Source organism: Apodemus sylvaticus, chromosome 8 (assembly GCF_947179515.1).
Source record: "Apodemus sylvaticus chromosome 8, mApoSyl1.1, whole genome shotgun sequence".
Classification (NCBI taxonomy): domain Eukaryota; kingdom Metazoa; phylum Chordata; class Mammalia; order Rodentia; family Muridae; genus Apodemus; species Apodemus sylvaticus.
In genome coordinates, this window is record NC_067479.1 from 8693850 (window position 1) to 8765938 (window position 72089).

Sequence of the window (72089 nt, forward strand, 5' to 3'; positions counted from 1 at the left end):
TCAGCTAATTTCCTGGGTGGACTGACATTGTACTTTCTTCCCATACAATTAATACTATGTTCTCTTTTTCTGTCTACATCATTCTGTGGTCACAGCAGGATCTTATCTTAAACAAAATACAGATGTTCTCATCCATATCTAACTACGGTCTATTTCAGAAGAACTCATTTTGACACATGATAGCACAAATTAAACAAGTAATAAGACCTTGAAATAAGAGATGCTTCTACAAAAATATTTTACTGTAAATATATTAGAAAAGAGTTAACTGGAATGATATAGACAATAAGAAACTATAAAAGCAAAAGAAAAATTATGAAATCCAATCATCATAATAATAGTGTTTTCATCAGTTGAAAGGGGCTAGCTCCCTTTTTGAAATGTTTATTGTATATAGGCTGAACTTCAGAATTAAAATGGCAATATGCAGAACACTGAGGCCTCTACAGTGAGATGTGCAAAAACTCTAGTTTTCATATGAGATGAGCAAAAGTGACTCTCTGCATACCAACATAGTAGCCTTCACATACTTATTCTAACTTTTCAGACTTTCTACTAAACAACTGGTCTAAATCAAAGCTGAAAATAACTTTGCTCTTGCTGTTGGATAAGTGAGCATGCTGCTTTAGGTTCTATGGTTCCATAGGTTACTACTCGCCTTCTGTTCTTTTGAAAGAACCTCACACAGATAAACTAAGCCCAGTGGTGCTCTGTGCAATGCAGCCGATATACATGCTTTTCATAAAACTAAAATGATGCATGAGGCAAAAAAAACAGGCACCTTCATAAAGAATCTAGTTAATGACATAACCATAAACTACCTCAGCATTAGCATTATCATACCCAAAGACCTGGAGCCCAATTTCACCCATTCCCTCAGTAGAAAATTATTTAAAAGAAAACAATTTTATTATTTGATTATTTTTCAAAATTAGTGAAAGTGTCATCTGAATTTATAATATTTTTTATAATGGTATCTCTTAAAAACCTCCCAAGGTAAATTTCTCAGTAGGAAATTCTAGAAACTATAACTATAGGTTTATCAGTAATTTCTATATTTCAGTAAAATTTATAAATTAAATATCTATGAAAGCCTGTATGCAATTTCCACCAATAACTAACATCTATATAAATCTGTCTATATGTAGAGATATCTATATTTCAAAAATTGCAAACAACAAGGTTTACAGGAATTGATAGAATTTTTCTCTGACAAAATAGGTCTGTCCTAATAGTGCAATGTTTGATATGCAATACAAAAAAATTATGGTTATGATTCCAAAACATGAAACACTGAATAAAATAGTGCTATTTACTTTTGGAATGAGGGCACAGTTTTGACTGGCATATATATGCTGTTCTGTAAAAAACAAAATAATCTTCAAGCTACATATACATGGAAAATGTTCACAGTTAGCACTGTGAGAAAACCAGTGGTCATTTCTAATAAATAATGTGTGAAAATCAATAGAACAGCTCCACAAACACCTCCTACTCATCCATGGCCTAGGGCCAAGCTCTGATGCAAGAGTATTGCTTATGTTTGTGACAAAACACCAAGTCTTATGTGAGACAAATTTTTAGCTTTTTGAAAAGAAATGTAAAGCAGGCTCTACAAAAACTTTAAGATCTATAAGGAAACTCTAGTCTTAGGGTAATTTTTGTTTTGGTCTGAAAATGCTATTGTTGAACAAGTACTTGCTTTAAAGTTTTTTTTTTTTTTTTTAAAGAGATTGAATTAACCAAACAACAATCACCAAATAGGAATGAAATAATGGCAGGGTGTTTCCTCTGGATCATGAGGGTACTCAAGAGTGATGCCAACGGGGATAACTGAGAAGGAGCAGTTGTTTTGGTTAACAGACAAATATTTAGCAAGAAAGTAATGTCAAATCAATTCAAAGAGTTCAGCTTCAAGGAATGAAGTGTTGATGGGAAGCTTTTATAATGAATCAACTTAATTTTGAATTAACAAAAGTGCTAGGAATTTAAGTTTTTAATATAATAAGAAAGAAGTATTTGCTTAATGTACGTCCATTTGTGCCCTGTGCCTTCTTTACATCCCAAGTAGACAACTTAATTTCCAATAACTTATTTTCTCAGACAAATATTTGTATCCAAAAACCATTATTATTTTGAAGTCAAAAAAGAAAGTATTCCATCCTCCAAAGCTCTTCTTTGGAGGTTTATGTGTAAATAAAATATAAAGAACAGAAATAAGTGAAAAAAAAACCACTTCTTTTGGGAAGAAGATGATGAATCAGTTCCCTTAGGTAGTTGGCTCTCCACAAATACATAAACTGTAACAGATATTCATGCATCAAAGCATCTTTGTATGTGCTAAGGGGATTGGGGGACAGTGTATCATGTTCAGCTCTAAGTCAATAAAAAGTATAGATAAAGGAGGAGGAATTACCACATCACATCCACTTGGAGAGGGATACCTCCCACTTACAGAAGCAGAAACCAAATAGGCACAGGCTTTTGATGTTAGTGTGAGGACAGTCTTATCAAGCTGAGGCCAGGTGCCTGGAAGAGTATCCTATTCCCAGACACCGTACCACTATTTGCGGACTAATGTAATGGAAATTCAATAGCTGTGTGCACAGTTGCATGCTCCCCCAATTATTCTTCAATCTGAGACAAAAGAAGGAGCAAAGTCTCTACCTAGTTGTGAGAAGAACATGAAAGGTAGATATACTGTTATCAATTCAGTGTGATTCAACACCAGCTCATATAAGTGCTCCACCCTCAGCCTAGACCTATCAGCTGGACATTAGGTCTGCCTGAGAATGAGGGAGAGTCTTGAATTCTGTGGGGAAAACTTGAGTTGTGGTCAGTATCACTGGTAATCTTGCAGTGGGACTTAAGGGCTTATTCACTGGTGACTGTGTCTATGAAACTCCAGGGTAATCCTAAATAGTATAGGCTTTGTGAGACAACACTATTCTATAAAAGGTGGAGAACTTAAAACTCAGTGGAGTTCTGGCAGAGGTACTTAATACAGTTATAAAAGCAACTTAAATGAAAACCCTTAAGCTAATGGCTATACTGAGTGAAAAGTAAGGAGAACCAGAAACAATCATAATAAAATAGACAAGCTAATGAATTTAGAGTAGAAAATGTGAAAATACACAGCTAGAAGAGAAGGAAGCAAAGTAATAGAAATCTCAAAAGCTATGGAAATATGGGAGTGGATTAATAAGAGGCAAACATGCAGATTATTTGGATAAATGAGACTAGATAATACTAGAACCAGAAAAAGATTATTCAATGACATCAAAACAGAAAGCTTTCTAAATGTAGAGACTAATACAGGTATCTGGGTACAGGAAGCTCAATGTCACCAGTCAGAAAGAGGATTCAGTCCACTCCCAAAGCATCAATTCAAAACTAAATGTAAAATGTAAAGCTACAAATCAAGTAGAGGAAATTATATGCTTTAGGACACCGGAGAGTGTAAAATATCTTTTGGATAGGGCTCCCAAACTAGAGGTACCCAGAGAAAATAAGACAAATTTAGTTACATAAAACCACAAAGCTTTTGAATAGCAAAAAAGTTTGTGTGAAAAGTCAATAAACAGAAGGGGAGAAAACATAACGAAACTATGCAGCTGGCAAAGCATTTATGACAAAGACACAAGATAGTAAATGCTGGTGAGGTAGAGTGATGTTGGGAGATCACTACACCATTGTCAAAAACACTGATGATTCTTCAGAGACTTACATAGAAATATATCACCTACTAGTATACATCCAAAGACATTGCAATCAACAGCAATGCTGACTGCAACAATATTCACAACAACCAAAAAAAAATGGAAACAACCCAAATGTCCATCAAATGACGAATGGAGAAAACACGCTTAATGCACATGGATTGACAATACCATCCCATAAAAAGATGAAATTATTTTATTTGTGAAGAGCATGGAAGAAATTAGTTAGGAGACCATGCCTTCCTTGATCAAATATCTACTGAGAACAGAAGAAATGCTATTATTCAAAAAGGAAAAGTATATGTCCAATTCAGAGGAAGTGTTATATTTAATAATCCAATCTAAACATTTCTTATCTTCTCTAATAGCTTATCATGTAAGCAAAATTTTGCAGATATGTAGGGCCATGGAACATTTTACATTAAGAACTATGCAATACTAACGTTTTCTAAAGTCAAAAATATAATGCTAGTCTCACAAGTATTCCCTTCATCTCACTTATTTATCAGCCAGTTAAAAGTCTCAAATAACTAGTTTTCTAGAGTACTACTCAAACGTTCACTCCATAAGACTTCTGTGCTATAAAATATCTTAATAATGGGTCAGTAATAATAAGTGCTAAAATTAAGGGTGGTTATCTTTACAGTTTAAAACATTAATGTTGCCTGCTGTGGTCTCATAGCAGACTGCAGCATAAATAAGCTTCTCTAGGACAAAATGAAAAGATCAAAAAAGAAAGAAAGAAAGAAAGAAAGGAAGAAAGAAAGAAAGAAAGAAAGAAAGAAAGAAAGAAAGAAAGAAAGAAAGAAAGAAAGAAAGAAAGAAAGAAAGAAACTGGCAGGGACAAAGCTAAATGTGTGCCAAATTAAACTCCATTATAATTAAGATATGAAATCATTAATATGCTAAGAAATACTCTTACCTGACTTCTCCCTGTATTACATGATATTATATTTCTTTATTATTGTGGTCTCCACCCATCCCCAGAGATAGCCAATGTGTCTGCTCTTCATTTCATCAGAAAGTTTTCACCACAAACTTAGTTCACCCATTGAATCCTGGAAAACTGTGTCCATATTCTTCTTCACTTCCCTGTCTCTAGGGTCTCCCATTTCTTATCCTAGCTGTTCACAGAACACATTGAGTATCCTTCTTAAATAATATTGATTTACTAACTCTCCATTGATTATGGGATTAAAAAGCACAATGCTTTTAGCTGCCACCCAAGGAACTAGGAAAATTATAGTTCTTGTGTTTGTTGTCTCACAAATGCTAGCACAGATTTATTTCCAGCTGCTTATGCTTTCCTTCCAATTTTCTCTCTTCTCTGTCTCTCTGTCTGTCTCTCAGTATCTGTCTCTTTGTCTCTGTTTCTCAGTATCTGTCTGTATCTCTGTCCCTCTGTTTGTCTCTCTGTCAGTTCTCCTTTGTTCAAAGCCTGATTGACCACTACAGTCTCTCCTGCAAAGAAACTTCAAGAACTTTTTGAGATGTGGTAACCAACATCTCACTTAGTATTAAATACTCAAACAGTGGATTATTTTTCTAATGACAGCCTTACTTATTTCAGAGGTAGAATATAAGCTACCAAAAGAGAAAAGGAATAAGCAATCTTACCTATCTATGTAGTTTGCTATTTACATCAATAGCTGACCTGATTATAAAAACTGTGCCACTAGTATACTCTGCTCACTAGTACAATATTGGCACAACTTTTATAATCCCCCTTTTGGTTGGATCCAAAGCCCATTACAGGGAAAAAGAATCCATACACCACTATTAAAGGAGCTAAAAAAAATCCTGTGTCTAGATAGGTCTTAGGAATGGAAATGAGAAGACCCAATACTACTCTTATGCTACATGGATATAATATTAAAACAATTTAATGATTTATATCGTAAATGAGAGGATCTTTCAACCTTCATCAGAGAAGCTGCTTCGCATGGCAATATGTGGCCATCAGCACAGAGAATTTCAACTGTTTGACATGATAAATAAATGACTATGGCTTATGATTGTGGCTTAGCCACAAAGGGACTGTACATATGCTATTCTTTCCCCCAAGGCTCCTGTATCTTCATGGAAGAGATGAAATGGACTGTAAAAGCCAGAGGTTGTAGATAACATCAAAGAAATAGTATTTTCCAGACATAACCAAAAAGTTATATAAATAACTCCATGCAGTTATGTATAATCACTCCAAGTTATATATAATCACTCACAGTGATTGTGTATCTATGCAGAAATGTGTTTAAGTACAAATTGGACAAATTACCAAGATCGATCTGGGAAGATGGGTACAAAATCCCACTATGAGCTGAAGAGTGACTGGAATTTTATATCTTCTGAGAGAAGGGGAATCAGTTTTCTATAATGATGTCACCCCCGGCCCCAGTTGGTCAGCCATAATTCTGGGTAGGCCCCACTCCAAGATTCCTTGGACAATTCAAACTGGATTCAATGAGTGGGAAAAGAAAGCTCAATGTTGGTTGGGAAGGGATGCAAAGGTAGGAAGGATGAGTATGGGAGGAGTTGGGGAAAGGATGTATGTATGATCAAAATACACTGTATGAAACTCTCAGGGAATTAATGAAATATTATTTTGAAAATATAGAAAGGTAGAATGACAAATATTACACTCTAATTAAATTGACAAGTGACATCATTATCTCTGAAAGTGCCTTCCAAGAGAGCAATAAGCATTTCTTTGAATTTTGGGTCATTTTAGTCTAGGCACTGGCTTGGGCCATGTATGAGATGTGGAGAGGTGACATTGTTGATTTCTGAATGTTCTCATGAAAGACTTGGTCCTCTTTTCATGAAATGTTTATATGATACATACAGGAAAGAACACATTGACTGAGATTTCTGACAAGTCTATTGAATTAATAATGACATTTCAACTTCACTACTTTTATTCTAGGATCAGCAAGTATCTGAAATTTATGTCAAACTCCAGATCACCTATGCACTGTTTTCTTGCACTCAGATCCATTCAATGGCAAAGTAGTAGATCACAGGCTACCTCAAAGTTACCTGGAATATGTAGACTAGATCAAGAATCAAAATTTGACCATAACAGGTGATCATGTCATAGCTTTTGGACTAGGGACAGAACAGATAAAGTGTTCATATATTGGAGTTTCTGAGTGACACACACCCTATGTCATGTGAACATATGAACATGTCTTTAGAGAAAGGAATTGTTGAGATATAAAAAATAGACTACCAACACCAGTGAGCCCAGGTAACACCACCACTTCTGCTTAGAGGGCCCTGCCCAGAACCCTCAGGACTCAGGGACTGAGAAGCAGTCTGTCCTTCTGGTGTCTGTCTGCTCCTGGAGCTGACCCTGTGCCACATTTCTCCATAACCAAATATGTTCACATGGGCATGAACATTGTGAGCCATTAACTTTGCTTCAGATACTAAAAATATGAGCTCAGCCTACATGGAGATGTAGGAAATATTTATAAGGATGAGAAAAGTGGATTGAGGGTTCTTTATGGCATAGGCATCTGTCTCTAGGTAAGCTTCTCTTTGGCACCCTCATGGTTGCCACTGCTCCGCTTCTTGATGTTCACCCAGCCCTAATCTCTTGCACACGTAGGCAAAAACTTCCTGGTACCCCATTTTCCTGGTTTTTGAAACTTTACTCTGTTGTATATTGACATTCATAATCCATGTGGTTTTATAGAAATTGAAATGACATTCATTAAATCATTTTCCCATAAAACTAACTTTAGTAATTCCCAAACTTATACCAGTGACTAAACTGGATTCTAGTTTAGTGATGACCAATGCTTTGGGTTGAGAATTAACATGTTACAAACAAAGGTGGTAAGATATTAAAAATTACTAAAGCAGAAGTTATTAGTATGAATTATGTTTAAAAGTACAGGGCATACAATAAAAATATGATTCCTTGACTAGAGTCACATGAACATCATTCCTAACCAATGTAGCTTCTAGACTTAATCTCATAATTTTGGAATATGTGATAACATCAGATGAGCAGAATAGTGAGGTCTTTGACACACACAGTTACCTTGTGTGACCTTCTGAGATAAATGAAATGTTTGTGCAGGCTAATGTTGCTTGTTATTATTGTTGTTGCTTGTTGAATATTAAATCACAATGTAAACCCTGAGAATGTGTTATTTACTGAAAAAAATGTTTGTAGTTGTGGTGTGGCTCAGCCCTTAGCACACACCTGTAATTCTAAACAAAGAAGGCAAAGTGAGTTTGTAGAAGGAAGCATCTATGTTTGATTGTGATGTCAAATTGAGTGACAACGTGATGAATCAGAGAAAGATTTGACAGATAAGATATGCCCAACTCTCACAAGGACAGAAAGAAAAGAAAGACAATATAAGGCAGAACAGTGCTGAAAGAGAAAGGAAGAAGGCAGTTTTACAGGGAAAATTTTACAGAGATAGGTTGAAGAAAGAACAAGCCAGACAAAGGTGAAGACAGAGTGAACCAGTGAATGAAACAGAGTATAAGATCAGAACTTAGAGTTGGAGTTAGAGACCTAGGGGAGCAATTCAATCAGAGGCCAAGAGAGAAGGTAGATTGAGCCAGTCAGCTGGGAGAGGAGTTGAGTTGAACCAGTCAGCCAGAGATAAGATTATATGGAGCCTTGAAGTATCTGGGACTCGACCTAGGTTAGCAGACAGAGGCAGTAAGCCTCTGAGACAGCAATTACATCAGGGATATAAATGGTACGTTTGCAATGGATAGAGCAGATTAATCTGAATGCAGACAGCTATCATAAAACACAGACATTGAGGGAGATGATATTTTCAACAATAGTTGAAGATTTGCTAGCAATAAGGGTGTCAGTCTGATACTGCGTTTCAAGAAAGGAAGCATTGTCATCCTGATGTAGGCAAGACCTGTGACAAAGAACACAGGCATACTGACTATCCTGCCAAGAGTCATTGAAGATAATAGCAGCTTACTTTCCCTCCATGTATATTTTGAAAATGTGAGGCAAGAGGTACAAGAATGCAATAAAAATGGCCATGATGATCTAGGTAGCTAGTGAACTTAGAGAAGAAAGGAATCTTAAGAAATACAATGTGAAGGTCCCTAAAAATAGAGTAGGCAGAGATATATATTTGAGAAGACCAAAGAATATGTGAGATCGGCAAGAAAATGACGATTTTCAAAATGGTGAATGAGTTGACTGGTTAGAAAGTGGAGTATCATTATAATACCATGATATTAATATGAGAATTTGGTATACACATTAAAGTTGTGTCTCAGTATTGCTCAGTATTTAAGAGTGAGAATTATTCATACATAAGATCTGACTCATGCCTATAACCTCTGTTACTAGGGACACAAGACTATCTTCTCTCCTCCATGAGTAATGCCTGCACAGAGAAAAAGCCATAAAGGACATACAAATACACAAATAGTTTAAAAAAATATAAATTTAATAAAGAACATTAACATTATTGTGTATCACATATGGAGCCATTATTAAGTCTTATTTTCTGTACATTCTGTGTATTATTATTCACAGCATAGTTTATAATAACTCTATATTTATACTCAAATCATTAAACTGTTTTAAAATTAACCTCTACAATTGTAACACATTTCATATTAATCTTTTGTAATCATACATTTTACAAGTAAAAATGTATGAAATAAAAATTAAAAGGTTATGTATTTATAGTAGCAAATGAACTTATTCAAATGTGTTGCTTTCTCAAAAATATTATTTTGCTAATAACAATAAAGCATTATGGTATAATTTATGGCTTTTATGAAAGGAAAACTAAAATCAGAAAACCACTGTAAAACCATGAGAACTTTGTAGGAGTCAATATTGCCATTATCTATGTAATTTCTTAAAGCTAAATTCAGCTATGAAAAACAGGAAACTTGCTGAATGTGGTAGTCCATGTACAAAGGAGTAGGGAAAACAGTGTCTAAGCTGATAACTAAGTAACTGTGATAATTATAGTATATTTTTGAGAGCTTATGACTTACAAATTCCTATGCTTCCATTTGTAGCTTGTTATTAAAGATAACAATGTCTTCAGGTAACTTTTTTTTTTAAACATATACTCTTATCCATAGAAAATCAAGGACACTTGAGTCCTTACTGTGATTGTTTTTCCTTCTAAGAACTAGAGTGATAAAAGTGTTAAAGAAGGAGAAATGGAATCCTTCCCTGGAACAATAAGCAATCAAGTGTAAGATCGCTACTATTCTTCCGGTATCAAATATTTGGAAGCAACAAGTGACAAATCTTGTACAACCCTGCACTAGAGTTGTGTGTGAGGTATTGGATGCTGAATGAATATGTGCAATTCTTCTGTTTACTTAATAATTTTTGTCCAAAGGGCAAGTGATAAATTATAAATGCTGAGCACTGATGTCTTCCTTCTAGATTGCATTAAAATGCTGTGCAGTATAGGAACAGGAATTCAGTATTCCACTTGTAAATTTGACTTAATCTCATAAAGTTATCTGTACTGCAAAGCATATTTACTTGTCAAACTTAATACAATGGAAATAGAATATATAAATTTATAACAATTTTATTAACAATAATAATATATAACATCAATAGTTTAAGTATTTAATTTTAATTCTTGTAGGTATTTTTAATTAAAAAAAACTGGAAAGTTATTGATGCAAAGCAAACAGAATCAGATACAGACATAAATATCAGGGTTTATCCATAGTTGCTGATGTCCAGCTTCTGTATTTCTCCAAGTCATTAACAAAAAGTCTTTAATATATATATTATATATATATGTGTGTATGTGTAATACAAATCAATTTTGAAACATCACTTAATATTTGAATGATTATTTCAAGTAAGTAGCATGAACATATCTAAAAATTATATATTTATCCTCATTAACATATGGAAAATTACAAAGGTAAATATGTCTGCATTATTCTCAATCAATGGAATTTGTTGTCAGTAATTCCCCAGGATGTATTTAAATAAAGTATACAACTTTTTTGTTGGTAACAAGCTACATATGTAGCCAAGGTGAAGCAGCCCTAACACTCACTCAGTAAAGAGAATGAATGATTATCTTCTGCTCTATGATCCAGGAATGCTTCTCAATTTCAACAGAATTATGTGAGTAGACATTTACATTTGCTGCTTTGGATAGTATGCCCTAATATTTTATGTATCTCATTTTTTTAGGACACAGTTTGAAGTATCAGCTTGCCTGTGAAATATATTCAAGGTTATAATGAACACAAAACCTTAAATTTCATAGGTGCTTCCTTCCAAGGCTATAAAGTAAAACTACATAGCTAACTAGTTTCCAGTGTAAAGTGTGTTCCCTTAAGTTATGAGCATAGTCTGACCATATTTGTTAGTAGTTTGGAAGGATTATATTTATGATGGTAATATCACATTTAAATATTCCAGTGGTTGGAATATTTTGACAATGACACTTTAGATCCCCACAGAAATCTTTTAAATTATATTTAAATATGTCTTTATTTTTGTTAATGTATATGTGTTAGTACGTGCTTGTGTCTCTGGAGGTCAGAAAGAGACACGATCCACTGCATCTTTTTTTAGAAGTGATTATGCCTGTGTTTGGTGTTTGTGGGTGTTAGAAACTGAACTTAAATCCTGTTAAGAGCAGCAACCAATGGTCAATGGCATAACCACTAAGCCATCTTTCCAGCTACTATAATCTCTTATTTATCTATGAACTCAAAATTAACTCTTGTCTTAGTCATTGTTCTGAAGAAGTCACTGTGGTGAAGAGACACCACAATCACAGAAAGTCTTGTAAAGGAGTTTTTACAAGCACCATTTTAGTGGGGCTGTTTTGCAGATTTAATGGATTAGTCTACTATCATGATATGGAGAAGAGGCAAGGAGAAGGAACTCAGAGTTCTAGATCCAATCCATAGGCAGTAGGAAGATAAGAGCCAAATGGGCCTGGGTAACTCTTTGAAACAGAGCGCCCCCACTGATGCATGCATTCCAACAAGGCCACAACTAATTTAACAAGTCTACAACTTTCAATAACTTTTAAGTAGTGTCACTTAATGACTAAGCATCAACCTATATAAGCATATGGGCGCTATTATTATCCAAACCACTATATTAGCCTCCCTGTCCTCCATAGGATTGCAGCTATATCATAAAGCAAAAATCTATTCAGTCTGTCTTCAAAACTCTTAGTTTATAACAGTTTCAACACTGTTTAAAAGTCTAATGTTCAAAGTCTCAAGAAAATCTTTGAACTATACTCTCCCTATAGAATCAATATAAAAGAGCAATCCATATGCTCAGAACATATAGTGGAACAGAATATAGACTATCATTCCATAAGGAAGGAAAGGGAGCATAGTGAGGAAATGCTCGACTATAGCAAGACCGCAAACCAGGAGGGCAAATCCCACATTATCCATGTTTTCATTCGAAGACATTTTTTTTTTTTTTAGCTTACTGACTCTGCAGTTTTGCTGACTGCACCATATTTTCCTCACTTGGGCTAGATCTACATCCACCATGAAGGTTTTAACAACTCTGGCATTTCCAACATTTTAGTATCTCAGAACCAATGTTGGTTTCATCTAGTTTTCATAACCCATTTCTTGTATCCTTGACTCTAAAGCCAGAACCATGTGGCCACAGCTGCCACGTTCTGCTATTTGCTGAGGCTAGAACATACCCCCGTTCAATTACATTCGCACCATCTTTCTGTTGTTAATTTTTTTCTCTACAGCTTAAGCATTTCTGTATTCCTTTTCAAAAGATGAAAGTGTATCTGTATGTAGTCTTGTTTTGAGGTCACCACTCCATTTATTCCATTTCATCTGGTTTCTCATAATTTTTTAAATCACTTTGAGAACTGAACTTAGCTCTATTACACTTCCTGGTGTTCCTTTTCTCCTCAAACAGCAGATCTTATTTTTCCATGCTCAGATTGCTCCTTTTAACTATAGATTTGCATAAGACTGACCACTAATAACCACATGGTCGAGTCAAGTCAGTACTAGACTGTGTTGAAATCACATATGCCAAGGCTCTTAATCCAAAACTCCCCATTTAGTCTCAGGCAGATTATTTTGGACAAGGAGAGAAAGCAGTCACATCCTTTGCCAAAATATCATGAGGACTTAATAAGAACCATTTCTATGCCCTAGTAATATTCTTCTCTTCTGAATCCTCTTGAAGTTGTCTTCATAATGTGCATTTCCCTCACTGTACTGTTTTTGACACTCCTCTTTGTGTGTCCTATTAAGTTCTACATAAGTGTTAAACTTCTTTCCTAAATCAAAAGTCCCAAAGTTCATGTTCCTCAAACAAGCATCAAGGTCAAGCCTGTGATAACAATACTGTAGTCTCTGGTACCAACATCTGCTTTAGAGAATGTTCTGAGTTGTGAAGAGACACCACAACCATGGAAAGTATTATAAAGGAACACATTTAAGTGGGACTTGCTTATAGTATTAGAAGTTCAGTCCTTTATCATGGTGGGGAGCTTGACAACATTCAGTCACACATGGTCCTGAAAAAGCAGCTAAGAGTTCTTCATCCATATCAGCAGTTATCAGGAAAAAAAGACCCACAGAGCTTCCTTGGCATTTTGAAATCTCAAAGCCCACCCCTAGAGACATACTTCTTTAAACAAGGCCACAACTCCTAATCCCTCTCAAATAGTATCACTCCTTATCACTAATATTTAAAACTTATGAGTCTATGGGATCCTTTCTATTCAAATCACCAGAAACAGATTTATTCAGAGATTGCATATAAACTGACCAATAATGTCATCTCAGTTTGGTTTTCTGATCACAGACACTTTGTTGCTTAAGATCCCAGAATGAGTGTTTGTCCACAGATCAGGAGTTCTGAATAATAGAGGCTTGTTTAATATGTGTGGTATATTATCAGCCTCTTTTGGCTATATCTAAATGTTCTTCTCTTGATAAAGTCTTTCTTTGAGGATTTGAATCCCTCTGCTAATTGAAAGAGAATAACATGACATCTTTCATTCTTCCTCTCCACCATGATAATACATACCTACATCTAAGCATTTTCCTGGCAGTAGTCATATAATATTATCCACTGGGAGGAAAACTATAGAATTATACAACTATAACTAAGGACTGACTTTTTTTGGGTCCCAGGGGAAGAAGATTTAAAGAGTTTAAATGTACTTTTTTTGGAAATCTGCAATATATGATGTGTGTATCAAGTACTGATTGAGATTATACTCTAAAAACATTAACATAACTCTGTCATTTGAAGCAAACTATCCTGGTTGATGATAATGCTTAGTTTGCAATGCCATATAAACTGAGCTTGAACTCTGGAACTCACAGGATAGAGGGGGAGAACCAATACCTTCATTGTCATCCAACATCAATATGTATGCTAGGGTTCATGCACTGGGGCACATTGACTCTGGGATGTGACTACCCGCATATACACAAAGACATACAGACACACAGAAAATAAGAAAATGTAAATGCAAATGGGTATTTTATACTGAAGCAGTCTTTACATTGTCAGTATAAGTCAAAAAGTAATCAGGATTTCTAATTAGCTATTATTGTTTGACTTTTAAGTAAAATCGACTGGTTTTGCTATTATAGGTAGTGCTGTGATATGAAAGGCTTTTTGTATAGCCAACTGGGCTAATACACATATAAAGTATCATTGTTAGATAAAAAAAAAGGTGTTTTTAATTGTTTACAACCATTTGGATTTATGGCATGTCTAGGAGTATGGTATCAGCACGAATCTTTCCTTGATCTTACAAAACACAAAATGCTTCACACTTGAAACCTTCACTGCTCAGACTTTCTTTTTCTCTCTGTTGACATTTCATTAGTGATGATTAAAAGGGAACACTTTGTTCATATATGTTTATCATTGAACTCTCTTAAGATTAAGATCAACAGAAAAGTTCTTTATTAAGTAGTCTACATTACAGTTATATGCTTATAGTCCATTCTATTTTTATAGGTTTTAAATTATATTTAACTATTCATTTGTTTGGATATGTGTATGCATGTATGTATGTGTTCATGCCACAGAATATATGTGAAGATCTGAGACTCGATTATGGGATCCAGTTCTCTGTCTTTCCCCTTTGGGTCCAGATGATTCGACTCAGGTCATCTGGCATGGCAGGAAGCACCTTTACCCACCAATCCATCTCCTCAATTCTATTACTTTTGCATTTAAATAAAGAATAATATGTTGGCAATATAGTGAAGAAAGAAAATATAAAAGAAGTAATAATTGAATTAAAACTGATGATGATCTCTAGCTCCATCCATTTGCCTAAGAATTTCATGAATTCATTGTTTCTAATGGCTGAATAGTACTCCATTGTGTAGATATACCACATTTTTTGTATCCACTCTTCTGTTGAGGGATACCTGGGTTCTTTCCAGCATCTGGCAATTATAAATAGGGCTGCTATGAACATAGTAGAGCATGTATCCTTATTACATGGTGGGGAATCCTCTGGGTATATGCCCAGGAGTGGTATAGCAGGATCTTCTGGAAGTGAGGTGCCCATGGATCTAGAGAACATCATACTAAGTGAGGTAACCCAGACTCAAAAGGTGAATCATGGTATGCACTCACTAATAAGTGGTTATTAACCTAGAAAACTGGAATACCCAAAACATAATCCACACATCAAATGAGATCCAAGAAGAAAGCAGGAGTGGTCCCTGGTTCTGGAAAGACTCAGTGAAACAGTATTTGGCAAAACCAGAACGGGGAACTGGGAAGGGGTGGGAGGGAGGACAGGGGAAGAGAAGGGGGCTTACGGGACTTTCGGGGAGTGGGGGGGGCTAGAAAAGGGGAAATCATTTGAAATGTAAATAAATTATATCGAATAAAAAAAAGAATGAAAAAAAATTAAACTCAAAAAAAAACTGATGATGAGAGGGAAATGTTGGGACTAGATAAATTATGATAAATAAAATTATGTCTATTAGAATTTGTACCTTATGAAGGGAGGAAGCAGATATTCCAAAGTCTAGAACTTTTCCTTTCAACTGGTTAATCAATTACATATAAGTACTGTATCTTTCCTTTGAACTTTTCATTATCTAGCCTCCTCAGGTGGATTTTTCTGTTACACATAATTATATTAATTCAGACCAATCTCCAGAATGTCTATGTATCTAAACCTTAAACCCTCTGCAAAGCACCAGTTATAACTCTACCAACCATGGCCTCACTCACAAGTGTATGCATATTGCCTCTGTCAATCAAAAGTAAATCAACTCCTTATCATAACACTTGAGTTCATATTTCATCAATTTTATTTGCTGAGAAGCAATTCTCTGTTTTGTCTAACATCAAATATTGTCCTTTTTAATGACATATTAGTTAGGATATTTGAAATTCTCATACCATTATATATTTCTCATTTTATTCCATCAAAAAGTTTTTCTTTGATTTCTCTTTGGAAAAAAATCATTTCTTTTAACCTGGGGTCAAAGTGACTTTGGTATAAAGGCTTTCAATTATTATGTCTGTGATCTGATCTTTGTTTGGCATCTTACCTCACTAGGCCTGGAAATTAGTATTAGGGATGGCACCTCATCAAAACAGAAACTGCTGTCGTTCATATCCACATCAAAACTTGGTATAAACTCATTCACTATGGAGAGTTTTATTACTGGTCAAATGACAGATGCATAATCTAATAGAAGTCATACACAGGTAACTTTAAGGAAAGGCAGTGGGTAGATAGAGACATTTGTGGATGAAGCTGTAGGAAAATGGGACAAGATGCCAGGCAAGAAAGTGTTCTCAGAAAAAAAGTTCCAGAGAGAACTGAATTCAGCCTGGCTCCATAGGGAACCTCTGACTATCACAAACTCTCCAGAGCAGCTCCATCTCAGGCAAAGGATCTCAGATCTCAGACTATCAGTCTTGCTCTGTGAAAGTCTCAGGGAGATGTACCCACCCCATTCTTCTCTCTTTCTCTCTCTCTCTCTCTCTCTCTCTCTCTCTCTCTCTCTCTCTCACACACACACACACACACACACACACACTTTGATCATGTTTGAAGTGATGCCAAGTAAGAACAGTAGTTGAACTACAATAGTCCATAGCAAAAAATATCATGTAGCAACCAAATAAATTTTGAATGACTGGATGGATCCATAATAAACTATAAAAGGTGTATTTGTTTAAAAGACAACAGTGAGAAATTGAAGACTTTTGATGAATACAGTGTTACCCCTCCAGAGAAATAATGTTAGATCACTAGTATTACAGAGTTAGATAACTAGTATTACAGAGAATAGACTAGTAAAACTAAATTTATCTCAAAGGAAGAACATTATCTAGAAGAAAATTTCCATAATAATGAAGGCAGATTTTAGCTTGGAAGCAATAGAAATGCAAGGTAAGATGAACTTTACATTAATATTGCAAATAAAGTTTTAATTATTTTTATTGCAATACTGTATATGTGAGTCAGAGGAAACTAAGAATAATTCTCAGTATGCCCATATAGCTTTCTCAGTCCATATTATGTTACTTGTGTACACAAGTTTTCAGGAATGATAACGTGATATTAGATAACAGTTGGTATGTTCTTTTCTAGGGAAGATTATTTCTGTCACTCTTGACTCCCCTTGGCTGTCAGTAGTTCTGTGTCTATAGTTCAAGCCTCCTGAGCTTTGTGCCCTTCTATATTAGCGTGTCTAATATATATGGAGAAGAAATTCAAGGGAAGAATGGCAAGCTCTGAGGGCAAGGTATTTAATTTTAATATTTAATTTTTCAAAGGATTTCCACATACACTGAGTGTGTATGTGCCCAATGTTTTCTGGTGGAACATGAAAGGTTATCCTGACTGGCAATACAACATAGAAGGCTTCTGGTATCTTAGCAATGCTTGGATTTACTGCAATATTTTGTGCTTTATTTCCTCACTGGCTTACTGTCTTGCACTGATGTATTACTTTCAACAGAGTTTCCATGTGCTGAGCCTATGAGGACATGATCCAATTCATCCTGTGTCTTAGTTCCAATATTAATTCATTGGGGAATATCAACCAAACAGAAGATCACTTTCTTCTTTCCCTCTCTTTTCAAAAGGGTATTCAATTTTCAAATACCTTCAACTTGTAATTTTCAGTCCAATTGTTTCAAAATCTCTGCTTTCCTGTGAGTCCTAACACTTGTCAGATATTTACCTTACACTACAGAAACTTTATAAAATTGTCTCATAAGCACTTGTTAAATTAATGGCTAACTTAGTACATAGATGAATAAAATTTAAAGTGTATATGGATATACAGACAGATATAAAGTCTAAAAACAGTTGCTTCTGAGAGATACATGCTTGAGAAAGTGACCTGTGAATCAGGAACACACAGGCACTCACAGAACTGAGAGTGATTTTAATGACTCTGAAAGGAACAAAACCAACAAAAAAACATTTTAAAAAGGAAATCAAATATGTACATACTGAAAGCAATATGGAAAAAGAAAATTCATGTGCATGCCTCATGTAAATTTGGTTGTATATAACCACTGTGGTATAGGATGAAGCTTCCAATGCTCCCTCCTGAAGCCTTGAGATTAATACTGTAACTTTCAATACCAGGTACTGGATACTTGCCAAGAGTTACTCATCAGGAAGGCCCCAGGGGCTCTACAACATTACAGGTTATTTCCACTGCTCTTGGTTGGTTATTTAGCAAAGCCAGATACTATGGGTCTTTATTTAAAAAAGCCACATTCTTGGGTTGTAAAACATGGAGAAATCAAGCCAGATTTGACCAAAATGATCTTGACAGTTGGCTGGCTTTCTAGTGTTCGAAGGTGCTATGTATGCTGCAAACGGGGAAAAGCAACCGGTAGTCTTACCCAGATGTGGATCCCACATGTTACAATCAAATCTATCCTAGCAAGGCAAAGCCACCAGTGCAACAGTGGCATGACTAGAACACAGTTTCTCATTGGTGATGAGGCCTTTCCCACAGGAGGGAATTCCTGCCTGATGAAACAAATCTAGACAAAAGCCCATTGCTGGGGACACCATAGATCCTTGAGAATAACCTTCTACTCTGGTTTTATCAAATGTGTTGTCAAAATGCATATAAAAGCTATTATTTACCTTCCTGAATTTGTGCTTCACTCTGGTTTTCATCAGAGCAGCTTCTTTTTAAGGTAGGCAACAATTAATACAGAGAATCACATCGTGTGAAATAGCAGAGAAATGATAACACACCTGCATGTGCATGTGTGCTTGCGTGTGTGTTTGTTTGTGTGTGTATCGTATATATGTATGTGTGTATGTGCATTTTTATGTTTACATGTATGCACATATGTGCATATGTGTGTCTGTTCACATGTATGTGCATGTGTTTGTGTGAGTTTGAGTATGTGTGCATGTGTGTCTGGTCTGTGTGTATGTGAGCATGTGTGTATAATAATGGTGACATGGAGTTTTTGAGAAGAAGCGTTTCAGTGTAATACATATAAAATGTTCAAAGCATACAAAACTAAATATTAATGGTACGCACAGAGAGATCAAAATCAGACGCTTGCATGACATATCTGTACTCAGATGTTCATTTCAGGAGCACTCACGTATCTAAGTGATCCAATCACCCTAAATAGATAGTAACAGGCAAAGAGTAAGAAGTGCCAAGCATGGGGGTGAAGACAGTTGTGTGGGTAAGAACACTTTGTGTGTAAGCAGAAGTGCAGAGCATGTGGGTGTAAAGACAGTTGTGTGGGTAAGAACACTGTGTGTGTAAGCAGAAGTGCAGAGCATGGGGGTTGTAAAGACAGTTGTGTGAGTAAGAACACTGTGTAAGCAGAAGTGCAGAGCATGTGGGTGTAAAGACAGTTGTGTGGGTAAGAACACTTTGTGTGTAAGCAGAAGTGCGAAGCATGGGGGTGTAAAGACAGTTGTGTGGGTAGGAACACTGTGTGTGTAAGCAGAAGTGCAGAGCATGGGGGTTGTAAAGACAGTTGTGTGAGTAAGAACACTGTGTAAGCAGAAGTGCAGAGCATGTGGGTGTAAAGACAGTTGTGTGGGTAAGAACACTTTGTGTGTAAGCAGAAGTGCGGAGCATGGGGGTGTAAAGACAGTTGTGTGGGTAGGAACACTGTGTGTGTAAGCAGAAGTGCAGAGCATGGGGGTTGTAAAGACAGTTGTGTGGGTAGGAACACTTTGTAAGCAGAAGTGCAGAGCATGGGGCTGTAAAGACAATTGTGTGGGTAAGAACACTTTGTGTGTAAGCAGAAAGGCCCAAGTTGGAATCCCAGTTCCCCATTTCAAAAGAAAGACAAAACTAAACAAAGAAAAACAAAAATCCAAACAAAATCCCCCACAAAACAGAAATGGCTGTTTCTCCAGCAGAGTAAGTATGTGTTTGTGTGGAGGGCAGATCTCAGAACCTGAAGAGCTGGCAATTCTACAAGAAGTGGAAAGCTTGAGATAATGTCTCCAGACATTGAGGAAGAGGGTAGCTATTAGGACACCTTTCTACTACTACATTACTGACTGGAACCCATTCCTACCTCAACACCTGTTACATAATGATGTTAGGATGCACATTGTGATCTCCGGTTCTTGAACAGGCCCATGTTATAAGAGTACAGAACATTAACATTCTTAAATCAAAACATAAAATAAAATGTCAAAGCAATCACATTCTCCAGTCCTTTATAAGAACATACGTTGAATCTGTTTCACAGTTGGCAGTGTTTGATGAATAATAATAAAAAATATGTTTCTAGAAGGAATGTCAAAAGATTGAATGCTTGCTTTTTTTGGTGAAACCCTGTCAGTTTTACAGAGTAGACAACTATCTACCAGTTGTAAGGTTCTGGATGCCAAATGAGATGATAATAAATAATAGAATATTTTGCATTTGTCTCATGACAAATGACAGGAAACAGACAATTGCAGACTGATGAAGTATATACACAGGGTAGCATATCCAAAGAGCACAATGCCTGCAGCAAACATGGGAGTAGAGGTCTATGATGTACACATTAAATTACTTTTGCAACTTTGGGAGAGAGTTGGCTATTCCAGGAATGAGGGTCCTGCGGTTTATAGAAATATTACTCCTTTATTTTATTTTATATTTTATTAGATATATTCTTTAATTTCATTTCAAATTTTGTCCCCTTTCCTGGTCCCCTCCTCCCCTGAAAATCTCATAAGCCATCTCCCCTTCCCCAATCAACCCTCCCCCACTTCCCTGTCCTGGTATTCCTCTACACTACTACATCAAGTTTTTCTAGGACCAAGGACTTCTCCTCCCTTTGGTGTCTAACAAGACCATCCTTTGCTGCCTGTGAGTTACTCATCAGCATACAGTAGATGGAACTCTAGAAGAAACCTCTGTGGCCTGTGGTGTAGTAGTTTTCTACCCAATACTCAGAATATGTTATAGGTTTTAGCATTAGTCCCAAATGTAAAAGAATGCACTCTTAGAATAAGGTTATTGAACAATTCATTTTCTATTTTACTTTTATTTGTCTTAGAAAAACTGAAGTGTTTTTTTTAATTTATTTTATTATTTTAAACTCCATATTTTATTTCCCTCCTGGTCTACCCTCTGACTGTTCCACATCCCATACCTCCTCCCCATCCATTGTCTTCACGAGGATGTCCCCACCCCACCCCCACCCCACCAGATTAGAACAGAAAGTGTCTTGTGAAAAGTTAATGATGTCAGTGTTATGAGAAATCATGGGCTTTAGGATAAACCACAGCTGCTGAGCACATTTTCTCTTTCCTCAAGATATGCATGGAAAATAAAACAAATTTGAAAACATTTAGAGAATAGTTCAGTCTTAACCTCATCCTGATGGACTGCTGGTTATTCGTACTTCCCTTTCATGGTATTTATTAACGATTACTTACACTGAGCTTCCAGCTGGAGAAAATTTCAGTATAGACCCAGTTATCAGACTAGCATAGAATAAGGAGACTTCAGAACTGTAAATAAAGTTGAGACCTGGGTCCAGAATCCTAAGGGGTGCAGTCTTATTTCTAGCACAATATTGCCACAATCTAACTAGTGTTCTCATGAAATTATGTCAGTCATCATTTAAACACACCATCATAGTTGAAATAGTTGTGCTTTCATGTTGTATTATTCAAGCATCTGATGAGACACAGACACATCATAGATGCATATAATATATTTAAGATTTTGTCTCTCCCAATTATTTCAAACTTTGGACTGTTTTTCCTCTGTTTGAAGACTCACCTAAGTGGAATAATATATGTGTTTCTATCTCATAAGATTCGTTATGTAAACATTTGCTGGGAGAGAAATCTGAAGGTATGCTTGTTTTGTTGAGAAAATATGCGTATTTGGAGATATTTTATGTTTAATATATTTTTTTAAGATTCAAATTAGTTCTAAACTTCTGATGTATTCTTTGGTTTTGACACCTGCACTGCAGTTACAGCAAATTAGAATGATACTGGTATTCCCCCAACAACAAACATCAACTACCTAGGAATTATTTCCTCTCAGGCTCCTTCACTTCTTTTTGTGGTTTCTTTGTCCACTTTGAACGTTTTTCTTCTCAGATGTTTGGCTAATATCTCATCATATAATTAGAAGCATTAGAATTTACTAAAACTACAACTCCCAACCCATAGACATCATCTGTAGAAATAAGTCTACTCACCTTGAATACATGAGACTACTGATATCAATATTCTAAGGGACTGACTTGATGTTGAACATCTATCTGTAAATGGCTTTTTTTTTTATTGAATATCATCTTCATTTACATTGCCGTGGTAAAACCTTTCTCAATTTCCCCCTCCCCAAAGATCTCCAACCCCTCCTCCTTCCCCCTGCCTCCACATATATGTCCCTCCACTGGATACACTCCCACCCCCACCCTCAGGTTCCCTTGGTTGGGGCCTCTGTTGAACCTTGTAAATGGCTTTTGTGAAAATGACAGGAAACTGGATAGCTGCGTGCTGAGATTAGCAATAAGATAGCAGTGCATTTTCTCAATGTTGAGCATAGGAAGAAAGAGAAATAAAACATTTTTGAAATATTTGTATATGACATGGTCCTCTATGGAAAAAAATTTTTAAATTTATGAAAAATATAATTTCTTGGAACTGATAAGTGAGTTTTACCATGCTGTCAGAACACAAGTATAGAATATGAAATCAGGAATCCCAGCAGACACAAGACTCCAAGGATACTTGAATGCCTTTTATAAATGGATGAGAAATTACATATAACCTGATAATTTAAATTATGTCAAGATTACTTTAATGCCTAATACAATGTAAATGCCATGTTGGTAGTTGCTATAGTGCAGTGTGAGTGATGATGAGAGTCTGCACATCATCCCTAAAGATAGAGATTTTTAAAATAATTATAATGATTCAGTAACCATTAGAGTATTTCAAGAATATATACAATCAGTGGAATATGAGAAACTATAATCAAAAGATGCAATTTTAAAAGAATACACTTGATAGTATGGAATTGCATCTGAAAATTTAAACTTACTACCAAGGAAGATTTTCACTTGCACCAGTAAAGTATTTAAGTTCAATATATACTTTATTTATTCAAAAATTCAAAATACAATAGGTTGAATGATTTTTTTGTGTGTTAACACTAGAATGCAAAACCTCACAGATCTTGCAAAGGATGTAAACATGGAAACACCTCTGAGACATTTCAAAGTAAATCTTATTATAGAAGCACCACACATTCATATTTTGAACAACCTTATATCGTTAAAACATCAATTTCGTAGTTTCAAAATAATGCCAATATCTTAGTGTCATATGTTATATATGTTAATGGATTGTTATAATTTTCTTTTGCTTTAAAGTCTTAAATTATTAAGTAAAACAAAGTTACATCAGAGGTACTGCATTTGGTTTAGTTCTAATATAACCGATGTCCGTTTGCAGCTGAGAAGACTCTGGGTGGAGAAGGTGCATTGTGGTGCGTGTGAGGGGACAGGGACAAAACAGTTTCCTAGTAGTGTAAAGCGGATGGACACTGCCAGTGTGAGTCAGTCAGCACAAGGAAACTCAATGCTTACTGAGCAGGATTGATGCTAAGTAAGCACAGGACTGTCATGGAAGAGAGAGACTGAACATCCTGAGAAGCAGGTGCTGCAGGCTGGCTGGAGGGCCAATTGGGGAACATCATAGCCCTCGGGTGGTGCGACCCACTGCCCGGCATGCTTTTTACAGTAAATATGATCTTCTACAAAGAAATGGCCCTTCTGTTTCAAGTTGACGTGCACTCATAACATTCGCTGGCGACTATGGTCCCTCTGCTTCACAAACACACTAACAGTGCCGGTTCCACATTTGTCACAGATGGACAGCTTCAGAGCATTTCCAATGGATGCAGCCACTTTGGTGACAGGAGCTTTAACACTTCTACTCTGATGGCTTGTTGGGATCTGCTTTCCCATCTGTCTCCAGGATCTCCTGCAGAGCCCAGAAGGATGTGGACCATTCGGGAGGCTCGTTTAACATTTGCTTCTCCTGAAGCATCTTATAAACTTCGGATTCCTCGTCAACGATAAGGCTGCTGGAAGGACGAGGCTGAACCAAGGGCCTGCTGTTCGCCTCCTCCCCATTCGCTGAGGTCTTGGACTCCACAGCATTGTTGAAGTTAGAGATGTTTTCAGATGAGTAGAGGCCAGTTGGGTTGTTGCACTGGTTTGTGACGACCCGGGTGCCAGGAGCAGATGAGACAGGCAGTAAATGCTAAGGCACTTAGGTTATGGGCATTACCTATGTGCAGGACTTCTTGGACGCAAAATTCATCTTGTATGGATGACATTTCCTTTCCTCGGTCACTAGAGGAGACCAAATCTTCTGTTCAGACCTGGATACTGTGAGCATCATATTGTCTGAGCAGCCCTTGATTTTATTCTGAGCTTCCTTGTGTGTCATACTGCTGGTCCTTCCCCATCAATGGCTGTGATTAAATCTTCAATACATAAATTAGCCTTTACATAAATTTCCTGGGAGTGACCCAGGAAATGGCAAGAGGTTGCTTGAAGTCCTTGATACTCACGAAAGGCAGAAACCCTAGGGTTCTGGGCACTGGAGAATAATCTGTTGTTAATGAAAAATTTTGAAGTAGAGGAACTCTACTAATTTTTTTGAGTTAATTTTATATCCAGTCACTTTGCTGAAGTTGTTTATCAGGTTTAAAAGTTCCCTGGTGGAATTTTTGTCGCCACTTAAGTATACTATCATATCATCTGCAAATCATGATATTTTGATTTCTTTCTTTCCAATTTGTATCCCTTTGACCTCCTTTTGTTGTCAAATTGCCCTGGCTAGTACATCAAGTACAATATTGAATAGATAGGAAGAGAGTGGGTAGCATTGTCCAGTCCCTGATTTTAGTGGGATTGTTTCAAGTTTCTCTCCATTTAGTTTAATGTTGGCTACTGGTTTGCTGTATATTGTTTTTACTATATTTAGGTATGGGCCTTGAATTCCTGCTCTTTCCAAGACTTTTACCATGGAGGGATGTTGAATTTTGTCAAATGGTTTCTCAGCATCTAATGAGATGATCATGTGGTCTTTTTTTTTTAGTTTGTTTATATAGTGGACAACATTGATGGATTTCCATATATTGAACCTTCCCTGCATTCCTAGGAGAAAGTCTACTTGATCATGATGGATGATTGTCTTGAGGTGTTCTTGGATTCAGTTTGAGAGAATTTTATTGAGTATTTTTGCATTAATATTCATAAAGGAAATTGGTCTGATGTTCTCTTTGTTGGGTCTTTGTGTGGTTTAGGTATAAGTTTAATTGTGGCTTCATAGAATTGGGTAGTGTTCCTTCTGTTTCTATTTTGTGGAATAGTTTAAAGAGAATTAGTATTAGGTCTTCTTTGAAGGTCTGATAGAATTCTACACTAAACCCATCTAGTCCTGGGCTTTTTTAAATTGGTTTGGAGACTTTCAAAAACTGCTGCTATTTCTTTATGAGTTACAGGACTGTTTAGATGGTTTATCTGATCCTGATTTAACTTTGGTACCTAGTATCTGTCTAGAAAATTGTCCATTTCATCCAGAATCTCCAGTTTTGTTCAGTATGGGCTTTTGTTGTAGGATCTGATGATTTTTTGAATTTCTAGAATTCTCAACTGAGGAAACTCAAATGGTTGAGAAGCGCCTAAAGAAATGTTCAACATCCTTAGCCATCAGGGAAATGCAAATCAAAACAATCCTGAGATTCTACTTCACACCAGTAAGAATGAATAAGATCAAAAACTCAGGTGACAGCAGATGCTGGTGATGAACTCTCCCTCCATTGTTGATGGGATTGCAAGCTGGTATAGCCACTTTGGAAATCAGTCTGGCAGTTCCTCAGAAAATTGGACCTAGCTATACCACTCCTGGTCATATATCCTAAAGATTCTCCAACATATAGCAAGGACACATGCTCCACTATTTTCATAGAAGCCTTATTTATAATAGCCAGAAATTGGATAGAACCCAGATGTCTTTCCACAGAAAAATGAATACAGAAAATGTGGTATATTTACACAGTGGAGTACTACTCAGCTATTAAAAACAAACAATTCATGAAATTCTTAGGCAAATAGAACAAGAAAATATCATCGTGAGTGAGGTAAGCCAATCACAAAAGAACACACATGGTATGTACTCAGTGATAAGTGGATGTTAGTCAAAAAGTTCAAAATAAACAAGATATAATTCATAAACCACATGAAGCTCAAGAATAAGGAAGACCAAAGTATGGGTGCTTCGGTCCTTCTTTAGAAGGGGGAACAAAATACTCACAGGAGCAAATATGGAGACAAAGTATGGAGCAGAGAATGAAGGAAAGGTCGTCCAGAGACTGCTTTTCCTGCAGGTCCATTCCATATAGTCACCAAATACAGACACTATTGTGGATGCCAAGAAGTGCATGCTGACAGGAGACTGATATAGTTGTCTCCTGAGAGGCTCTGCCAGAGTCTGACAAATACAGATGAGGATGCTCACATCCAAACATTGGACTGAGCATGGGGTCCCCAATGGCAGAGTTAGAGAAAGGATTGAAGGAGCTGAGGCATTTGCAGCCTCATAGGAAGAACAACAATATCAACCAACCAGAGCCCCCAGAGCTCCCAGGGTCTAGACCACCAACAAAGGAGTACACATGGAGGGAGTGTCTTAGTCAGGGTTTCTATTCCTTCACAAACATCATGACCAAGAAGCAGGTTGGGGAGGAAAGGGTTTATTGAACTTACACTTCCACATTGCTATTCATCACCAAAGGAAGTCAAGACTGGGACTCAAGCAGGTCAGGAAGCAGGAGCTGATGCAGAGGCCATGGAGGGATGTTTCTTACTGGCTTGCTTCCCCTGGCTTGCTCAGCCTGCTCTCTTATAGAACCCAAGAGCACCAGCCCAAAGGCAGTACCACTCACAAGGGGCCCTCCCTCTTGATCACTAATTGAGAAAATGCTCCAAAGCTGTATCTCATGGAGGCACTTCCCCAGCTGAAGCTCCTTTCTCTGTGATAGCTCCAGCCTGTGTCAATTTGACACACAAAGCCAGCCAGTACAGGGAGCCATGGCTCCAGCTATATAAGTAGCAGAGGATGGCCTTGTCAGATATCGATGGGAGGTGAGGTCCCTAGCCCTGAGGGTTTGATGCCCCAGTATAGTGGAATGTGAGAATGGGGAGGAAGGAGTGTGTGGGTAAGTGGGGGCATACCCTCATAGAAGCAGGAGAAGCGGGGATAGGTAGGGGGTTTCTGGGGATGGAGAATCAGGAAAGGGGATAACATTTGAAATGTAAATAAAATATCCAATAATGTTTTTATTGGTGGAAAAACTGTCTATGCCCTGAACCAAAAGGAAAAATGTGTAAAATTGGGAGATGTTAAGTGGGAGGAGCAGGGATAAGAAAAAAAGAAGACAGAAAGAATAGATGGTTTGCATAAGGAAAAATAGCTTTCTTTATATTATTAGTAAGGGGGAAAGACAGTTTTTTTTTTTTTAACTAAATAAGGTGATGTTGGAAAAGAGAAACTCAGACACAGCATGTGGTGAATCATCAGGTTTCCCATATGGGCTTTTAAGTCCACACCTAGACAAAGAAAAAGAATTAAGTTTCTCTTTCTCCTTTCATCAGGGCCTCTGAGAAAGTCTTGGGTACATACCCTACATAGATAGGCTGAAGGTAACTTCATACAATATTCTTGGTATACTTGTATTTTTACTGCCTAGGGATTGGTTGAGGTGAAAAATAGTTCACTTTTGTAGCTTACAACCAGGATACTTTAGTATATCTTTATATGGACTTATTAATGTGGTATATTTACTGTGAAGCCTTTTTTTCTCCTAAGTTTATAACCTTAGTATAATCACAAATCACTATAAAAGTACTAAATAATTTATAGTCTATAATATTCCTAACTAGTATCTTTCAAAGCTATTAGTGTTACCTAATCACAAGCATCTGGAAAACTGTGAAACCAGTAGAAGCCTAAGAAACACAACAATGGCCAGGGCCTGCTGGGTATACCTGGTGCTGGGTATACCTGGTGCTGGGTATACCTGGTGCTGGGTATACCTGGTGCTGGGTATATCTGGTGGGGGTATACCTAGGGAATAGCCAGCATAGCCGAGCTAATAATAGTATCCCAACCCCTGCCTTCTGGCCCATGGCTCTTCTCTGCCTTCCTGAGGATCCCTGCATGATGGGCCAAGAAAAATTCAACTTTGACCCCTCCGCTGCCAATCTCCTGCAGGTGGAGTCTCTCTGCTGCACAGCCAGCAAAGGTGAGCTGCATGCTGTTCTCTGAGCTCCATTGTCAGGCGGGTGACTCTGCTAGCTTCCCTCAGGAGTCCTGCCTGCATCCAGAGCATACAGCCAACACCTGGGACAACCAGATGGCTAAAGTACAGCATAAGAACACAGTCAGCAAGATCCTGGGAAATATGGCCAAAGTGGAGGCAGGAAGCCCTGAATATCCAAATACAACTAAAGCAAAAAAGATGATCTTAAATCCATTCTTATAAAGATGATAGAAGCATTTAAAGAAGAGATGAATCAATCCCTTAAAGAAATACAGGATAATGCAATCAAGCAGGTGAGGGATACTAATAAGACTCTTCAAGACATACACAACACAACACAACACAACAAAACAACTGAGGGAATCCTGGAGATGGCAAACCTAGGTAAAAAGAACAGGAACTACAGAAGAAGCATCATCAATAGAATACAGGAAATGGAAGAGAGAATCTCTGTTGTAGAAGACAGGATTGAAGAAATCCATACAACAGTCAAAGTATATGTTGAATCTCAAAACTTCATGACACACAACATCCAAGAAATTTGGGATATTATGAAATCCCACAGTCAAAGACTCAGAACTGTTTTTGTCTAAAAGAACTTCAAGGACAAAGTGGAGAAGACGCTGAGTGATCAGCCCAACTTGGGATCCATCTCAAAGGGAGGTTCCAAGGCCTGACTATTAATGATGCTATTGTGTGCTTACAGACAGGAGCTTAGCATGAATGTCCTCTGAGAGGCCCAACATTCAGCTGACTGAGACAGATGCAGACGCTTACACCTAACCAATGGACTGAAGTTGAATTAGGGAAAAGCTGGAAGAAGTTGAGGAAGACCCATACGAAGGCCAACAATCACAACTAACTTGGACCCCCAATGTCATTCAGACAGTGAGCCACCAACCAGGCAGCAAACATCAGCTGGTATGAGGCCCCTGACACATATACAGCAGAGGACTGCCCGGTCTGGCCTCAGGTAGAGAAGATGTACCTAACCCTGGAGACTTGAGGCCTCAGGGAGTGGGGAGGCCTGGCGGGGTTGGGGTGCGGTGGAGACATCTTCATGGAGAAGTGGGAGGAGGAATGGGATAAAGAAGTGTGGAAGGGTAGACTGGGCCAGGGATAACAAATGGACTGTAAAAAAACAAAGATAATTTAAAAAATAGAAATACAAACTTAGGAATTAATATACTGACAACAACTGATTGTGACTAATGTACCAAACTAAAGCTATTAATAGTGAAGTTCTCTGAGGGATGAATGAGTGGAAATTATATTCATATTTTTCCTGTAAATTAGATGCTTTTCTACAGTTTGAAGTCTTTGGAGAAATAAATACAACCTGTGATGATAGGTATAGCAGCATCAAGCAGCTGATATAAGATGGAATCATTAACAACATAATAGACACATGTGCTGATAGGAACAAACAGTAAACATCCATTATAGGGAAATGTCAACTCCACAAAATGTAACTTTGTGACAAAATATATAAAGACACAGGCTTGCACATTATGAGAGCTGAAAATTGAAGTATACTTAGTTTACAGATGAATGTGAAATATGATCTTGTAGAAGAACAAGTGAATTTGGGTATAGCCTTCTGCATTTTCTAGTTTTGGAAGTTTCATAAGGCCTATGCATGTAGGTATTTGTAACCATATTGAGATTTATAATAAAAGTCTTAGGTATTTTAGCTTGTTTTAGTGATAAGCATTCCTTGATCAATTATTCCCTTTCACAGGATGGGTAGGCAGGAGTGGGTGGGTTGGTGAGCAGGGGGAAAGGGGATTGATTAGGGGGTTTGGGGAGGGGAAACCAGGAAAGGGATAACATTTGAAATGTAAATAAAGAAAATATCTAATAAAAAAGAAAAAAAAGTTTTTGCACCAGAGCTCATTCTTACTAAGCACATAAACAATGTTCTTTTTTTCTGGGTTAAAAGAGAACATGAGAAAACAACACAAAGTACATAGCCTACCTTCTACCTTTGAATTTTGCTGCTTTTGCTGTGGATTTCTTGAAAGTGATGTCTATCCTCATTATTTCAGCTTTTTGCTTGTATTTTTAACTTTCAGTTGGATGTAGCTAGTTTTATATATTTAATGCTCCTTCTAATTTAATTGGGGCTACTTTCCTGAAAGAATTCATGTAGCAGGAATATCCGGAGCCAACAACTGCCTCTACCTGTTCTCCTAAGAGCAGGCTTTGGAGCTCTCCTAGGCTACCCATGCTGTAACTGGGATTGGATGCATCTAGTTCAGGAACTGTACAGGAATATACAGCTGCTGTGTGTTGATGTGTATAAGAGTCACATGAGCTCCAGAGGTCAGCATTCACAGCTCTCCTCCCTACCCACCATCTCTTGCATGCTTTCTGAACGTCAAAATGGGGAAAGGCTGCAGATGACACATCCACTTCAGAGTAATCAGCATCATTTGTACTTGGCCCTTTGAGCAGTTGAGTGTCTGCATTAGGCTCTATCCACTATTGAAAAGTGCTGTACTGAACCAAGGTGACAGTAGCATATATCTGTGGGATTAAACAAAAATATTTAGAAAGCCATTTAATAACATGGCCATTTCAAAAGAAATAGTAGGTTTGAGGGCTTCTGATCTCTCCAGTCTTCTGGTTTTGACCAGGTTAGTAGTACCAGGGATGCAGTCTCTCCTGAGGAGGATCAGGACTCAAATACCATTAGAAAATGGTTGAGTGCTTTGGGCCCATCATGCCACTGCTGATCAGTGGACAGATCTTGCCAGGTGCATTGGAATGTAGCCTGCAGGTTCCAGGACTGGGTAAGGCCATTAACAACTCTTGTGTTATGACATCCCAATGAAATAAACATGGAATGTAACAGACAGTAAATAAGCTCTCATTCTTTGGTCATCAAGTTTAGAATAGTAGTTCTGGAAGGTTGGAGTAGGCTGGAACTTTGAACATCAAAGAGGAAGAAATGTATATTTAGCCACTATGTGGAGTTATTTCTATTTACTAATTTTCACTCAGCCAAACCAGAATGGACAGTTTCCCTGATTCCACATCCACTCAGTTAATCACCAAATGACAGGAGGGTACTTTGTATATAATTCTTACATTAACAAACATTGAAACCCTCATATGTAAAAGAGAGAAAAAGAATTAGGTTTACAGTACCAAATATTAATTTATCTTCTTCGATGTCATCGGCTGACTTAGAAATGACATCAAAATACATACACCAATTTAATTTTAACTAAATTAAAATAAATTTTATTAGAAAAAGTCGAAAGACAGTAATCCATTAAACTTCATTAATTGATGAATATTTATTTGGTGATAGGTACAATGCTGGTTCCTTGATAATTTAATCTTTTCCGGGAGGAGGCATGACTCTGGCTATATCAATAAGCATATGAGATGTTCAATATATGTAAATGATCATATGGCTCCTGTTTTATCATGTTACATTTGACCAATATGAAAGCTAATAAGATTAATATACTTTTATGCAATAAAATAATATTTTTACTAGAATGACATCAGGCTATTTATTTACTTCTCACAATAGAAAAATATCTTATTCAAACTCATTAAAAAGTACTTTGTAAGTTAGTAAACAAAAGTGCACGCTGACCAGAGCCTGATATAACTATCTCCTGAGAGGCTCTACTAGAGCCTGACAAATACAGAGATGGATGCTCATAGCCAAACGTTGGACTGAGCATGAGGTCCCCAATACACATGTTAGATAAAGGACTGAAGGAGCTGAAGGGGTTTGCAACCCCATAGTAAGAACAACAATATCAACCAACCCGACCCAGAACTCCCAGGGACTAAACTACCAACCAAGGAGTACACATGGAGGGAGCCATGGCTCCAGCTGCATAGATAGCAGAAGATGGCCTTGTTGGGCGTCAATGGGAGAAGAGGCCCTTGGTCCAGTGAAGGCTTGATGCTCCAATGTAAGGGGATGCAAGCGTGGGGAGGTGGGAGTAAGTGGGTGGGGAAACACGCTCATAGAATCAGGGGTAGGGTGTCTCTGGAGGGGAGACTGGGAAAGTAGATAACATTTGAAATATAAATAAAGGAAGTATATGATAAAAAGAATATCTTCTATCACTGGTTCTAATTAAATTAAATGTAAAGTTTTTGGGGGAGCAACTATTCCTTTTTCTATGTTTAATGTCCAAATCTTGTAAGTTGAAATTATTTACAGAATGTTCAAGTGATATACTGTTGTCAGGTTTAGCTCTAAGTGTCTACCCATAGAGCTATGTCACAAGCCCTCAACACAAAGATTCTTTTAAGAGATGCACATATATACCTTCCCAATTTCTTTACTATTGGTTGTAAAGAAATTGGCAAACCATAAAGAAAAGGGACATGTTCTGCTCACAAAGCTCACAGCAAAGAAAAAATGCTTTTGAAAAACTGAAAGACAAGGAAAAGAGCATTCTTCTTATTTTTTCTCTGCTACTTTGTGCCAAGGGCACAGTAAAATTATAGGGAAGTTAGAAACAGAAAGTAAGTAGCATTAGCATTTATTAACAAACCATTATTTATAAATATTATGAGTATACCAACTTGGAAAGCTCATAAAATACACAAATTTCTAATCCAAATGAGGTTCTCAAGGCCATGTTTAAATTAATGTGTTTCTTCAATATAATTAATTAATGGAATCTTAGCAAGAAATTTTGTAGAAATTTAGGAGCTGACATTAAAACTTATATGGAAATGCAAAGACCCAAGACTATGGAAACGAATGTTAAGAAGAACTGTTCTGGAAAGACTCAGTGAAGCAGTATTCTGGGGCAAAGCACACTAGCGCTTCAAGGGCACCCAAAAGGAGGACAGCATATCAGCAGTCTGCTACAGGGGAAACCCACCCATATAGTGTTGCAGAAATAGCCCCAGAGCTCCTCAGGAGGCCCAAACATCAGCCAGAGACAAGACCATCTAACTCCAGAGAACAAGATGGCAAAGGGCAAACGCAGGAACGCTACTAACAGAAATCTAGGCAATATGGCAGCATCTGAACTAAACTCTCCAACATCAGCAAGTCCTGGTTATGCCAACACACCATAGAAACAAGATTTGGATTTAAAATCACTGGTCATGATGCTGCTAGAAGAACACAAAAAGCACACAAATGGATCTCTTAAAGAAATACAGGGGAACATGAATAAACTAGAAACCCATATAATGGAAACACAAAAATCACTTAAAGAAATGCAGGAGAATAAGGCTCAAGAGATAGAAGCCAATAAAGAAGAAACACAAAAAAACTTAAAGAAATGCAGGAGAACTTGAGTCAATAGGCAGAAGTCATGAAAGAGGAAACACAAAAATCTCTTGAAGAATTATAGGAAAACACAAACAAATGATAGAACTGAGCAAAACCATCCTGGATCTAAAAACAGAAGTAGAAACAACTAAGAAATTACAAAGGGAGACAACTTTGGAGATAGAAAACCTTGAGAAGAAATCAGGGGCCATAGATGCAAATATAAACAACAGAATACAAGAGATGGAAGAAAGAATTCCAGATGCCGAAGATACCATAGAAACCATTGACTCAACAGTCAAAAAAAATGCAAAATGCAAAAAGCTGGTATCCCAGAACATCCAGGAAATCCAGGATACAATGAGAAGACCAAACCTAACGATTATAGGTATAGATGAGAGTGAAGATTTACAACTGAAAGGGCCAGCAAATATCTTCAACAAAATTATGGAAGAAAACTTTCCCAACTTAAAGAGAGAGATGCCTATGAATATACAAGAAGCCTACAGAACTCCAAACAGACTGGATCTGAGCAGAAATACCTCTTGACACATAATAATTAAAACCCCAAATGCACTAAACAAAGAAAGAATATTAAAGGCATAAGAGAAAAAGGCCAAGTAACATATAAAGGAAGAACTATCAGAAACACACCAGACTTTTCACCAGAGACCATGAAAGCTAGAAGATCCTGGGCAGATCTCACACAGACCCTAAGAGAACACAAATGTCAGCCAAGACTACTATACCCAGCAAAACTCTCAATCACAATAGATGGAGAAACCAAGACATTCCATGACAAAACCAAATTTACACAATATATTTCCACAAACCTGGCTCTGCAAAGAATAATAGGAGGGAAACTCCAATGCAAGGAGGGAAACTACACCCTGGAAAAAGCAAGATAGTAACCTTCCTTCATCAAACCCAAAAGAAGATAACCACTCAAATATAAAAATAACATCAAAAATGACAGGAAGTAATAATCACTATTCCTTAATATCTCTTTTATTATTCGATATATTTTTATTTACATTTCAAATGATTTCCCCTTTTCTAGCCCCCCACTCCCCGAAAGTCCCGTAAACCCCCTTCTCTCCCCCTGTCCTCTCACCCACCCCTTCCCACTTCCCCATTCTGGTTTTGCCGAATACTGCCATTCTGACTGGTGTAAGGTGAAATCTCAGGGTTGTTTTGATTTGCATTTCCCTAATGACTAATGAAGTTGAGCATTTTTTAAGATGCTTCTCTGCCATCTGAAGTTCTTCAGGTGAGAATTCTTTGTTTAACTCTGTACCCCATTTTTTAATAGGGTTGTTTGGTTTTCTGGAGTCTAACTTCTTGAGTTCTTTATATATATTCGATATTAGCCCTCTATCTGATGTAGGATTGGTGTCTTTTCCCAATATGTTGGTTGCCGATTTGTCCTTTTGATGGTGTCCTTTGCCTTACAGAAACTTTGTAATTTTATGAGGTCCCATTTGTCAATTCTTGCTCTTAGAGCATAAGCTATTGGTGTTCTGTTCAGAAACTTTCTCCCTGTACGGATGTCCTCAAGGGTCTTCCTCAGTTTCTTTTCTATTAGCTTCAGAATGTCTGGATTTATGTGGAGGTCCTTGATCCTTTGGATTTGAGCTTAGTACAAGGAGACAAGGATGGATCAATTCACATTCTTCTGCATGCTGACCTCCAGTTGAATCAGCATCATTTGTTGAAAAGGCTATCTTTTTTCCATTGGATGTTTTCAGCCTCTTTGTCGAGGATCAAGTGGCCATAGGTGTGTGGGTTCATTTCTGGATCTTCAATCCTGTTCCATTGATCTGCATGCCTGTCAGATCCTACAACAAAACCCTATACTCGACACAACTGGAGAATCTGGAGGAAATGGACAATTTCCTTGACAGATACCAAATACCAAAATTAAATCAGGACCAAATAGATCATCTAAACAGTCCCATAACCCCTAAAGAAATAGAAGAAGTCATAGAAAGTCTTCCAACCAAAAAGAAAGCACAGGACCAGATGGTTTCAGTGCAGAATTCTATCAGACCTTCAAAGAAGACCTAACACCAATACTCTTAAAACTATTCCACAAAACAGAAACAGAAGGAACACTACCCAATTCCTTCTACGAAGCCACAATTGCACTGATACCAAAACCACACAAAGATCCAACAAAGAAAGAAAACTTCAGACCAATTTCCCTTATGAACATCGATGCAAAAATACTCAATAAAATTCTTGCCCACTGAATCCAAGAACACATCAAAACGATCATCCACCACGATCAAGTAGACTTTATCCCAGGGATGCAGGGTTGGTTCAATATACGGAAATCCATCAATGCAATCCACTACATAAACAAACTCAAAGAATAAAACCACATGGTCATTTCATTGGATGCTGAAAAAGCATTTGACAAAATTCAGCATCCTTTCATGCTTAAAGTCTTGGAAAGAACAGGAATTCAAGGCCCATACCTAAACCTTGTTAAAGCTATATACTGCAAACCAGTAGCCAGCATCAAACTAAATGGAGAGAAACTTGAAGCATCCCACTAAAATCAGGGACTAGACTGGGCTGCCCACTTTATCCTTATCTTTTCAATATTGTACTTGAGGTACTAGCTTGGGCAATTAGATAACATAAGGAGATCAAAGGGATACAAATTGGAAAGGAAGAAGTCAAACTATCATTATTTGCAGATGACATGATAGTCTACCTAAGTGACCCAAAAAACTCCACTAGAGAACTCCTACAGCTGATAAACAACTTCAGCAAAGTGGCAGGTTATAAAATCAACTCAAGCAAATTAGCATCCTTCCTATACTCAAAAGATAAGCAGGCTGAGAAAGAAATTAGGGAAATGACCCCCTTCACAATAGCAACAAACAATATAAAGTACCTTGGAGTGACTCTTACCAAACGTGAAAGATCTGTATAACAAGAACTTCAAGTCTATGAAGAAGGAAATGGAAGAAGGCCTCAAAAAATGGAAAAACCTCCCATGCTCATGGATCAGCAGGATTAATATAGTTAAAATGGCCATTTTGCCAAAAGCAACATACAGAGTCAACACAATACCCATCAAAATCCCAACTCAATTCTTCACAGAGTTAGAAAGAGCAATCCTCAAATTCATCTGGAATAACAAAAACCCAGGATAGCTAAAACTATTCTCAACAATAAAAGAAATTCTGGGGGTATCAGTATCCCTGACCTCAAGCAATACTACAGAGCAATAGTGTTAAAAACTGCATGGTATTGGTACAGTGACAGGCAGGTGGATCAATGGAACAGGATTGAAGATCCAGAAATGAACCCACACAACTGTGGCCACTTGATCCTCGACAAAGGGGCTGAAAACATCCAATGGAAAAAAGATAGCCTTTTCAACAAATGGTTCTGGGTCAACTGGAGGTCAGCATGCAGAAGAATGGGAATTAATCTATCCTTGTCTCCTTGTACTAAGCTCAACTCTAAATGGATCAAGGACCTCCACATAAAGCCAGACACTCTGAAGCTAATAGAAAAGAAACTGCGGAAGACCCTTGAGGACATCGGTATAGGGGGAAAGTTCCTGAACAGAACACCAATAGCTTATGCTCTAAGATCAAGAATTGACAAATGGGACCTCATAAAATTACAAAGTTTCTGTAAGCAAAGGACACCATTAAAAGGGCAAATCGGCAACCAACAAATTGTGAAAAGATCTTCACCAATCCTATATCAGATAGAGGGCTAATATCCAATATATACAAAGAACTCAAGGAGTTAGACTCCAGAAAACCAAATAACCCTATTAAAAATGGAGTACAGAGTTAAACAAAGAATTTTCACCTGAAGAACTTCGGATCGTGGAGAAGCATCTTAAAACATGCTCAACTTCATTAGTCATTAGGGAAATGCAAATCAAAACAACCCTGAGATTTCACCTTACACCCGTCTGAATGGCTAAGATTAAAAATTCAGGAGACAGCAGATGTTGGAGAGGATGTGGAGAAAGAGGAACATTCCTCCACTGTTGGTGGGGTTGCAAATTAGTACAACCACTCTGGAAATCAGTCTGGCAGTCCCTCAGAAAACTGGGCATGTCACTTTCGAAAAGATTCTCCTATACCACTCCTGGGCATATACCAGAGGATTCCCCACCATGTAATAAGGATACATGCTCTACTATGTTCATAGCAGCCCTATTTATAATTGCCAGAAGCTGGAAAGAACCCAGATATTCCTCAACGGAAGAGTGGATGCAAAAAATGTGGTATATTTACACAATGGAGTACTATTCAGCCATTAGAAACCATGAATTCATGACATTCTTAGGCAAATGGATGGAGCTGGAGAACATCATACTAAGTGAGGTAACCCAGACTCAAAAGATGAATCATGGTATGCACTCACTAATAAGTGGGTGTTAACCAAGAAAACTGGAATACCCAAAACATAATCTACACATCAAATGAGGTACAAGAAGAACGGAGGAGTGGCCCCTTGTTCTGGAAAGACTCAGTGAAGCAGTATAGGGCAAAACCATAACAGGGAAGTGGGAAGGGTTGGGTGGGAAAACGGGGGAAGAGTTACTGATCTTGCAGATAACTTGGGACATCCCAGCATACACACAGTGGCTCTCATCCACCTATAACACCAGATGTAGAGGATAAGACACATGCTGACACTAGGAATGAGTGTGGGGGCTGATGGGACTTTCGGGGAGTGGGGGTCCAGAAAAGGGGAAATCATTTGAAATGTAAATAAAAAATATATCGAATAAAAAAAACAAAAATAAAGACCAAATATGGAGGGCTTACACTGTTAGAATTTGAGAGATTGTTTAAAGCTACAGGGTTATAATTGGTATATGGTGGCAGTGATATGAAGACAAGCATATAGTGGAAATGAAGTTGCAAGCACAGTTCCATACAGGAAATCAAACAGTGTGTTGTAATAATTGTTGTACAGAGTACAGAAGAATTGTTACATCAACAGATGTTAGATGTGAACGTTCATGTGGACTCAAGCACAAGACTTGACTTGAACATATCAAATTAAAAAACTGAAAAAATATTCTAAGACATTCTCTAGAAAATAGTTAGGAGAACTAGGTTGTGCAAAGCCAAGAAGAACGAGAAATCAAAGAAGCAATAAAAATTAAAATTTATTTTTAAAGATGTATTTATTTGGTTTTTATTGCACGATGCTTTTCTTGAATATATTTTACTCATTCCTAGTGTCAGCATGTGTCTGATCCTCTACATCTGGTGTTATAGGTGGATGAGAGCCACCTCGTGTATGCTGGGATGTCCCAAGTTATCTGCAAGATCAGTAACTCTTCTTACCTGCTGAGTCATCTCCCTGGATCCTTAAATTAAACTTCCTAAAATTTAGTGACCTTTCCTCTTAATAAATATTAAAAAATAAAGTTAAATTCTATAGCCAATGGAATGAGAAAAAATATTTATAATTGCCTATATGCCAAGGGACCTGTAAACAGACCAAATACGGAATTTCTGTAATCTAAGGAAATTAAAGTTTTCAACAAATGCAAAATATTGGAAGAGAAACCACCAGGAAACAAGGAAAATAATAGGATAATTAACATCATTAATCATTAATGGAGTGCAAATTAAATACACTCATGGTCCTTATCTATTGGCAATTCAAAGTAAGATAAACATTAAAGTAAAATACCTACAATCTGAAGAATGTCATTCTCTCTACTTTTCTGATGGGAATGTAAATTAGAGTGAGCCCCAGGGACAATACAATCAAATTGTATCTTATAAACTCATTCTTGTGATTACTCTCAGATCTGGCAGTTCCAATATCGGAAGCTTACTGATGTTCAGGAAAATGTAGTGATATGCAAAATGTGCATTAGTATTTATGTTCAAAATTCACAATAACTTACTACTAAGCTAATAATGATACTCATTGTAGGACATCAATATAATGAAATGCTATATAATCATACAAGTAAAAAAGAAAGAATTCACTGATGTAAAAGGAAGAATGCATCAAAAAGAATTGATTTGAAATATATTTGAGACTAAGAACTAATGACTGGAATAAACCAGACTCAAAAAATTACTTAATATGTGCCCCATGCACATCGAAGCATAAAGAATAGAAAACACAGATATTAAGGGCTCCCACAAGTAAGGCATTGTGGGAGAAGATGGACTTGAGAAGGATCCCAAAAACGGTTCTGGTAAATTGACAGTTTCCATTCTGATTGTACACAGGCTGTGTGAACATCAACTAGTTAAAATGCATTGAAACATGCAGGTAAATTTAGAAAATGTCACTTGAACAAATTATGCTACAATAAGAATGAATACAAAGAAGTCCCCTATATTCACTTTGGAGACCTCTTTCTGAGTCCTTGCTTGAATCAAATTCAACAATATTCACCTTCTTGTTCTCCAGTTCCCCTGTATGCTTCTCCATCTCCTGTATGCTGCTCTACCTCTTGTTGCTTCTCTACCTCCTGTATGCTTCTCTACCTCCTATATGCTTCTCTACCTACTGCATGCTTCTCTACCTCCTATATTCTTCTCTACCTCCTGTATGCTTCTCTACCTCCTGTATGCTTCTCTACCTCCTGTATGCTTCTCTACCTCCTATATGCTTCTCTACCTCCTATATGCTTCTCTACCTTCTGCTTCTCTACCTCCTGTATGTTTGTCTAGCTCTGATTCTTTAGTGCATCAGTGAGCTTCAAATTCTATTCCTTTGTTTTGAATTTGAAACCATAAAAGTTCTATATTAATCCTGGATTTTAACTGTAATGGGCAGTATTTTCATTAATTCAAATGAATATAAATAACCATGCTATAAAAAAGGATTGTTCTATTTTATGGTCTATGAGTATTTTAATTATATACAAATACATTCCAAAATACATACTAATTCTCATAAAAATGAAGACAATAATCAACAAATATCAAGTATAAAATATATATGTATGCTATTTCCATATAATTAATCCCTTAATTGTGGGAAATTACTGTTAAATAATTTAAAGTTTTTCAAACTTCTCTATAAATAGGATAATTATATAGCAAGATTGAATAATTTTCCTTTTCACGTACCCTATAACAGTGCTATATGTTATATAATAACAGTGTGGACATGTCAGATTATATAGATAAGTTACCCTCTAAAACCAATAAACACAGAAAATCACTAAATATACCATAATTTTTTCAGTTATTTCTCTGTTTTGTAGCACTTAGGGGTTTAGTAATTTGATAACTTACATTGCATACCTAGAGAAACCCTGTTAGCTATCTATTTCTACCCTTCCTGTGAATATATAAGCATAGCATCTTAACGGAGAAGCTCATTCCTTTCTCAAATACAATCCCTGCTATGTTCTGGGTGCTGTGCTAATGCAGAAATTAAATCACAATCACGCCTCATACAAAATGAAGGGAGTTTTGCTTGGATACTAAATAATGTTGCCTTAAACCTTCTCAGGATGTGTTGTCGGAGATAGAATCCAGAGCATTGCATTAGTGTTGTAGACTATCTCTGACTTATCTTCGCCTCAGGGCTCAATCCGTGGGTAGTCTTCCTAAGTCTAACTCAGTGGTTTGCAGCCCTTCTAATCCTGAGACACTTTAATATAATCCCTTATGCCGTGGTGACCTTCAACCTTAAAATTATTTCATTGCTACTTCATAACCGAAACTTTGTGACTATCATAAATTGCAATGTAAATATCTGATAATAGTATGTCAGATATGTGCACCCCCCAAAGGAGTTGAAGCTCATAGGTTGAGAATCACTGGTCCAATTATTCAGACATGACAATATCACAAAGCATTTTTTTTCATGTTGCTTGTTCATCGCCATGTTGATATGCTCCCAGAGACTGAAGATGCTGTTGGATCCCCTAGCACTGGTGTTAGAGACAGTTACCAGCTAAAAACCCAGCCCTGCGACCTCTGGAAATGTAGCATGTGAACTTCATGACTGAGCCACTGCTCCAGTTCCACATTTATATTAATATTTATTTAAAAATTCTTTAAGATCCTTTACTCAACTTATGGAAAGCAAGAAAGACTGACCTGCCTAACTCCATTTTATAATTTACAAACATCTAAAGTTATGTGTTCTCAATCTGCTTAAAATACAAAATCCTTGTGCATTCTGGATTCTTAATTTCAGTTGGAGTCATTTGTTGCAGACTGCATCTCTGTTTCCTCCCTTCGTCCATATTCTTGGGTCTCTAGTATCTTGCTGTCAGTATACAACAAGAACTCCATCCCATTGCTGTTCCCAGAGTGCTTATGATCCTCTTGGCACCACCATCATACCACACATTCAACCACTGCTACCATATCAACAAGGGATTAGTTCTGCCTCAAGGCACTATGAAAGGTTGCCAGGCAGAGTTCACAATGAAGACGAATCACAGATGAGGATGATTTTCTATCAAAATTGAGTAGTGTCTTAGTTAGACTTTTACTGCTGTGAACAGAAACCATGACCAAAGCAACTCTTTTGTTTCTTTGTTTGTTTGTTTGTTTGTATTGTTTTGTTTTGAGAAGGTTTCTCTGTTTAGCCCTGGTTGTCCTGGAACTCACTCAGTAGACCAGGCTGGCATCAAACTCAGAAATCCACCTGCCTCTGCCTCCCATGTGCTGAAGATGGCATTTAACTGGTTTATATGCTCAGAGGTTCAGTCCATTCTCATCAGGGCAGGAGGAGTATGGCAGCATCCAGGAAGGCACGATGCAGGAGTAGCTGAAAGTTCCTGTTCAGAAGGCAACTAGCAGCAGACTGGCTTCCATGTGGTTAGGAGGAGGGTCTTGAAGCACACCCCCACAGTGACACACTTCCTCCAACAAGGCCACACCTCCAAACAGTGCCACTCCCTGGGCAAGCATATTCAAACTACCACAGTAAAGCAACCTTAATTTGGAAAGATGAAAATCAGGGACTTCTTACAGAAACCTGTTGGACTGCTGACTAGCAGTCCATTCAGAAGTCATTAGCTGTTTTTAGTTCAACAGCAAGATTTCAGCAAATGGAAGTTAGAGTTATGGACAAAAAAATACGAGAAAAGCAAAAAATAACCAAACCATTCCCTTATGTTGATATCCAATAATGCCAAGCTTCCAATTTTGAAATGGCATCAGAAGGTAAGTAAGACTAAACGCAATTATGTTCTGAACCCTTCAAGGAATCTTTCAAGTAATATAATAAAGGAATTTTTCAGTCTGAAAGCAATACAAGTTACTCTTTGATCTTGAATTAGGGAAGTGAGGAAAGGAAGAAATGCTGAAATGTGCTGAAATGCAAATGATTACATGCCAGGTTCAGACACATCCTTATATTGCAGGCTGCTTCCTTTCTTCCTGGCACAATGGAATGTTACATTGACATGCTTATAATTGGTTGACTAGTTTTGGGTTTAAACTCTTTTCCAAGAGTTTCTTGATTTTACCTGTGCTCCTTTACCAGCACCTGGAAGCACCATTTCCTCAAATCTACTGGTGTATTGGTTCCTGAATGTGTGGCCTGAAGTTGGGTCTTACTCAGACTCCTGTACGTTTCCATGGGGTCGAATTTTTATGTTGTGACCACACTTCACCAGAGTGGCAGAGATAGGATCAAAGTCAGAGAGAGAGAGAGGAGGGGGAGAATGGAGGGAGGGAGGGAAGTAGGAGAAAGGGAGGGAAGGAAAGAGAGAGGCAGAGAGAGACACACAGAGAGGCAGAGATGCAGAAACAGAGACAGACAGGCAGAAAGTCAGACAGACAGACAGACTCTGACAGAAAAAATTGCATTGGGGAACATAAAGTGTGAATCTCTCAATTTCACTTTTGCCATAACGTATACATGTAGGGTGTAGTAGCTTTGAGGATATTTTCTGTTCAGTGTTTTCAATTTGATAAGAAAAATATCTTTAATTGATCTGCATTTATTTGCTTTTTAGGGATTCCTGTATTGCAGTGGATCATAAGGTGATCTCTGATCACACAAATCAGAATTTGCTCCCTAAGTTCTGGGAATAAATATTGTAAGGTAGGATTGGAGGAAAAACATTCAAGCAAATGATTTAAAAGTGCTCAGACTGCTTCCAAGCAAACAAGCCATTTATATATAGATGATGTCATCATGCTCACAGATAACAGTGAGGAATGAGACTGTGTAGAAGAAGCTTGAATTGTCTACCCAGGTGTGTACATTACCATCTCAGATATCCAAGTACTTCTTGGACTATTATCATGTAAAATTCCTAGCATCTTTGGCTATAGATTTTTAAAATTATATTAAGATTTGTCATTTGATTTAACAAAATTAAACAACAGAACATGGAAAATCAGCTTAGCTGTAGTGGAAAATAGGAAGATTTGATACAACTGGGTTAAGAAATGACCTTTGGGATAAAATGTAATGGGACAGACAGATTACACATTGCTGTATCTAATGGTTGATAGGCTGTGAAAATCCTGTTTTATTTTTAGCTTTTTGATATTATAATATAATTACATAGTTTTCCAGTTGCTTTTCACTCTTCAAACACTGACACTTACCTCTTCATGCTTTCTTTCAAATGTGTGGCCTCTTTCCAAAATATGTTATATACACACTCAAGTATACACACAAACACACACACATCTAAATGCATAAGTACAACCTGGTAAACTTGTATAGTTAGCACACACACACACACACACACACACACACACACACACACATCTAAATGCATAAGTACAACCTGGTAAACTTCTATAGTTTCTTGAAAGCACATGTTGGTGATAGCATTAAAGGTCCTGATTGTGTTGCTGTTACCGATCTATGATAATTTCTAAGCCTTTACCAATATTGTTTCATCAAATACATTAAAATCATCTTGCTGCTGACTGTCCCAGCCAGGGGGGGCATCACGACTGAGGGGGGGGGGGTCTTTGGTACTCAGGAATAGCACAGGTTCAGCGAGTGACAAACAGAAAGGAACATTGAGGCGGTTTGAATCTGAATGTATTTAGGAGCTCTCAAGAAAAGGTTTTTATACACGAAAAGTTGGTATTACCATTTCAAAAGATGTATCCAGTGAAGCAGGTACAATTATCATAACCATTTGGCACAAGGAAATGCAAAATCAATCAGGTATAATGTTTCCCATGTAACAGATTTAGAGGATCAATCTCAGATAACATCAATCTTTCTGATTAGAATAGAGTCATGTGTAGTTATCAGCAAACCTTCAAAGAGAGTTTGAAGTTTCTTAAAAACATTTGGTCATACCCCCTAAGTTTTAATGAGTTTTTGTGAGTAATCCTTATCTAACATTAAGCTTTTACTTTGTAAAAACTTCTTGACTTAATCAATGGTTTCTATACCATAGTGTCTGAGCCACCCTCATCTACATACACTTAGCCATATAAATTTACATGTTTCTGGGAGGTTGTAATTATGCAAATGACTATGAGGCAAAGTGTTGCAGTTCTTAAAAAGGAGTTTGCAGCCAGTGACTCTACTTCAAAGAATGGATTGCTAGGAAACTGAAAGCAAACAAACTGCCTTGAGAACTGTGGCTCAGAATTATCCTCTAGCTAGAGAGTTCCACAACCATTCCCAGGAGACTTTCTCCCTTTGGGGTTTAACGCCTCAGTCTGTGGAACTTTGTCACACAGAATCTACTGGAGTTGGTGTGGCACATCTTATGTTGAAGACAATGAGGTATACTACATGACACTATGCAGCCCTTAATGCAAACTTCTAAGTACCTTTTTCATCATCTAATGTGTGTGTGTGTGTATAAGCACCTTTTCATTATTTAGTGTGTGTGTGTGTGTATATATGTAATGTAAGTGGCATAAATAGAATATACTATAGTTATCATAAAATATCTTTATAAAAATGTGATTTTTATGGAAAACAGACAACCAATAGTTAAGTCAACAAGTAAGTCTTGAATATCACAAGTCTTTTTTTACTTGTCTAGAAAATTTTCATGACATTCATGAACCTTCGTAGGTTCTTGAGTAGACAAGTTTCAGCTCTGCAGACTTTTTCCAGACCTACTCTGTCTGGAGAAGAAAGTACAGATCCAAAGAAACAAATAGCTTAGGAGATTAACTGGACAATTATTGTCAAAGGGATAAATAGGTGTAGGGAGAAGAGATATGGAAGATGTGTGTGGTTGGCTCCTGATCTAATGATGAGTCTTCGATGATACAAGTAGACAGTGAGATAGATCTGAGATCTGATGCACACTGGTGACAGGACACCAGGGCAGTCAGTGTTCACTTCAGGCATCATTTGTCCAGTCCTCACTCTCCTAGGTGATGCTTACAATTCTTTCCAGTCAACTGACCAACAGCTGCTTCTCTTGTTTTGCCTCTGCTTCATTCTTTCCCTGAGATCTTGTCCCTTCATCCTGTTGAGTCCCATAGCAAGATATTTAATGAGAGGCCATGAAAAATGCAGGAAACTTTAGGTGTATGTCATGTGTCATTTTCTGAAATGTCATGTCATTTCTTTCCTCCCTCCTCTCTACCCCCTCTCCTCTCCTCTCCTCTCCTCTCCTCTCCTCTCCTCTCCTCTCCTCTCCTCTCCTCTCCTCTCCTCTCCTCTCCTCTCCTCTCCTAAGTTCAGTTATCTTTCGGTTTCTGTCACATTTTGTTCTATTTTCCAAAATATAAATATATCATGCTTGATTTCTCATTGTTATTTCAAGACAACCACGCCATGTGTCTTTTCTTTAACTGCCATAGTTCTTTGCTTGAGTTCATACATGGTGTTTATAGGAAACATGACAGTAAAGTGGCTAACATATCAGTTACATGTAACCTATTCCAAGTACTGGGGACTCCATTTGGTGACAAGAGATGTCCAATTGGAACTCCATTTCCCACCTGATATTTGGTGATTTCATTTAGATTACCTTCACACACGTATATATTTTAGGAAGCTTCTGCTGTATTTGGTTTCCATGAAACCCCTCAATCCTTAGTTTCAGCTTTCCCATCCCATATTCTCTCCTTCTCTCCACCCTCAACCCCATTTGATCCTCATATTCTAGACTGCCCCAGCGCCACAACTCAACCATCCATAACTATTTCATTTTACCTTCCTAAGGATTTTTTTCTAGGGTGTAAATAAGTAATGCAGAAATAATTAGATCCATTCAGAACTTGTTTTTACATATTCTTCGCTGAGACCAGATATCCCTTAGTCTATGTGGATCACACCAATGAGACATGTTGTTATAGGCACTGATCCAAGCTTCATTTGAGCTGGACAGAGGGAACACAAATTTACCATGGCCCCTAAGTGAATTCTGGAAACTGGTACCTACTTCCCACGCATTCTTTGGCCTTAATCAGCTTCTTCACACACATGTTGACCAGAGGTTTGAAGAGCATCTCTGAAAATCTAAGACAGTCCCTCATTCCTCTGTAGTTAGTTTTCTCTTTTTAAACCCATGAAATCTCTCTATCTCTCTTTCTCTTTCCCTGTCCCCCTCCCCCACCCCTCCTGCCCTCTTTCATATTCCTCCCCCTCTCAGAAAGGCAGAAAAAGTTGATTCGTTCAAGGTGTGCACAGAAGGAGGAGTAATAAATAGAACTGCCCAGGGGCCCCGACTCTCTAGCTCAAGTCCATCATCTGTGCTCCTGATATGGGAGTTTGTTTAGAAGGAAGTAAGAAGGGAGCATAGCCAAGTGGTCCTGATCGAGGTGTGGTCCCATCCATCAGTGACATATCAAGGTCTCAGCACTAGTTCTACTGAGTGTGACATGACAAATTATCTGAGTAGTGTGAAATCTCTTCCTAGGAGACAAACCCGCATATCAGTGGCAGCAGGCTTCTGTCTTTTGCCTCTCCTAGGATGGGAAACCAGTTTCTTGCAGACCATTGTTTCAATACTAATAGCCAGCCTGAGGGATCCATAACTGTCCCTTTATTTCTGCCAGCACAGTTACAATTTTATTGCAATTTCCATTTCATATTTAGAAATAAATTGAAGCCTAGGACAAGATTTCTCTTTGAACATTAATTTCATTTTCCCTTCACTAGCCAACAAATAGTTTTATAATATGGAATAGCTTACTCAAGTTAAAAGATTGAGTATCAATTCCTTCTGTCTTAGACTTTCAAATTTTTCACCTCTGTCATGAACATTATGTACAGTTACTGATTGGAATTCGATTTTAGAATATATATTCTATATATTTATAAATTTATATACTTTATATATTCAAATACAGAAGAACATATATTCAAGTATATATTTCAAATGTATAGAACTATTGTTCGATGTTGAATTGCAAATAAGAAAAGTGAGATTCTTTAGCATGCCAGAAAAGACAGGGGTGAAGTCAGAAATGTTGGCAGCTCTTCAGGAGATAAAGTAGGAAAGAAAACTTTTGTCACTAGTTAGTTGTGGGATATAGGAGGAAAAAAAAAGCAGAAAGCAATGGGAGTAAGTTTGGTTTCTGACATATGAACTGTCATGTTCATTTTAATTCATGTGCTATAAATTGGGTTGGTTAAATTTTCACATAGTCAGTCCTTTCCCTAGGAACAAAGAGGAGAATGATGAAGAGGACATGGTACCTGAATCATCAGGGTCTTTCTATACCAAAGTTTGGTTTATAGGAATGTCTTAATTCGCTACTAAACCTGGCAATTGAAGACAAGTTTTAAATGTAAATGTTATCAAGAAATGATCAATTAAAAATGGACTTGTAGACTTCCTTTCATAAATAAGGCTCCAGTTGTTTTCAGAATCAGTGACCCCTCCCTCCACTTACTCTAACATGCAAGCAAGCTCTTACTTTCAGCCAAACTAATTTTCAGCTCTTGCTTCAAAGAAGATTAGAAGCAAGGAGGGAATAGCTGAAGGTGGCTACATTTTCAGTAGTGTAATGTGATCATTGAAAGCTTGACAGGGCGGGCTGGGGAATGAGCAAAATACACAAAGAACCATGAGACAGAGCAGTATAAGTCCTAAAATACCAAACCTCTTTATTTTCATACCACAAACAAAGACAACAATAGAAATAATTCACCATAGTCTACAAAAAATACTGGCAATATCCCCTTTGAATACATATTGAATATTTAAGGCATTTTATACCATAGTTTTCTTAAAATGTTAGGTAGAATTATTTAAAAAGCAGTCATTTAATTTCTTTTTTTTCCAGTTTACCTTTGGTAACACTTTTGGTCTATTCTGTGTCTAGAATTCTAAGACCAACAGTCCAAGATGAAAATGCTAGTGTGAGAGCTGCTTTGTTTCTAGAAATTGAAGTTTGGAAGAAATAAAAAGAGCTCAGCTCTTCAAAGACATAGGTCAGTTCTAAATATTTGATCTTGATTAAATACTAGTTCTATTGAAATATCTTAAAGAAAAAATGTGTTAAGAATACATCTAATCGTCAGATGGATAAAGAACAAAAGAAAAAATATTTTGAGTAACATATTTATGAATTTCAGAATGAAAGACCATGTTATAATTATTTGAAATAGTAAAAAATTATAATATATAGATAAAAATGCAGCAAATAAATTTTCTGACCAATTACTATGCAGCAAAAGAGACATTTAACTAAACAGAAAGAGAATTGTAAGGAAACTTCTTATCTGAATGAGGAATTAGATTCTGCCTCCATTGCAGTATTGCAACTCGAGGTCATATGCAAAGTGAAAGTCTGAGAAAGGAAATGGATACAAGATGAAAAATTATATATACCTAGATAACAAAACCAGTGTTTTCAGGAGAAGTAAAACAGAAATGGTTAAGAACATGCAAGTAAGTGGGGAACTGTTGGTCAAAGTACACAGAAATTTAGTTACGAATGACAGACAGGTAAGCTGTGGTTTCTGAAATAGGGAAGATGACCATAATTAAATGGATGAAAGAATCCAATCTTTAATAAAATAAAACTCTCTTAAAATAGCTACCTGAGGACCCAGCTGTACCACTCCTGGGCATATACCCAGAAAATCCTCCAACATGTAATAAAGATACATGTTCCACTATGTTCATAGCAGCCTTATTTATAATAGCCAGAAACTGGAAAGAACCCAGATGTCCCTCAACAGAGGAATGGATACAGAAACTGTAGTATATATACACAATGGAATACTACTCAGCTATTAAAAACAATGAATTCATGAAATTCTTAGGCAAATGGCTGGAACTAGAAAATATCATTCTGAGAAAGGTACCCAATCACAAAAGAACACATGATATGCACTCACTGATAAGTAAATATTAGCCCTAAAGTTCAAAATACCCAAGATACAATTCAGACCACATGAAGCTCAAGAAGAAGGAAGACTAAAGTTTGGGTACTTTGATCCTTCTTAGAAGGGGGTTCAAAATACCCATGGCTCACAGCCAACCAATGTACTGAGCATAGGGTCCCTGATAAAGGAACTTGAGAAATGACTCAAGGAGCTGAAGAGGTTTGCAGCCCCATAAGAGGAACAATAATATATATCAACCAGCACCCTCAGAGCTCCCAGGGACTAAACGTGCAACCAAAGAGTCCACATGGAGGGACCCATGGCTCCAGCTACATATGTAGCAGAGAATGGCCTTTTTATACATCAATGAGATAAAAGGCTATTGGGACAGTGAAGGGTCAATGCCTCAGTGTAGGGAAATTCTAGGTCAGGAAAGTGGGAGGGGGTAGATAAGAAGGGGAAGAGGAGATGGGATCAGGGGGTTTTGGAGGGGTAAGGAGGAAAGGTGATAACATTTGAAATGTCAATAAAACAAGTATCTAATAAAAATAAAAAAAAATCTACAGTCCATTGGCCATTTATTTGCAAATATTCCTAAGTTCAGATAAAATTAATAAATGGAGAGTGATGACTGAACTTCAAAACTATCATTTTTTGCCTTCTTTTCCCAAAGTCACTACAGTCATGGGTGAATCTATCCAAGCCTTCAAAGATGGTGTAATTTCTGTAGTAATTATAATGCTATAGACCATATACAGAGAAAGGTAACCTTTGAATATTGCTTAATAATTAGACATTAGAATGTTATCAAAATCTGATAAACAAAATAGAATACTTGGCCAATTTTATTTATGTAATACTACTTTCACTATACATGATTCTTAATGAATATTATTACAATTAAAAAGATGATTTGATAGAAATAATCCATTAGTAAGTCTCATTGTATTAAATCATAGAAGAAAAACATTGATATTGATTTTAAACATATTATAATACATTTAAATAAATTAACATTTCATTTATGAATTTATCTACAGGATGATATTATTACTTTATATGGTAGCTGAGTACACATGTACACAAGCATGAAATATACATCTGCTACATAAAGTCAGATAAGTACTCTAGGTTATGATGAGAAAGCTGTTATATTTCCATTAATAATTAAAGAAAACAATCAGAGCTGTCTACCATCACCTCCATTAACACATTTTTAGAGAAATAGGTTAATAGGATAGATAATATAATGGCAAAAAGCTTTTAAAGAGAAGAAGCAAATTAATTCCTAATTGACAAATTGTGTTGAATACATTGAAAAGTTGTGAAAGTCAAGCTTTCTATAACATTTAGACTCAAATTAACGTGAAGAAATGCATGAACACAAAAGCAAACATAACTGAGCATTTATAAAATATAATATTTATAATTAACACTCCTATTACCCAAGCAAGTGGTACCAGCATACTTCATACACATCCAATATCTATACCTTGTGGAACATAAATTTTCTTCTACATATGATAATTTTTTTATCTTGGTCAAATTAAAACTGTCAGTTTAGATATTTTATGTGTTTTTTCTTCATAAAGCTTTATACTCCCCTTTGAAAATATAGGGAGAAATTATATCTGAAAAGATTAAGAGTAGATTTTCTTTCTCTGATCTGATGATAGAGTGGTCTACAACATCCTCACAGTTGCTCTGGTTTCTTAGGGCTTTCATTTTCTGCTTAGCAGAATAAAATTGTCTTCTTCATTCTACAGCATATATGCACAGGTACTCATCTGTTACCTGCCCAAGAAAGTATGTACGAATGTACGTGTGTATGTATGTATGACATTTTCTCAAAAGGGTTAGAAATGTTATTTGTAGTTAGAACAGTAATGGGCATGTTGAAATCATACACAGGCTCTTTTAAATCCTAGGAGATAGATATAAATTAAAACTAATTAAGGATACTGTGCTATTAAATGCCATACGGCAAAATGCTGCTTCTGAAATACCCCTGTCTAAGCCTACAATCATGCAGTGATGTAATATGAATTCACACATCGCTGCTCTGCCCTCATCCCACAAGTTGTCTAAACAGTAAGATCTATAAGAAGCTAAGGGTGACTTTATTTCATTCTTTACAGCTGTTTTCATAACTTCATTTTACCCTTCCTTTGGAGGCAAATATTTGCTTTCTCAGTCTCAGGACAACAGATGGTGGATCTTTCTTCTGTTACAGAGGCTTACTCTTTCTATAGAAATCACTGCATTAATTCAAATAAGCACCAAAATTCCCAGGAACTTAAGCCACACTTTCCTCTTTCTTTGACATTGAAAAATACCAATTTTTGAAACAAACAAAATAAAACAAAACAAAACAAAAAACACCAAATATTACCACACACACAGAGAAATATATTGATTGTATTTGTGTTATCATTATACAAGTATAAAAACATGTAAGAAAATTTCTATGATCTTTTTGCTCAAATCAAATGATTGTGAGGCCAAATGTGACAGTGAGTTCACAGAACGAGTGATATTATGTCCCCATTTCAAATATGTATTTGTATATATGTATTTAAGGCTGTGGTAAGAGAAAAAAATAAACCCTAGCTGTGTAAAAAATGCAAAAATGAATGTGAAATAATAGAATAGGTATTATTTACAGAAATAGTTAAAACAGTTTTAAACATAACCTTTCATAATGATCACTTTCAACTTTTGAATGAAAACTTAGGTTTATGTTTTAATGAGCATTGGTGATCATTTTCTTTTTTAGTATTCTCTACAAAATTTTAATATTCAGTACTGTATCTCTTTATATGTAATATATATATATAAGCCGAGCAGTGGTGGCACATGCCTTTAATCTTAGCACTTGGGAGGCAGAGGCAGGTGGATTTCTGAGTTCAAGGCCAGCCTGGTCTACAAAGTGAGTTCCAGGACAGCCAAGGCTACACAGAGAAACCCTGTCTCCAAAAAACAAACAAAAAAGTTAAATCTATGAATTTAAGTCATAGAAAGCAATCTTATATTATGTGTGTGTTTATACTGCTGGCACAGCATTGTTCATATTAGAAGATGATGGATGATTAGCAATGAAGAGAGGTAATGATAGGTAGGTTCTGAGAGACAGGAAGGAGAGACTCAACTATCTCTCAATTGTGTGCACCTTAATTTTTCCCCTAAGTAGAGGAATCAGAACAATTGCACAGAAGGAACTCATGCTGTCTCTCCATGCTGCATTCCCACAGCATGCATACATTGGCTGGTATCACTGTTGTACAGCAGTTTGGACATGAGCAATTGAGATACTGGAGACCAACCTAAACCTTATGATCAAGCCATTTGACTTGATCCTAAAAACTCAACTTTCTGTAGTGTTCCATTTACTTTGTTTTGATTCCAAAAAAAAATCCTTATTATCTTTTATATTTGTTTGGCATAATCAGAAATTATTTCATCAGTTTCCAGCACCATGAATAAACATGGCTACCCCAAAGTTGTTTTGTTCAAAAGTCTATATTGAAAAATTAAAAAGGAAAACCACAATATGTTAATAATTCAACAAACACTTTTCTTTTCCACTGAAGGCTTCCATGATAATTTTAAAGAGAGTAAAGGTTATAAACCATTTTAGTGACTTATTTAGAATCATCTCTGTTTAGTTTTCTTACTTTGTAGGACCATAGCATCTGTCAATTAGCTTCCAAGATAAATAAGTATATAAATTCAAAGTGTGAAAGACAATGTGTTCCACATAATAATATAATAACTGCAGCACATTCATTAGTTCTTGGTCTCAAATGTATTTTCAAATCAATCTTTCTTACCCCAAAGTGCATTCCATATTTATATGGTAGATATGACTTCTGCCTTTACACTTAGTACATGTTCATTTTGCATTTCCATAGTATGTGCACCTTCTGTATTTACATGGGGTATACAGACATTTTGCATGAACATTGTACATGGACATTGTGAATTTATGTAGCGCATTGCAGTCTGAATTTATGTAGTACACATACATTCTGCACTTATATAGCGAGCGTTTACAATCTGCATTTATCTATAGTGCACATACAGCCTGTTTTCTACCCTTTTTAACCTCCCTTCTTCAAGTGTCAAACATGAACAAGCCCCGGAAGGTGGGAGAAGATAATAGCCCCATCTCTTGTGCTTACTTGCTCTTGACCTCTTCCTTTTCATTGTGGTTTCTCTTTCGAACATCATTTACGGCCTGTCACCCAGTATTTGAAGATAATCAGAACCAATTGAATTACAGAAAAATAGTCACTCAATCTCAATTCATATTGACAATATTTGTTAAGATTGCAGCTCTATTGATTTGTGTGTGTGTGTGTTTTCTCCTGACTTGCATGTTTTCTGGCTCTCCATTTCCTGAAAATATCCGCCACAGGTGGCATTTGTCTAAGGCTCAAAAACAGCTTGAATAAGGAAAAGAAGAATGAATCACGTGGGTATTTTTAAGGTAATTAGGATGACCCAGCTCATTACTTTGGTATATTTAACCTCCTTCATCTCTGCTTCCATTCTTTGTCACCTTTGTGGCTTTGTATTTAAAGGCTTCTATATGGACCTTAAGCTATAATTTCAGTAGAATGGTTTCTAGAAATGTGTCATGTCACCAACGATAGCAGTTTTGTTTGCTTTCTTCTCTCTGTGTAGAATATACATCTGTATGTATGTGTATGTATGCATATCTATGAGAGGGGTTATACATTTGTGTATGTGTGTGTATGTGTGTGCACGCACAGAAAAGCTATATGTCAACATCAGATATATTCCATTATCACACTCTTGGTTTTTGAGGTGAGTCATTACTGAATGTAGGTTACTTTTCAGCTAGATTGTCCAGACAGCATATATGGTCCTTTTATCCCTGTCTCTTCTTCTTCTTCCTCCTCCTCCTCTTCCTCAGCCTCCTTCTCCTCCTTTTTCTTCCTCCTCCTCCTCCTCTTCTTGTTCCTCCTCTGGACACTCCGCAGATGCAGAGGTTTTCAGGAGAATGCTAACATATGCAGCTCTTGCATGTGTACTGCAGACTCTGTCTCTTGCTCTTACACAGGCAGTACACTACTCACTTATTTGTATGTCCAGCTGGTTGGTGTTATACAATGGAAGCTAGATGGTTACTATATAAATTAGGAACCACGATAAAGCCTCTGAACACGTAACACAGATATTATAAATGGAGATGAAAATAACAAAGAACCTGACACCCACTGTCTATATGCCTCAGGGACTTGTATTATTTCTTCAAGGCCTGTCTGAAAATTCTTTTCCTGCCAAATTAAGAAGACAACATGGCTAGCGTAGTTTGGCATGGCACAGCACTTTCTAACATAGTCCTTTTCCAGTGTGTTACATGAGGTAGCATTTCAAAGACCACGTGAAGGGGGCTGTTGCAGAACCCTGACTCATACAGTGGAGAACATGAGCATCTCCTGCCTTAGCCACAGCATTCATTGAAAAGTATCAACATCAATGTTCTAGGAGGACACCTACAGAAGCTGAAGTCACTCCCTGATGCAAGTGAAATTTGCGTGTCTGCATGTGTGTGTGTGTGTGTGTGTGTGTGTGTGTTTAAGAAAATCCCCTGCCTCTAATGGAAAAGGGCTAATTCTTTAAAATAATTTCTATGACTTAGTCATTTTCTTTTAACATTCAAGGATCAAATGATGTTTGGCAATACCTCTTTCAAATTTCTCCCTCAAGTTCCTATGTTTTCAGCCCATTTATTTTGCAATGACATTTAGTGTTGGATGGGTAGGAAAGAGGTCAGACATGTTCCAAGAGGAGGCAGCTACTAAAGGAAAAAAAAAAAAAAAACTCCGATCAAACAAGAAAACAAACAAAACACTCAAATTAGGAAGGGATCCAACACTTCCCATCTACTCTACCATGTCCATGTCATGTTCAAGATGATCAAAACAGTAACATCCTGTCCACAAAATAGTATATATGTGATTGGTGCATGTTGACATTTCAACTACAAGAATGAAGGAGGATTCAGTTTTATTTGTGATGTTTATTTCCAGAAATCTAAATAAACCCTTTGGAGGGATTCTACATGGTCTATGGCATTAAGAAAGTAATGATGAAAAATGTAGAATAATATATATACATATATATATATATATATATATATATATATATATATATATATATATATATATACTTATGTTCATTTTAAGGAATGATTACACTGCATCATTCCTAATTACTTCTTGCAACTGTTCATTGCATCTAACTGTAATGGATTAAGAGTGGAAACACAAAGGGATCCCTTGTATAATTCATGATCAATAAATACATGTCATCATGTCTTCTTGGAGATTTTATTGCTAAGGCATGCAAAAATGTCCTATTTATAAGTTACAGCAAATACACTGTGATATAGAAACAAGGGACTAGGGTACATACTGCACAAGTGATTATGTCCTCTAATGCAGGAGAAAAGCAAGATGCTCACTGCACACTTGTGAGTTCGGCTCACCACTGATTACCCTAGAAGTAGAGTGACTAGGAATGAATCAGAGATGGTAAGGCGTTTAAAGTGCAGCCAATAAAAATCCTAAGGTGTAACAGTTCTATAAACCCTAGCTGCCATGCTGAATGAGTAATTATGCTATTGCAGAAATGATAAATAATGCTTTGCTGTCTTCACTGAGAAAATGAAGTGTTTGCTGCCCCCTCAAATTGCTAAAGGTGAAATCTGCTTCCTTGGTCCCATCTGTCAGAAGGGACATGATCTGACAAGATAATTTTTCTTAAAGGGCTGCATGCTTGGGTCTATACAATGAAAACACACCATTTATAAATTTTATCCATACTCCTATGATTCATTAGAGGAAAATTAAGTCACAATTAAAACTCTATGAAAGATGTGTTATAACATTGTTTTTCAAATGTAATTAACTCTGGAAATCTTAGCATATTTAAACTGACAAAACTGAATTTTATACATATTAATGTATTATATATACAAATATATTAATTTGGAGCACTGTTTCCATATTTTATATTGTGTGTATTTTATCCCCCACAGGGTCTTTAAAGCTACTAGTAAGCAGGAGTTTCCAGTCATGCATTAGCTTTGCATTGACTAACGATGTCAAGTACTAGAAGAAAGTAACAGGATATGTTTTTCCATATACAAAACATTCAAGTTGGAACAACATGACTGCCAAGAGCTATTTCTTCCAGACATACATAGGATGCAAGAAAGGCTCAAAAGAATATAAGAATTTACTATAGATCTTCTAACCAGATTCAAGGCCTCAGTTATTAACATGGTTGATTACAGAGCATAAAGCAAACCTCTAAGACCACTCTCTCCTCCTTGGTCCTTCAGATATGTAGTTATTGATTACTCTAGAATCATGTTTTAAAGATTTATTTTATATTTGGGCATATGTGTGTTTGTGTGTGTGTGTGGTATTTACGTGAGTTCAGGTGCCTGTGGAGGCTAGAAAAGTGATATCAGATTCCCCAGAATTTGAGTTATAGCCTGTTGTATGGCTCTCAACACAGGTATCTGGGAATTGATCTCCAGTCCTTCAGGTGAGAAGGAAGTTCTTTTCCATCTGGAAGTGCACAGCACTGTCTTCATTAAAGTTTAAGTTGCTGTGCACAGCAATGGTATGTCCATGTGGACTTTGTACTTGCTTTCTCTCCATTGCCCTCAGTTGTTCCACATTCCCTCCATGTGGACCACTTCCTACTCCTCTGCAAAGCCTCCTGCTTTCATGTCATTTGTATTCTATCATTCTCTGATATTTCTTCTATCATTTATCTATCTTTGATCATCTATCTATCCATTTATCTATCTATCTATCTATCATACTATCTATCATACTATCTATCATACTATCTATCATGCTATCTATCTCCTATCCTCAATCTATCTTCTATCATCAATCTATATCTATCCATCATCTATATTCTATGTATCCATCATCTATTATCTATATATCTATCACCTGTCATCTATCTTCTATCTGTCTATCTATCTATCTATCTATCTATCTATCTATCTATCTATCTATCTTCTATCGTCTCTCTTACAATTTCATCTTCCCCATACTCTTATTTCAAGGACCAATGCACCCCCAGAGAAAAAGCACACAAATTAAAATTCAAGGCCATAGATGGGGCAAAATATGAAGTAATTATCTTCTAGATGCTGATCTGTTTCACTTAACAGAGTGTTTTTTAATTTCTTTGCATGGCTGATATTCCAGTATATGAAAGTATTACATTTATATTATCTCTATTTCTATTTATGGACTTGTAAGACATTTTTATTTTTTTCCTCTTGTGAACAGCACAGCAATAAAGATTGGTGTGTACATCACAGAGTCATTTGTGCATTGCTCATGAGTAGTATAGTTTCATTATTAAGCTTGCGCTATTTTTACTATTTTGAGAAACTTGATATTCCCACCAGCAGTCAACAAGTGTTCCTCTTTCCTGTTTTTGTGATTATAGAATGGGGTTGAGGGGGTAAAAAATTCCAAGGCAATTTTAATTTGCATATCTCTAATGGTGGAGGGTTTCAGGGACCTTTTCAAATATTTCTTGACCTACTGAAATTTTGTTTCTGGTGTACTGTGGATCATAACGGGCTTTCTGTGACCAACACTCCTAACAGGTAACTAAGGCCCACCTGTGTATGATTTCACTCCTCTTTGGATGACTTATCTCTTCCTGCCTCACTTTTGGCCACCCTCTCTTCTTTTTTTTCTGCCAATATCCCATAGTAAGTATATTTTAGGAACAACAACACAGTTTTTTTTTTCTTTTTCTGTTTTTAGTTGTCACTTGCCTTGGCAAAGGTGGTGTCTGCCAAGTTTTTGGGCTGTGGTAGAATCTCAGCTTGAAGTAGCTGCCCTGTTATATTTCTCACATAGTCTTTCTAACACAGTGTACCTTGCCCCAGTTGTGTCTCTATGCAGATGCTGTCAGGCTCTCCCAGTATCCATTAAAATGGCACACTTTGCTAGTGTATGAAAGAGACTTGAGACCTATCACTAACTGGAGTGCTGCCCAGGCTTAGTCACTTGCCAATTGGCCACCTGTTGACCGCTCTTAGTCATTGCTTGGCAAAGGCACATGAAGTTAGAGGGATATTTAAAATCACTCTCTCTCTCTTTCTCTCTCTCTCTCTCTCTCTCTCTCTCTCTGTATGTCTCTCTCTCTCTCTCCTTTCTCTCCCTTCCCCTTCTCTCCCTTCCTCTATCCCTCTGTGTGGGTGGAGTAAATGGTTAAAGGGTAAATGAGTTACAGAAGGCCTACCATTAAATTACACAAGTTTAAGTTTATTTGTTTTTTTCCCCTGAATCCATTGATGGTTCTAATATTTTATTGCTGGGATATGAGATATCTTACTTTGTTTCTCATGTTTAATGAGAGCTTGCACTATATATTAAATAGTGTGACTAATAATTATAGCTGTTTCTTAAAACAATTTCATTATGAACCAATTGTCATGTCAACATGAAAATTATCTAAACTCATTGAGCGTTCTAATATTTTATTGCCCAGATGTGGGATATCTTACTTTGTTTTTCATATTGAATTAGAATTCACACTATATATTAAATAGTGTGACTTATAATTATAGCTGCTTCTTAAAAACAAATTCATTATGAGTCAATTGCCATGTCAACTTGAAAATTATCTAATAAGGGGAAATTTTTCAATGATATTTTATAACAGTTTTTAAAATGTTGAAGACATTTATATCTTAACTAATACAAATTTTAAGGCAGTATGCATTCTCTTCTCTAGAATTCAAAATATAATATCAGAGGTAATAAAAATAGAAAACCTGATTTAGATGGAGAACAGTTTTAGTGCTAGTATTAATAAAGCTATATTTGAGAATATCCTGGATTATATAAAGTTATTCATCTAAATTCTCAATGGACAATGCAAAATCTTAAGAATTACACTGGTATCTGATCTCAGAAATAGATGCCTAATACCACAAGGTTAATTTCTAGTCATAATATTATACTAATCAAAACTGAAGCTCTGGATTAGATACAAATGCAGAGTTTTAATGCCAGGGATTGTCAAACTATCTTTAGGTTCAACATAAGAACATTTTTGTTAGAAGACAATTTTTTGTGTATTATTGGCACCTCTTCAAGTATCTTCCTAAATAGTAAACATAGCTCTTGCACTAAAAAACGTGGACATCTTGCACTTAACACGTCTTTTCTCCAATTCAACTTGTTATGCCGGCATGTGGTGCCTGCTCTATTTCATATAGGCTTTTATGAATTAGGACTTGAACCATTCCTGGATGAGCCTGATGCTCTTAGCCCTGCCACTGTGAGAATGCTAGGCTTTCCTTGATCATTGGGAAAGGAAACCAAATTGAAAGTCGTAACCCAGAGGGTTCTAGACATATGTCATTCTGGAAATCTTCTGAGTAGACATGGCTGGAGCAAAAGTTTGGAAGGGTATCTGTTAAAGGGGTGATTTTTTTGAACCAATGATCTTTTTCACTGGCTGTAAATTGTGTTATTAACAGTAAACTTCCTGAGGTAAATGACTAAAGCTAATTGCATTCGTGAGAAGAACTTCAGTAGTATTCCCAAACGTGCAATTTCATTTTTCATGGTTACAGTTACAGTCATCCGTGATGAAATACTCTATTGTACTTTTCACAGTATTTAGAATTATGTATGATATTTGAATTTAAATGAATTAATTGACTTAGTTTATTTGAAATGACTGAGTACATGAAGCTCTGCCAAAAATTGTTACTCTAAAAATAACCTGTGAATATTTCACTAAGTTACTCACAAAACAAATGTTTACATTTTAAGTATGTCCTACTTCAAATAATACATGCATATTAGTAAATATAAACCCTTTAATAATTTAAATAAATTTATTAGAGTTACAAGGAAATTCAGATCATATACAAATGAACTATACCACTTTAAAAACAAATAAACAGCACATTGCTAGTGACTATTTTGTTAGAAGTAAATTGGACCCATAGTTCTCAGTTCATTATAATTAATCACAACAAATGACACGAAGTCCAATGTGTATTTACATTTTCAAATAATAGTGAGTGATTTAATTTTAAGGAAATTAACATTTTAAGGGATTATTTATAATTTTTATTTTTATTTATTTTAATAATTTGTTTTCAAAATTAAAACATGAGATTTAATAAAATACTTTTTCTACTGTAAAATATATTTTTCATACCATATATTCTGATTATAGTTTCCTCTTTCCTGTCCCTCCCAGTTTCTCTCTGTTTCCTTTCCCATTGGAAACTACCCCTTTCTTATCTCTTTTTAGGAAAAAAACAGATATCTAAGGAGTAATAACAATAAAATCAAATATATCAAATACAAACACATCAAAATATGACAAAGGATGAAAAAGAGCCAAAGAAAAAGCACAAGGGCACGAGGAACACATATAGATGCAAAGACACACATGTGCACTCACTCAAGAATTCTGATAAAAGCCCAAAGTAGAAGAAAGTAGAAGCCATTATATATGTGTGTGTGTGTGTGTGTATGTATGTGTGTGTGTGTGTGTGTGTGTGTGTGTTTGTATGCAAAGGATCTGTAAGATAGGAAACAAAATAAGTGACTAAGCAGACCTACCTGACTAACATATTGAGGCAAAGAGCCTAAAAGATGCAGTTGATGTATTTTGTGAAGCCAATGATATCTAGGCCTGGGTCCTTTCCTTGAGTGACTTGTTTCCTCAGAATGACTCACTTGAAGAAGAGTAATTTTTCATTTGCAAGTTCTTGTCAATTTGAGGTGGCTTCTAGGTTAGGAGGAGGTGTGTAGACCCTTCAGGTCTACATCCCCTTCAGGTGCAAGCTCTTGTGTCTAGAAGAAATTGATTCCTTGTCCACCATCTTCTCTGTTTCTTACAATCAATCACTCCATTTCCTCTTCCTCAGAGTTCTCTCAGCACTGAGGAAGCCATTTGATGGTGACATCTATTTCAGGGCCAATTGTTTCAAAATCTCATACTCTCTAAACATTATCTCGTTGTGGGTCTCTGTGTTTCCTCCCCATCTGCTTTAGAAGAAAGTTTCTCTGATGATGGTTGAGCAAGGCACAGATTTCTTAATATAGAAGAATGTCATAAGAAGACTTTTATGCTACATTTCTTTAACAAAACAGTAGTATTTGAATTTCCCTCAGGCCATTGTCCCACCTAATCTAAGGTTCTTGGCTACCTAAGTAAAATCATGTATAATGGTTCTATCTCATGGAGATGAGCCTTAAGTCAAAGCAAATATTAATTTATTACTCTTGGAAGTTATGTGTCACTATTGTATCAGGATGTCTTATATACATGACACCATGGTAGAATGAAGGATTTAGGATTGTGTTTGTGCTTGCCTTTCTCCTTTAGTATCATGCTGAGTACCTTCTAGCACTGTAAATACTAGCTCATAGGAGTAAAGGCTCAAGGTAGCTGTGTATCACAACTACTCTGTGTTTAGTGCATTGTGTAGGTACTGTCTTCAGGAATAGGTTTTTGCCATCAGGTTTAGAGAGCCATCATTAGCCTTGGAAATAGCCTGAGTTATTTGGGGGGTATCAATGGAACCACTTTGGTAAATATCTTTATTAGACGCAACCCATTCTTTGTGACAAGAGATGTCCATTTAGGGCTATGTCTTTCCTGTTAGTTCACAATTTCATTTAGATTCACTTTCATATATGAAACATAAATAAAGCAGCAATGGACATAGTTGACCAAGTGTCTTTATAGTAGGATGAAGCAGTCTTTGGGTATATGCCCAAAAGAAATGGAGCTGTATCATGAGGCTGATCAATTCCCAATTTTCTGATTAGCTGTCACACTAATTTCCACAGTGGATGCACAAGTTTGCACTCCCACCAGCAATGGAGCCAGGTACCTCTTATTTCACACTCTAACCAACATGACCTGTCACTGGGTTTATTGCTCTTGGCCATTATAACCTCTGTATAATAAAATCTCAACATAGTTTTGATTTACATCTCTGATGACTAAGGAGATGAACATCTTTTCAACAATTTGAATGTCCTCTTTAGAGAATTCTCTGTTTAGATCTCTATTCCATTTTTAAGTTGAGTTATTTGTTATTTCGATGTTCAGTTTAATCAAATATTTTTAACCTGAAGACCAAATTGATTTTTGGATTCTTGAAATATGAGTCAATATAGACAGAAAGTGAAACTTAACAAATTTTCAATTTTAAAAAACTTTGTTCATTTTTTAAATGTATTTGAGCGTTCTGTGTGCATGTAAGTATATAATGTGCAAAGAGTGCCCAGGGAGATTCCTTGGAACTAGAGATACAAATGGTTGTAAAGTGCAATGTTGGTATTGGGAAGAGAAACAGAGTCCTCTACAGAAGTAGCCAGTGCTCCTAACTTTTGCTCCATCTCTTTAGTCTTAGTCCTTCATCAGTTTACCCAAATGTCCTACTACCATTAGCAGATGGTATAAATTCCCTGAAATTTCAACAATGATTCATACTGTAACCAGATGTGCTCAATGTGTAAGGTTTGTCTTTGTTTCACATGGCTTTCTTAAGTTGGTACATGAATTGAGTTCATATAATCATAAAACACATGAATACTAGGCTCCATTTACAGTGTTTTGTTTGTACATTTTAGGATAGGATTTCCTATTAAAGAATTATTCCCTTTGTCAGCACCATCTGTATTAAGCTTTAAAAGCATGAAAAAGCAGCTGGTTATGGAAGTGCTTAGTTATTAAATGTGGTATCTAGAATTAGAGGCCATGTTGATCTGCATGAAATCCTTTCCCCAGAATCAACCCAGAAAAATCACTAACATGAGCCATGAAACAAATCTTGTGAAAGCTACAGGAAAAATATCAAGAAATATCTATGTTAATAATGTTGTTATTGATTCTTATGGTTTCTACTGAGCACTGCTGACCTTCTTGTTCCCTCCTTTGGAAACAGGAGGCAGTGACTATTTGATTTTTAGTGTTCCGAGGTCTCTAAGATCACAAAGAATGACCCAAATCAGAGGGTTGCTGCAGTTTAAAGTTATGTAAATATTAGCGTTGCTTCCTTGCAGAGATCTATCTTGATATTATCTATGGCAGTCACTGGAGGGAAAGAACAGTACATTAACTTGGGCTGAAGAAGCACGACAATAGAAGAAGACAACCATTTATGTAAAGCATTATTTTCCTTAGTTCCCAGTAGTTCTTTGTCTAAGGTTGAAGCCCCATAAAATGTCTCCCTTTCATGAGCAGGAGAAATTGCATCCCCAGAAAAAGAGCTCTTGAATTGATTATCCAATGTAAAGTGTTAGCATGGAAGCCATATACCTACAAATAACTTTATATGGCCTAGGCAGGTTATGTTTATATATTTAGCAACACGTGAGTGTGTGTGTGTGAGTGTGTGTTGTAAAACAGCAATTTAAAAATGAGGTCATGAATTTGAGAAAGGAAAAGGGCAGTTTCTGTGATAGTTGGAAGATAAAATAGATGGAGAAACAATGTCATTATCCTTAGTTTAAAATTTAAAATATGGTTTCAAAATAAATCAAATATCCAATAAAAAATAAGTTTAAGGCCACCCTCACCAAAAAATACTGGAGAAAAACTGGCTTGGCAGTGTTATATAATATCCTTTGTGGTATTTCACACTAAATTGAACACCTAAAATATATCAGAAGCCATAAATTATGGCATAGTCATTATTGTATTTCTAGTTTTTGTCCTGTAAAATTTTCTACATATATAGAATTTTCTATACTTCATTATATGTCTGTAGTATATAGTATAGTTTTTCTTCTGTTAGGGATTAAAGTCACCTGTTCAGATCTCTACTCACTTCCCCCTCCCTTTTTCCTTTTGTTGCCCAAGAGCACCCTATTTTAAAGGGGTCAAAATAAATTCTTAGTTCTATCATTTATTTATTTTACATGCTTAATGTACATGTTATATTTGTAGGAATTTGACAAAAAGAAGGAATTTGACAAAAGAAGCTTCAGAAAGGTTGAGTACACCATAAATTATACTTTTTCATGGAACACATTACTGATACTTTTAAAACTGTACAAAGATGTGTTTGTATGTGTATATATGTGCATACCTGTGCATGTGTGTGTGTGTGGTGTGTGGTATGGTATATGTGTGCATGTGTGTATGTAGGGGGGTGTACTCTTCTGACCACCATCAGGAGAAATTGTTTTTCCCAGCAATAATTTTAGAATCTAACATTATATAATTTAATATTGATACCTAGATACATTTGTGTTAAAAACATATCCGAGAAGAGTACTTAATTCTTTAAAGTCACCAAAAGTTCCATGTTATCAGTCACCAGAATGAACCAAGATTATCTGAAGGCAAGCTCTTTCTGTGGCCTTAGGGAGGAACCCGGTTCTTGTGCTTGTGCTAAATTCATGTCTTTGGAGATGGATCATGGTAGAAGTTCTCACTCAGTACCTCGTCCTCAATGCAGTTCTAGAAAATCAAACTTCTCCTTTTGTGGTTTAATAATTGAGACATCTATGTATCTATGTATCTATGTATCTATGTATCTATGTATCTATGTATCTATCTATCTATCTATCTATCTATAATCTATTAATATATACATGTATGTGTACTGTATATATGTATACATAATTACATAATCTGACTAGCATCATTTTGCTTTCAATGTTTTCATCATTTAATAAATTTGCTATAGTACTGTGCCTCAATTGTCACTGCCAAAATGACAGTGTGCTAAAGTGAGTCTTGGGCTTAGGATTTAAACTGTTTTACATTTGCACCACTGGTGAGCTACATGATGCTTGGAAAGTCACATCAATTATTTGAGTGTTTCTTTAAACGTGAGATTGAGGTAATCACATGCATAAGACAAATTTAAAGATTTAATTATGTGATCTTTTAAAGGAGTATGGCTTTATTATTGCCATGTCAAGTTCTATTTCACAGTTTAAAATAGTATCTGATAAACTTGTAAAACTGTAAGTTGATCAGACTAATATTTCACCGTTGTAAGGAAGTATTTCTGTGATTACCCTTTGTGTTTTTATGACAATGGAATCAGGGTGCCTCAATCACACCCTTCATGTTAACCTCTCCTCTCCAACACAGTGGCTTCAGGAATAAAATGCGTTAAAATAAAAGAAGGAGGGAAAAGAGTAACACAACATATAGCTGCAACAGCACAGAGGGAATATCATCTTTTAAACAGACTTCTGGGTGGCCAACAGGAATGGAGGAAGCAGTCAGCTAGGCTGATAAACAAGTTATATGGACAGAGATAGTTCAACAACTTGGCATGCTAATAATGTGGATAGGTCATCTATAATGGATTGTTAGATTCTTCCCACTGATCCACCAGCTGCTTTCGGAAACCTTCTATCAACTGGTTACCTATAGTGCCTTCCTATGGAATCTGCCCTGCGTTGTGACCAAAATAATGCCATTAGAAAATATTTAGAGGACTGCTTATCAGTGCTATGTGTTTACCACATGAACATTGTGATATATACAGGATAAACTGCTTTGGTTATGTTTGAGGACCTGGATTCTCTACTAATGCCCCGAGTTTCAATGAAGATGCTGTGGAAAACAGGAGAATTCAGATAGAGGGTTATTCATAAAATTGAATAAATATATGGATGATCAATTATTTTGACAGAAACAGAAAATGAGAAGTACCAATAAAGTCCCATGCTAGACTATCTATCCTTCCACAAATAGTCTTGAAGACTACACTGTTAGAGGGCTGGTCACAATACTGGAGAAAAGCATCAGAAAATTGATGATGCAGACTGGCATGTAGCTGGATATCTTGGTGAGTATCAAGACAGCTCATGTTGAGCTATGGATCAGTACAGAATATGGGTCCTAAGTGTGGCTCAGGGAGCAGGGTCTACTGCAGAGTATGACTTCAGGATAGGTGCGCACAGATGAGCATTTGGTAGTGGCAACTGTAAGGAAGACACATACAGTGGACTCGAGCATATCTATGCAGGTTAGATTGACATGGCACTCAGTACAATAATGGAGCTCCAGAGATGATTATAACTGTAGGGACAATTATAGGCATAATGATACAGGTGTCTTCCCCCCAAACCCATATTGAATCTAAAGGCTCAGCATACTTATGAATAAAATGATTTTTCAGTGAGTATTTTTCTAGTCAAGTGGTTTTGGTCTTGGAGGGGGAAAAGCCTTTTAATACACCTTCCAGTTAAAGAGATGTAAAGAAGCAGGGACTGATAAGGTAGCAGAAACAGCAGCATTTGCTGGCTGAGCCATAAATAGACAGGTGACAGAGACATTTAACCTGGTGAAGAGAAGAATCAGAGTAACCAGAAGACTCAAGAAAAATGAGCATAGACTTAGAATTCATCCACATATAGCAAAGTGACCCCAGAAGGAGAGAAGGAGAGCCATCTTTAGGAAAATGAAATATTCAATATAGATGATAACTGCCACTTCTTTCTCCCATGACTGTTTTATTTTAGAATGTACTTTTCTAAAAGTAATTGCACCCAGCCCAGTCAAAGGACAGTGTGTGAGTAAAGAGAAGCTCTTCAGGTCATGATGGGCCTTAAGGCTTAAATACAGAACATGGATTCTGTCCAAGTCACAGAGAAAGACACTCCAGTTCAGCCACATGACGGTGTACCAGCAAAGAATGATGAAAAGGAAATACATGGGGTAAGAGTCTCAAAAGGCCAAATGGGAGCCTCAAAATGTGCTCCTGGAGATGGAGGGAACAATGAACAATAGAGGGAACTGGACAGGAAAGGTGGCAAAGAGAAAGATTGCAGATCTACATGTGAGGCAAAGAAACCTTCGGGAAATCCAACCTCTGCACACAGCTCTGCCAGTGACTGTGCTGTTCTCTACATGGATGGTGAGGGCGAGAATAAGGGAGATGTGTGCAAGAGGTAGATTTCTGTGTCCTGAGCACCCCTTTTTCCTCTCCACACCAAAACAATCAAGAGAAAACCCAAATTCTATCCAGACAAACAAAATTAAATACTATCTCATGACAAGAAATAGAAGAAGAGGAGGAGAAGGAGGAGGTGGAGGAGGAGGAGGAGGAGTAAGAGGAAGAGGAAGAAAGAAACAAAGAAAGAAACAAAGAAACAAAGAAACAAAGTAAGAAACAAAGAAAGAAAGAAAATGTAGTCTGTGATTAAACCTGGAATGATATCCAACCCTCAGATCTGTAGATATCGAGGAGTAATGAGGTTGACTGATTTTTATCAGTGAGTATCAGATCCAGTAGTCAGCAGTGCGTTGGTTTCAGAGTGCAATGGTCTAGAGAGCCACTCCACCACAGTTAGCTGTCACCAACCATCTTTCTCATTCATAGGAGCAGAAGGAAAGCCACTCTGTCTCCTGCCACAATGCTAGCATTGGGTCATGTGGTCCGCAATTCTAACACTAAAAGAATCCAGTGGCTTCCTAGATTTCCAATGTTCCTTAGTCGAGTTCAGATTTCCATCAGGAGGGTCATGTCTATTTGTTTTCATCCAGCTTCTTTCTACACGTGCTACTCAGGTCAGGAGAGCTCCAGGAGGGCAGACGCAAAAATCCTGACGGCTAAACCTTCTAAGAAATCCACAACCCCATTGTGGTGCCTATCAGCCCTCAGCCTCAGTCTTCTTAATATTCTCTTTCTATCCTACATTTTAGGAATACTTAGTGCTTCTCAAATCAAGTTACACTCTCCCATCTCTGCTGTTCACTATGCTGTGAATAAATTACAAGTTTGTTTATCTCTATTTTACCAACTGATAATAATTTTTGAATTTGAAGTTAGTCTCTATAAATTTTTCAACCAGTATCTAAACCCTTTAATGATGTTATATTTTCTTTATGACAATGACCCCTTTAAACTTCACTACTTTCTATGTCAAGTTCTGCTTTGTACAAAAGGTCATTGGTACACATCAAAGAGCTTTGTAAGGATGAAGGCAGAAAAAATGTTTTTAAAAGCTCTGATTAATAAATCTTACATATTTCACTATTTCTGTTACAGCACACATTAACAGCATGCTAACCTTTTCCATTGACCCATGAGGAAAATTGTCTGGAAACACCATTCTTGACATTATATTTATGTATCATAATATACAGCAGAATCAGGTTCTATCATTGACACTAAGAGTGAATCCATTCAGAAGAATGAGCATGATTCTTAACCACAAGGGTATAATTTGAATGGTATAAAGCCAACACAATAGTCCTGACACTCTGTAGGTAGCTATTTACCGTCACCATCATTGGAGGCTCACCATAAATAGCACTAAGTGTTAGATATGTGAGAGCATCAGATTCAAGTGTCACAGCTTTATACGATTTCTTTGAAGGTCCTTTAAGTGAATAGATTTTAAGAAGCTCATTGGATAATGTATTTTCTTATTTGCATCAAACTGTTGAGGAATATAAAAAAATTCTTACATTGTTATTATTTTTCATATATATATATGGAAAATAAATATATCCAAGTCTCTAAGAACTTAGCAATAAATTATTCTAATGATAATGATCAATATTTATGAGAAAGTTGCTCAAATATAATAGCACAACTCCTAACGTTCTTTGATTGCTTTGAGATGGCAGTTTTCAATAAATATTGAAATTAGGTGGTAATCACTAGCATTATGTATTATTTATCAGCATTCAGATTTCCATGAACAGAGACATCCTTTAACACATTAACCTGCATTCAATGAGCTCAAGGAAAAGATCCAATTCCAAATGCACTACTCCTGGTTAAACGATTTTATACTTTATTATTTGTGGTAGAAATGTATGCACAATCTCAGGGTCACAAGGGGTTCATTATTACTCAGTTGTGTCTAAAAGAGCTCATAACTAAAAATTATTCTTCCAAGTACACCATGAAAACAAGCCTGTCACACTGTTTCATAATTATTCTTTAAAACTTTTGTAAAAGCATAAGGTCTAAACCATTAGTGCTCATGCAACACTGGAAGTTCTAGAAACAACCATGAAAATCCTAGAGACAATATAGGAGAACCACTACTTCCCTGCCTTTGGAAAAAAGATGCTTATTTTTATGGCTAAAGAGAGAGATAAGTATTTTTAAGAGAGAACATAGAATGTCTTTACTATCTTAATAACAATTAGAATTTTCATTTCAACTTTTATGTGACAATTTGTTGGAATATATCCCATAACAAGAACATAGTTTTAAAATCCATTTGCTAAGTGGAAGAAGATTAGACTGATAAATATGACACAGGGGTTTTTAAGGACTGAGTCAATTTTATAGCTGTTTGGATGTAAAGCTATCGATTTTTAAAGATGAATTTTGGCAAAATAAATATTTTGGATGTAGTACTATGCTTAAATGAGGCCATTATCTTTGACTTTGGCGTGTGTTTCCTAAGATGTTTACTTTGAAGATATTAGACTTGAACTCCAGTCTCAGCAATCATTTCCAGACAAGGTGAGGGGAACAAGGATGGAAGATAAATAACTCCTAGTGAGTGAGTGAGTGATACAGTCAGAAGATTGCAGCCTATACCCTCATGGACAGGGAAGGAAAGTTTATGTTTCCTTGATTTCTTCCTTGGGTAGACCCTACTGCATCATTAGAACTATGTCTAATATGCCTGGTTTATAACTAAAAATGTGTGTTGTCTATCAACACTAAAAAGTATTTTGTATCTCCCAATACCCCTAGGATGCTTCAGCTACCCAGTAGATAATACCATAGCAGAGAAATGTACCCATGCTAAGCAAAAAAAAAAAATCCTGACATTACATTGTTTCCTTTTGTGAATTTTGTTGCTCTTCACAGTTTTGTAAAGTGAACTGTGCAGAGACGCTGCTGCAAAAAGCTTATCTTCAGTGACTTGAAGCTCTAAGCACTGGCTGAGGGTGGATGGCAAGATAGGTTTAAATGTAACAACTGTGGACTTTGTTATGGTCTCCCTAAATGAAATGTAAATAATTTATAGATTATTAAGACATTTAAATTGGAAAATGTTAAATAAGATTAGAAATGGGGTATCTTAACTAGCTTTCTTTACTACAACAAATACCAGAGATAATTAGATTATAAAGAGAAAAGGCTTAGAAGTTCCAATCTAAGTCTGTCAGCATGTTGCCTTTAGGTCAATGCTGAAGATATTGTGGCCAGAATATGGGGAAGTAGAAAATCCACTGACCTTGTGGCCAGAAAGAAAACACACACATACACACACACACACACACACACACACACACACACACACACAAATTGAGAGAGAGAGAGAGAGAGAGAGAGAGAGAGAGAGAGAGAGAGAGAGAGAGAGAGAGAGAGAGAGAGAGAGAGAGACCCTTCCAAGGCAGTTTGTCAAAAACTCACCAAAAATAACCTAAAGGTGAACCTGCCCTGAGGCCTTACATCTTAAAGTTTTTAACATGTCCACATGTCCTAATAACTCCATCTAGGACCAAACTTTTAACATGATCCCTTTTGGAACATTACAGATCCAGATCCAAACTCCCAAACTAAGTTATCCTTCATTGTGAGACTTTTCAGAAGCAACAAAAGAATGGTGGAATACCTTGACTAAGGTGAAATCAGTAGTCCTATCTATTTCCTTTCACAAAATATTTTTTTGCCCCAGACTTTAGAACATTTAATGGTCACTAAATCACTGTAGTAAAAACATGATACAACCTTGTTGTACAAATTTCAAAGAAAAGCAACAATGAAAACTACATTTAGAAACAAATGGTTTTGTACATGAATAAAACAATATAGTATCCAAGACTTTAAGCATGAAAGGATGCTGAATTTTGTCAAATGCTTTTTCAGCATCCAATGAAATGACCATGTGGTTTTTTCTTTGAGTTTGTTTATGTAGTGGATTACATTGATGGATTTCCGTATATTGAACCAACCCTGCATCCCTGGGATAAAGCATACTTGACCATGGTGGTTGATCATTTTTATGTGTTCTTGGATTCGGTTGGCAAGAATTTTATTGAGTATTTTTGTATCAATCTTCGTAAGG

The 72089-nt window shown here is 36.6% G+C and overlaps 1 pseudogene; it reads right to left on the reverse strand.

Annotated features, from left to right (window-relative positions):
* Nucleotides 1–23799: 23799 nt before the first annotated feature.
* Nucleotides 23800–28525, reverse strand: LOC127691135 (PDZ and LIM domain protein 1-like; annotated as a pseudogene).
* Between the last annotated feature and the right edge of the window lie 43564 nt (nucleotides 28526–72089).